Raw genomic sequence first — 72,089 nt, 5'->3', positions numbered from 1 at the left:
TTCGTCCCAATAGGGTATCCCACGGATCCACCACTGATAGCATCCAAATGTTTTTCTTATATAGGGGAGAGTGGGGCAAACCCGACCTGCTAAGCTTTTTCATGAGATATTTGGCTTTCTGGTACAAATATTTGCACAAAATTAGCGTAATTGCAACGTTTACTATTTAAAGAAATAAAATACTGATGCATTATTCTTTACTGATACAGGTTGAATTTATATGAATTTTTTTTCCAATACTGACAAAATGATGGTTTTGCCCCTCTTGTGGGGCAAAACCGACACCCATATGTTTTACATTATAAAAAGTTTATAATGCTATTTTTGGAAATTTATATCACAAAACTCACTGTATTTACAATGTACAGCAATATTTATTAATGAAAAATAAGAAATTAACACTGTGTGAGTTTAGAGTTGCATTTTAGGAACAGAAGTCACATATGAAACTGTCATCTTCTTCTTCACAATTAGCACACGCCTAATGAGCCCATCCTTTACAGTTTAAAAACTGGTTGGTTTTCATTTTCTTCGACTTCACTTTGTATATTTGGGGGGCTGTGGCTTGGAAAGCAAGCTTTCTTTTAGGATTTTTATTTTTATCATTCTTCGCCACTGTTCCTTTATTTTTAGCTTTCATTCTTTCTTTTGTAATATTCTTTTCCTCCTTTTTTCTCGTCTTCCTCCAGTTCTAATTTATAAGGTGACGATATAAGTATGGCTGTCTTTCCATGTTTTCTTCCTCCTTTCTTTTTAACTTTTCCTTTTCTTGTGGAGGTGGCAAGATTAGTTTGGGTGAAATGTAATATCGCAGTTTAAAATCTCAATTTAATGCGGGCAAAGCCGCAACGGGTACAGCTAGTACTTAATAAATTGGGTTCTATTATTTTATTAGGTATAGTGAAGCACAGCTGATAAGTTGAAATATCGTTTGGGCAAAACCGACCCCGGTCGGTTCTGCCCCACTTTCTGTTGACGGTTTTGCCCCTAGGTACACAGTAAAACAAATATGGCAATTTGAGGTGATCCAAAATCATTAGCTAAGCTACTTGTACGTTAAAATATAAGTAAACACAGTAAATAAACACATGTACTCACCTTCGGTAAACCATATTGTGGTTACACTTCTCAAATCAAAATAAATATGACATTAAAGTTGTAAAATAAACTGGTTAAAACTTCAGAACTCTACATAACCCCAACATCGTCAAGCATGCCAACGAAACCAAGCTCGATCTGCTCGAAATGGTGGCCTCTTTAACTAGTTCATAGTTTTGCCGGTGGAAATCATCACCTACTAGGAAATATTAAAGGGGTCGGTTTGACCCGCCTGGTCGGTTTTGCCCCACTCTCCCCTACTTGATAATTTATTTAACTTCTGTTTTGCAGCATTAAATGTGAGTAGGTAGTGTGTGCACAATGGAAACCAATTCCACTCCGTGCTGGATGTCGCCCATCAGTGTACATATGTGATAACCTGTTGAGTTAGGTATATGTTTCACTAAAGTATTTTAGTCTTATTTCAGTTCAATTGCTAGTAAATGCATGACTTCATTTAAAAAATGAAATATGGGCCAAATTCACATACATATTTGAATTGTATCATAAATGTATATATTGTAGGTGTAACAGTTACGACCATGAAACTAAAAATCTTTCGTCACTCTCAACAAACAGCAACCTCAGCTGATGATTTTACGAGCTCATAAATAACCCCTGAATATTTTATATTGAATGCTTATGGAGCTGCATGATTTTGGTAAAAGTACTGAGAAAAAAATAACTGGGCTCAATTACAGGATAAACCCCTCCCCCCCCCCCCAGAGCTCAGAGAAATTTTTAAGTTTAATCTATTTTACGTACTAATGTATTAGTATTACTTATAGAATAGTGTTAGGATTAATGAAATATCCCAAAGAAAGCCATAAAACTAGCCATTTTGAACCATTATTACTAAAAATTTTCTGAAGGAGGCCCCCCCCCCCCCCCCCGCAACTCCCACTTACCCTGGCGGATATGCAATACCCCCCACACCCCTAAGTATTAGTTGTGCCTAAAACCCCCCTAGCCTTAATTTTAAGCTGCGCCCCAGGACAAAAGGGGTGCCATATTTTGTACCATCATAAGTAGGTAACAATTTATAAGGGTGGATGAACCTATACAAGATAATTATGGTACTCAGGCATTCGAAGTTACCTATAGGCCAAGGTAAATCAGTGAAATTAGTAATTATGGTAATAATTGATTACGAGCAAGTAATGATTACTACGAAAGTAGCCATTACTCTTTCAGAGTAAGGAATAAAATACTAATATAAATTACAAGTAGTGAAAAGTAATCATTACAAGAACAAATTACTGCAAAAGTACCTAATCGTTAAAAGTAATCCAATTACTTTTCCTCCATTACTAACCAACACTGGAAACCAACTACTGTGGTTTGTTGATTCCAAAACAGAGATAATATTGCCTTAGATTAGATTGCCTTTTCATTTTCAGCAAAATATATCCTCAATATATTCTCTTCCTTCATCTCCTTAATACATAACTATACCCCACATATTTACCACCCCTCCCCCCTGAAAGACACCAGACACTTGGTTCCAGTGGCGCCGACTCCATGAGGCCTGAGGGGGCCCGAGCCCCCTCAAAATTCGTTATGGGTGTGAGGAAAAAATGTGTCAGGCTTGTAGATTTTCCCCGGGGTGTCCAGATATCAAGATTCGAGTTATCAGGGTTCTAATGTTGATCATACGACTCTTTTAAAATGCTTACTTAAAACTCACTACTTATAAAATTTCCCGGGGCAAGATCCCTGGTTTGGGCCCCCCATTGCAATTTTTTGTAAGTCGGCATCCCTGATTGGTTCACCAACTTGAACTATCAGGGAACACCACTGAGGACTGGTAATTTTTTCATAAACTTTTCACGGAATGGATTTTATTTCAAAATCGATTTATAACTGCTTTCAGAATTTTTGCCTTAAGCTTTAGGAATTTCAATTATAAAGTAACAGAATTTTCATTTATATCGTTCGGTCAGAGTGACAGCATTTTTTTAAATGGTGAGACATCAGTAATTATGAATCTTGATAGCCACATTCCAATATGCCAGTTCTATTTTTCATTTCCCAATTATGGATTGATCGTTTGCCTCACAAAAGACTTACCATATGCGGTAAGCAATCTGCGACACATAAATGCTTTTTTTATCTCTTTTTTTCTTCCTCAGATTACCCGATGGAGTCGTATTTTCCAGTCGATGCCATTTAAGTAATTCCTAAAAATTACCTAAATAAGTAACTGAAATGGGAATATTATCTTCTGGGTTATTTATAAGGTGAATGATATACAAGATTCTTTTCATAGGGAATATTAACCAATGCGTTTAAACCTATATTAAGTGATTAAGGGAAATCGCTTTTCATTTCCTATTTGTCGTTCAAAACTGTCGTCGTAGAGTATAATACAGAACTGAAAATTTTAATTGTAGTTTAATTTAATTTTAAGTCTTATCAGAGCAAAATATTTTATATTACATTCATACGAAAAGATATTTCCGCATCATAAAATAAAAATTGCTGGTTCAATAATACAAAAGAAAAAGGTAATGCAAACTCTTATACCATGAGAATTAAAACGAAAATTTTGTTCGATAAATTTAATACGTATAATTTAATTGTACCATACATTCAATTATTCATCTGAAGTCATAAAAGTTTTCTCCATGAAATGACGAGGAGATAACACATATATGCCTATCTTACTTGAGGAAAAAAACAATATGCAATTCATAGTTGATTGTTTGTAGCACAGCCAAAGGATATGAAAGCTCAATAATTCATTGAGTAAATGGTGAATACATGGAACCAACTCTTGCAGAAATGAATTGAGGTAGAGTATCGCAAATATGCCGTGCCGGTAACACAATTGCCTAAGAGGTATTGACGACTGTTTGAAATTATTAACACATACTGTACATATAGCATTAATTAGAATAAAGAAGTACGCTAGCAGAGAAAGTCTTAAAAATCCTTTGGCGCAAAATGATGCCAGTAATTCCGAATGTACCACGGCTCATTCAACACGCATGACATCGAATGAGGAAAAGTTCATCATTAATCACACCGACCGAGCTTTCAACTGTGAATCAGTCATTATCTAAGTATTACCTCGATAATGACCAATATTAAATGGTAAAAACCTGGGTCGAGATATTATATTATCCGAGAACATTTACAAACATGATTATAATCATTTGCAAGGAGTTTGCTAGCTAAGTTGCACCAGCCACTAATAAGTTCAGAAGTAGGTAGGTACATGGTTGGAGTCTCACGAAATGTCACAGCACTTGAAACTCAATCACGTAAGATAAATGATGAAACAGACACGTTTTTCCCACGAAGAAAACACCTCCTTAAAACCACCAGCGATCTCACATTCTCGGCCTGGTCCTTCCACGTCCGTCAATCGTAGTTCCGGAGTCTGGCCTGCCGTCGAAGATCGCCGTCACGAAGTCGGTGTCGTTGTTGCCATTCGGATTGTTAGGATTCGTCTGCGGTTTGTTCCCCCCAGGATTCTGGGCCGGTGGGGAATATTGGTTGTGGGGGAATTGTATCTGGTGCGGCAAGTTCTGTCCCTGCGGCCTGTTGTAGGGACCAGCGTTGTACTGCATCGGATAATGCTGCGCCTGGGGCCTGTAAGCCTGTTGCCTGCGTGGAGGTGGTGGCGGAGGAGGGTATTGGGCTGCCTGGTTCCAGTAGGTGCTCGAAGCAGTCGCCATGAAGGCAAGCAGGGTGACCGCGCAGAGCAGGAAAGCTAACCTCGCCATCGTACGGAATTCGGTTATCGAATGCGGAGGAGCGGTGTAGTTTGTCTGGTTATAACCGCTCCTCTTCTCACCTTTTCGGGCCCTGCCTCCTTGCCGCGAAATAGCCTCGGCATTCTCCGACCGCCGGAAGGTTGGTCTCGTCAGAGGAGGAAAACCCGAGGTGAAGAATCGACGATGCGATGATCACAGCTCTTTGGAAGGCGGGAGAGATTGGTCGTTGGGCGACGGGATGTCTGGAAGGCTGTTGTCGGAAAAAATGGGTCGCCAAAAAATAAAAATAAAATGAAAACATATCCCGTGCATCACGCGGTAGCATGAGAGGCAAGGGAGTTTTGATCTTTCTCATTATCTTTCGCATCCAACAATCATCTTATATATTATCACAAAAAGGCCTTTTTATGCAGTGACATCATGGCAAAACTAGCAACGCCAGAACGCACTTTACTTAACTTTTTTTTAAAAGGGTGTGTGTTTTTTTAATACTAGTCATTATTTACGTTTGATAACATTTTGTTGTTTGGCCACGAATGCATAAATTAGAAAAATAATTAGGCACCAAAATTGTTAAAAGTTTTTATGAATATTATGTCTTTTATTAATCAGTCCCGTAACGGCGCTCCGACGCATTGCGGCTCCATGACACCTCTGTTTTTCTGTCATTCCGTATATGCTCAGTAAATACTGCACCTTCAGTGATAAATGACGTATCATTTTAAACGATGAATCACCGGCTTCTGACGAAAAATACAATCTCAATCTCAAATTTTACTATTTACCCATTAATTTGACTTAAAAGTTTCGATTTTTCCATGATGACTACTCGCTCGAGGTAAATCGACTCCAAACATTTTTTTATTCTATAAGTACTTCAAAAAAAAGGTAAAAAAGGTAATATTGTCTTTAAAGAAGTTTTGTAAATTGCGTGCCATTATTCAGTAACAGATGTCATGATTGTTCCTACTGGTACCCAGCTCCCTTGCCTATATTTTATTCATATGTTTTGTGTATTTTTGTGAGAAAACAAGTACAAAGAATGTAATTTATGATAAAACCTTATTCTCTATTAAAACCCAACTACACCGTTTCCTTAACATTCTTATTCCCAGTTAGCATGAAAGGGCGAACTTTTCGTACGGGTTACCTAGTTTTTCATTAATAACAATAATGATGAGGAGTGGTTTTTCCTTCCCACAACAGAGAACCATATAATATCAAAAATAATATACAGGCTTTACATCCAAGCCAAGCTTAGGTAGCCTCTAAGATATATCTGTGGTGAGGCTTCTATCCCAGAATTAATAGGTGCTTATTTCTCTTAAGCATAACAATGCAAACAATTTTAACGACAAAGTAATTTACAATAGAGTACCAATGAACTAAATTGAATAAAAAAAAGTTATACAATAAATATTAAAGAAATTATCTACAATTTTCTGAGTTAGTAGAAATTCCGCTATCAGTTGGAGAAGTTTATTTTTAGTATAATTTTAGGCTTTTAAGTAGCGAGTTATTAACCTTGGGTTCCATGTTCAAGAATGATCTTCTAAATAGCAATATGGGCGTACCCAGTAAGGGGCAGGAGGGGGAGCTACCCCCTCTCCCCATTGAAGCAAAAATCGCAAATGTCTTTAAGGAAACTAATATTTTTTCGAGCAAATAGTTTTAAAAACTAATAAAGAGCTGTTGCAGTTTCCTTAAAATGTTGGTTTCATTCACCTTTTCCATGCTTAAATCTTACCTATAACTTGAACAACCACGGCTTGCAACCCCCCCTCCCAGTTTTGATCCCGGGTACGCCCTTGATCTCATATGTGAACATTTCACCTGCATCTCAAGCATTAATAAAATTCCCCTCATATCTTCGGCAGGTTTGTCTTTCAGGAGAGGGGAACTCAACGCGAAAAAATTTGGATGCGAAAAACAAGTCTTTGGAGGACAAGAGAAATTGGTCTTTGGGTGGTGTGGAGTGAGGAGATGTCTGGGAGGCTATTGTCGGCAGGCATGGGTCGCAAAAAAAAAACAGAAAATAACATACTTTGTCATTCACGCCACCGAGTGCAAAGCGAAAGAGTTTTGATCGCTGTCATTAAGCAGTGTATGCAGGAAATTGTGGGCAAAAATATTAATCAAAAGGCGCAATAACTTTTCAACCTTGAATACTTATAAAAACTTCAACGAAACGGAGACTGAAACAATCCATTCGATATCGTATTATGTTATCCTTTGCACGATGAATATGTAAAATCTTGGAAAATAATAATGTTAACGGGAAAATCAGGAAAGTTTATGGTATTAAAATTTTCTAACACGCCGTCCACCATTTTGCATAGACATTTTATGATCACAGGAGGACATATAAGGGAATGTTTGCTGCGATGCGACAGTAATTAGGTGAAATACATGCTTTAGCCTCTTTCTTGGACTAGGTTAAGAGTCATTTCCTCAAATTTACCGCATTTAATCAAGGGTTTCAGGCGGAATTTCCACATGAGTCATCAACCATCAGAACTTGTGCATCAACTTCCTTAGCAATTTCATCAGAAGTGGACGATTTCTTCATCCAGTTTTGGAGGAAATGCAATGGCGAAATGTGTAATGGTAAATTTGCAATGGCGAAAAATGTATGCTTCTTCCTCGTCAATTACTCATAATTGTGATAAACACAGTACACGTTAGGTTCAGGTTCCACTTGGCAAAATTTCGCCGCAACAGAGAAAGTACAACTCTATTTATTTCACATAAATTTTGATGATACACACGATCAGTCTCGTAAAAGGAACCACATCATCAACTCCTAGAAACAGTATTTTTTGATGTCAGATCTTTATGAAATGTACTCTTCCGTGAACCTGGACTGCATTTTTTTTAAATTCTACAGTTGTACAGCTTAATTGTGAACGTAAATCTTCTCAAAATTTTCTTTCAAAGTCGGCAGAGTAAAAATAATAAGGCAGGGAAAAGTTGGAAGTCGTTCGAATAATCTATTAAATATTTTATGAACGATGGGCTAGAAATCTTGAAGGGTGGTATTTGAATCGAATTTTATGATAGCGATGGCAAATGCAGGAGTGCTGTTAGCGCCTCATTTGATCTCTGCAACTCAGTTTCAATCAAAGAAAATTTTGCTCTCAGGCTATATAATTCTGTTTATTTCCATTTTTTCAGTCATTTACATACTCCGTATTTAGATTAATTCATATTAGTTCATTGCTTTAAAATAGGTGCGATGTTAGATGACATTTTCGTGCACAAATAAAGCTAAAATGATAAGTATTTGGAAAATGTAATTTAATGCAAGTATCGAAATTTCAACGTGCTCCGTCAACAAGAAAACAGCTGTCAGACAAGAAAGCGCTTCGGTATATTACTTAATTTATACGAGCAGTAAAGAGGGATGTGGTAGTATTCCAAAATTCGAGTCGATTTCAGTAATTGGTATTCGACTCGAGTGCTCCGATTTGCATTACTAAAGTCGAGTCGAGTATTTTCGGTTACAGAGATGTCGATGCCAGTAAGTTCGGAAATCTGCCGACAGGAGGCACTACCTTGAAACTCATGTAATAATATCGTTTTTAAAATCGATAAGTCATTCTAATGCCTTGGCCGGGGGTTTCAGATTTCTGCATACGCAGCAAACAACCACGTTGTTGACGTTGGCGCTGAATATCTTTTCGCCAGCTCTCGTCCGACAGTCTTATGACGCCGTCGCGGCGGCGTATTCGGAGTACCTAATCGGAATGGACTGCTGCATCGTTTATACTTTATTATACGATACTTTTATAAACTACCCTACTTTCTTTCCTCAAACGCAGAGATATTTCGAAAACATTTGGAAGATTTCTACGAAAAAAAAAACGCAATTCCTAGGTTCTGACGGACAATGCCGGTTTTCCCGGTGTTTTAAGTCACAGGTAGTGTCAGGTTTAGTTTTTTTGAGTACCACGTACGTCCTATGTAAATTTTCGTTTATTCCTTTGTTGCTTTCAGTTTCCTTCTAAAACTTACAAACCAAGAGTTTCAAAAGTTGATTATAAGAAGTGGGGCATAAAGAATTTTTTTGATACACAAAAATAAAGCTAAGTCATACAGTTTGATCTCTTCATCCACTTAACTTCCATGAATATTCAAGATCCATAAAAATCGTCGATATAATTTTAAAAATAAAAATTTCTTAGTTTCCCAAATCCTGCAATTTTGGCAAGAAAGCACTTGTCCAACCATACTAGTGTGTAGGGAAAGGCAGGCAGTAATATTGAGACGTTAAAACCTGTTGACCGAGCATGTAGAACGATAGTAATAGTTTCCTTCATCAAAGAAAACGAAAGGCATTGATTGCGATTCGTTACCCACCATTGGTGTATTCATAGTATACAAATTATTTGGTCTTAGAAATCCCAGTTTAGACGAATGGCAATGGTCAATTTTAACCGCTTTTAAAAAAGGCCAGATTGGCGCCCATGCGATGCCACTACACGTGACGTCATAGAGACCTAGTTTCTATACGAGTAAATAGGAGTTTTAATCGTCTGAGATTACCAATGCATGCATGAGGCACAGAGCTCAGGGAAACATGTCTTAATAATCACCTATTAAAACTGGCAAAGGTCGGAAAGTTTTCTTCGTTTGATAAGGTATTAATAATCCTTATTTAATCCAAGCGCTACAAGCTAGTATGGTACCCTGATACCTGCTAGCATCCTGCGACGTATCAGCGCTCAAAGCCTCGCCCCAAGGTCACCTCACTTGCGGCAGCGGGAACCAGAACGACGTCACACGGGGTTTTCCCGGCATGCATACTTAGCCGTCGCGTTTTCGCGCGCTTGAATAATTTTCACTTTTCATTTAATCGCGAGAAATAGATATCGTCATTTAAAAATCTAAAAGCGTGAAATACGTACTCCAGGAGTAATAATCTTTTGATTTAGGCAATAAAAAATAATAGGAAACCACCCTATTGTTATTTTTGGATGAGAATTTGAAAGGATCAGATATTACGTGATTCATTTACTTCCATATATAATCTTCACTACAATTGTGCAAAGGTCTTTACTCAGGGCTCTTTCTAGTAGTTTGGATATTTATATCAATTAAATTGACGAAATATTAATAGATTTCAATTAATTTCGACTGTGCATATCGAACTGTTTTAGACATATTCGTTTCTATTCATCTCCTATTTCTGACTCAATTGCCATCAACGCTCCTCATTATCTTTTTCTTTTCACATTAAGCGAAGATTTCATAATTGAAAAATCACCAGGGGATTGAAAAAATGACAACATATTGAAGCATACATTGTTTTATTGCCTGGTCCAGAAATTACCATACTTGACACGATTCGATACTCGCGGCTAGTTTTCAACTCGAATCGATACTCGACTCGAGATAAAAGAGTACCTCTCGCACATCCATGGGAGTAAACATTTAATCATTAAGAACTACCGTCCCATATTTATGGCTATTATAGGAATTTTGACTTATAAATGAGAAGTTTAAAAAAAAATAACACAAAGATGACAATATTCCACAGGAAACCTGTCATGAAACCTAGAATGTCATTCCACTATATAACGCCTGCTTCTGTTGCTTTTATAAATGAGAAATTTAGAGAATCCCCTATCCGCATTTATTAGCGCGAGAGGTAGGTACTACCAGAGTACTACGTACCGTTGGACGCCAGGAACTGTTTTCTTTTTAAAAATTTCCACAGATATTTGAATGAATTCACCCTTTGCGACAAATACACCACATTCAGATCATTATACATATTTATCACCTCGCCCGGCGGAGGAAAGCGCGAAGGACTTTGTTATTGCACGCTTCCTGCGAATGAGGATGTGGGTAGATTAGGTCAACGAGAAAAAGTCATCACAAACGCCTAGTTTCAATTTGAAAAACAGATTTCCATACGTTTTGCGCAAAACAATCACCCAAAGTGTTTTTCAACTAGGCGAAAATATATGGGTAGGGAATGATTCTAATTAGAGAAACATGTATAAATAAGTAAACTTCTCTCGGGTTTCCCACCGGGTTATAGGCTTCATAATGGCCGACGTTTCGAGCTACGACTTGGCGCTCATCATCAGGGCTACTGGATGCTGTGATGCGGGAATGGGCCTGCTTATATGCTGCCCTCCTCCGGTCAGGTTCAGCATATAAGCAGGCCCATTCCCGCATCACAGCATCCAGTAGCCCTGATGATGAGCGCCGAGTCGGAGCTCGAAACGTCGGCCATTATGAAGCCATTAACCCGGTGGGAAACCCGAGAGAAGTTTACTCACATCATTCGCCGGGAAAGCATCAAATCTTTCTTCATGTATAAATAATTTTTTACATTTGCAGTGTAACATATTTTTAAACTGCAGAGGTTAGCATTTCTATTACCTCTTTGCACTTAAAATAAAATTATACACAAGAAAAATTAAATTATTATTAATCAATTAAATTAAAAAATAAATAATACACTAATGAAAATAAAAATTAAATTCAAAATAAAAATATTCAATTTTCAGTGAAATATGCCATACATACGGTTAAATTATTTAAAGCTGGTTGGGCCGGTATTTAAGATAAATTAGATGTAAATGTTTTGAAAGATGATCTAACCGCAGTAGATGAGCTGGTGCTTTTAGATCCTTCAACTTACCGAAATACACAAGCGAATTAAATTAATGTACCTAATGTGCGGACAGGAAATCGGAATGAAGCAAGATCATAACGAAAATTCCAGGAGTATGGGGCTATCATGTTGGTGTCCCATGCTTTAATGAAACTAAGTACATTAATGTATCACGGATTTGAAAAGAAAATTAAAGAAAACCTTTAAAAAGGTAAATCTGATTCCAGAATTAAGCGGCTAATAAATAATGTCATATCAGAATTAAGAATATTCACCACGGAGAAGTTCAAGAGATACACTTAGAATTCAATCCTACACTTCAGAACCTTTTTAAAAAAGATAATTGTGATTAAAGAATTAAGTGGCCTATAAATAATGTCATATCATTATTAAAATTAAGAATTAAGGATATTAACCGCGTAAAAGTTCAAGGGATAGGTACAATTAGAATTCAATATTAGACTTTATGAATTTATATAATTTGAAATGGATTTCTATTTTATTCGTCAGAACGCTTTAAAAGAGTCTAAAGAAAATAGATTGAGAAAATAAGAAAGTGAATGATAATCTTAACGCAACCACCTGATTTACAGAAAGGAGAGTATTTTTGCCAACCAGTGACGATGTGCTAAAGGATGCAGAAAACTAAACAAATCAACCGCTAAAAAACATGGTAACATGAATTTTGACAAAAACATAACGGAATGTAACTTAGGAGGGCTTGAGGAAGACTTGCTATCTGTGCTGAGAAAAACTTAACTGTTTCACCACATTTAAATAACTGTATAGCTAGATCTATCATATGCAATGGCAGATGCACCGGAGGGTGATGCGGAAAATATCAAAATTACATTTTCAAATTGCTATCTTCACGAAATCAATTCCATCAACTTGTAAATCCTTTGCACAGAAGAAGGAAAATATACATTCATTTGGCGCTGATATGCCGACAGCCGAAAAAGGAATTTCTTTATGCAATGAATCCATAAAATGAATTTCTAAAGCATACCTTACTGCTTACGAAGGTCTATGGTATTTCCTAGCAGTCTCAGTACAGTTCCACAGAATTTCTAAGCAGTTACTGCAGAGTTCTATTGGATTCCTTATATCGTCCAGTAGAAATTCCTTGCCATGACTTTCTAATAACACTCACACGCTAGGTGATTCAAACCTAAGATTGATTTGGTTAGGTGAGGGCAGAGGTCGCCCCGGACTAAGCCTCAGGCATGTGCACTCCACAAATTCAGGGTTGGGGGGCCAGTTCCTTAAATATCAAGAAGTGAGGGCATTTCGTTTTTTTGGTAAATTCATTTCATCGTCATTTCTACTAGAAGTCTCCTATTTTATTTCAATTAATGTATTTTAGCGATAACGTGTCATTTGTTTATCACATCAAGTAATTATTAGCTTATGAAATGTAGCCTAGAATTTTAGGTTTCCGTTATACGATGTTAAGATGATATCCAGATCATGCACTTTTATTAGGAAAACGTGCCAAGTTCCCTTCATAACCTTACATTATGAAGTGAGTTTTGTTACGATTGTCAGAATTCCTTAGTGTCTTAAGTTTCCCTCTATCATTTCCAGCAAAACTAATGCTGCATGTGTAAATGACCCTGTGCAGTGTAAATCACCTCAGACAAGAAACTCCGAATACTATGTTATCCGAAACAGGTTACATGGAAACAATATGGGATGGCAAACAAGTTTATTTTACGGGAATGATTGCTACTTATACGAACGTAACGTGAGCGTGAACGCCATTTTCAGCCAATCAATCGCAACATACCATTTTATTTTTTATCCCACGCGTATTAGCCGATTATCCCACCAGTAAATGTTTAGTCTGACGATTTAACGTAACGGTCAATTTGTTTAGGTGAGGGCACAAGTCGCTCCAGATTCTCGCTGCAGGCGGTGAAATCTACACAATTGCAAGTTCTTTTCCCTGGGACACATAGCACATCGAGTAGCATTTGAGGGGGTCCGACGATTCCCAAGGCATTTGAAACCAGGACTTTTTGATCAGGAGCCAAGCGCGATACTCAATAGTCCAGCATGCCAGGGGAGCAGCTGGGAATCAAGGCCGGGGGGGGGGGGGTGTTTAGGCCAACTAATACTTACGGGTGTGGGGGTATTGCATAACCACCAAGGTAAGTGGAAATTACGGGGGCCCTCCTCCAGAAAATTTTACGATAAATGGTGCAAAATGACTAGTTTTACCGCTTTATGAGAGATATTTGATTAATCCTAACACTATTCTATAAGTAATACTAATCCATTAAGTAAAATGAATAAAACTTAAAAATTTCTCTGAGCTCTGGGGGGGGGGGGGTTTATCCCCCAAAACCTTGCTGCGCCGCTGCAGCATGCAACCCTAAAATTGCCCTGAATGAGACGTATTTGATTCGGAACATCGTGACTCGATTAATGAGGCCGGCAGTATTTTACGGAAATACATCGAGAGATGACTATTCAAGGATAATATTCTCTACAGCTCCTCCCCCTAAATCTGCGGTGAACCAGGCTCGATTGCGTGAGGTGATGGTAGGCGACCTCTTTCCATCCCTTCGTGAAAAATAATGGTTCCGTGGCCTTCAAGTCAGTTGAAAAATAGTCCATCCCATTTCGGAACCCCATTCTACGTCGGCCTTGCCTGCTTGTTGTCGCTTTTGGCCACTTCCGGACTCGTGGCTTCAAAGAACTCGGCGAAGGCTTTCAACTTTTGGCAGGAAAAGATGATCTAAACATATTCCCTTAAGTTCTTCAAGGTGAATACTGAGTCGTATTTTTAAAATTAAAACGCCACGCACTAAGGCTCCTTTTCTATTTTCTTCTGTAAGTATAAAAGACGAATATGAATAAAAACTTTTGGGCTATGTCGCCGCCTCAATTCTTGGGTGGCCCCAACGTTTCCCGACCGATGCTGGTCCTTTCCTCAAGAAAGTCCCTTGGGAAAGCGACCCAGAATAATAATAATAATAATGACGAGCACCCACGAAAGTTTTAACGAAGAATTATAAAAGACGATGTCTGTTTGTCTGTCCACTATGCGTATCCATGGGGCTCGACAGATTGCGATCGAAGTAGGTACGTAGGTGCATCTAATGCTCCCGAACCCTGTAGTGCTACTTTCGGTTGCATCCGATGCATTTTTTGCGTCGTTATCTCATTATTACGTCACGTCACACAATTTCTGCGGTGAGAAATTCTGCCGGGTAGGCATACTTCTTGAATCGCTCAAAACTTAAGAATGCAGCTATTTGACCATGAATTCCTAGTTCCAAGATTTCCGCTTGTCACGGTACTATCCTTCCCGAGCAACGTCAGGCGGTGGGGTACCATATCTTACGAACGCCATTCCATATCTTAAGAACACCGAAATACTACGGTATGTCAGATCATACATGTATAAATAAAATAAGAGAGATAGAGTGTAGAACAGATAGATTCAGAATGCCGTTTTTTCCACGATCGATGGGAAACTATTACGGCAACGTTAGAACTCACAAATAGATTAGATGACTTGTATTGTAGTCTTCTGACTTATATGTACCTTAATGCTTGTTTATGAATTTTCATATTATTTCAAACAGCATGCTTTCTGTGTTCTAGCTAGAAAAACGGAGAGATGCAAAATATCATTCTTCTCTCGTACTATTAAGGATAGCAACGGTGTCTCAATTAATAGTGTTAAGGGCGACACTCGCTAGAATGACTCATTGCATATTTTTCCATAGTTCTAACCTGGGATGCATTTGCTATAGGAATTGCTAACCATTGGGAAGTTTTGTATTTGCATGAATATGCATGTGTATTTTTCTCATACGAGTATTATTTCTATGACCGTGCGGTGTGCATGTGGCGGTCCTCTTGCTGTGTGTGATTGGTCACCCCCTGCCAAGCACCCTAGAGGTGGCTTGCAGGGAAATATGTAGACGTTTATAAAACCCAAGAGATCACTCGCAAGGTATCATGCAGAAGTGAGAGAATACCTCGTCTGACTTACCTCATTGTCGCTGACTTCCGTAGGTGGGGTCGCTGATTTAACCTCGCCCCATACTGGAATATACCAGTCGTCCACCGGTCCTGCGGGAAGGCCCGATGAAATAGGCGCGGCAGCCGATGGGTTTCAGATGAAGGTCAGCGAGGAAAACCAGCGGGAACGACACTATGTATGTAACGACCCCGTGATGTACTTGTGATGAGGAAAACATCACGCACACTTCACGAATCGCTAGCAAATAGAATGAATCCGATGCAATGGAATACGAGAGGACAGTAAAACCAGAGGCAGTAGGTACTGCGACGCATGGTTTCATCTAGGCATGGGCAAAAAATACCGGTATTCGGTAGTACCGAGTACTATTTTTTCTACTTCGGTAGTACCGGCCAGTATTTTTTAGCGGTACTACCGGAGTATCGGAACTAGAAATGCCGATACTTCCACGGCGCTGCCATCTTATGTGCTATCAATGAATAAGAAGACTTTTCATTATAAGTTCTCGGCAGGAGACGTTCTAATGTTGGTCTCGAGTCGGAAGAAAACCGGTGGCTTTAGGAGAACAAGTCATCTGATAGAGTTCCCGAGAGAACTGTATACTTCATATACGCCAGGAAAACACCAAAATTTAATGGTATGCACCAAAATCATTGCCTTTATAAACTTCATCGCTATCACCCTTCTCACTATTAGAGAATCTATCTTCCATGTATTTTCCGATAAATTTTCGTAAAAAAATCCAGTTAATGATTTTTTCAGTGTATTCTTGCTGTATGTTACGCTAATTTGCCGAAATACCGGATAATTAGGGTAATACAAGCGTTAAATCTCGACTTATTAACATATCTTATCAATTATGAAAGTACCGGTATACCGGTATTTTTTCGCCGGTACTACCGGGAGAGTACTATTATTGCTTTTTAATACACAAATACCGGTACTTTTTCAAGTACCACCCATGCCTAGTCTCATCTTCTCGCGCATCACTTTTTGAAAGGAAATACGACATTCATATGTTTGCGCAAGAATATTACAAGAGGGATCCTCAAGTGGGCCTCTAAATGTGTTGTCATGCACCGCGCATTTATATGAGTTTACAATAGTCGCCACTCGCGTCGCTGATGGACGAAGTAATCCGAGTTTCGCGGGGAAATATGATATAACTAGGGGTGTTAACCCTCCGTTAATCGCGTCACATTTTGGAACGCTATTGATCGCGCGGCGTCTCACAGACACCATTTTGAAATGGTAACAGAATGCATGAAAGTAAAAATAACTTGTAATAATTAATTACTTTGAGCACAAGACGTAGCATATGCTCACAGTCATACTATTCTCACCCTAATAGTTGTCTGATTAATAATTTCAGTCATAGAATATTAATTTCATGTATGAGTAATAAATTAATGCAAAAACATCATGGAGATATTTGTATTAACAAAAGAATTAATGCTACTTATTTTGACGATTATAAAAGTTTATATTGCATCGAAATTATATGAACATGTTTTATTTGAAAAATAACTGTTCAAATAACTTTAAAATGTTTTAAACTGCTCATTCTTATAATGATAAACATTAAAAAAACTTTGCAATGAATATCGCGAAGGTATTAGCATATAACGTATTGTAGCCTAAGTTGCCACGTGGCGTCTACCAGACTCCAAAAGGAACAAAATATCTTTACTGTTTTCCAGAAATTTGAAAAAAACATAAAATCACATTGGTGACCAATTCAGAAGCATAACATCATAAGATACAAGGAAGGTGAGTTCCTAACTATGAAAACTAAGCTAAGAACAGAAAATGCTTGGCGTGTGGTAAACGCCGTACGACTAACGAAGGGTCAAGTAAATCTATTTTAATATGCGACGTGACAATAAATCTATTCATGCGCTGAAATATTTTGATACATAATGTGAATTCCTATTTTCTTGATTTATTTATCAATCCGGATGTACACTTTAAGCATGAATGATCATCACGATTATAGCAGAAAATTAATGCTTCGATATGGTTTTTGTATCATACAACTTTTAATGATGAAATACATATATAATGTTAATTTTTGTAAAGGCATTGGAGATTGTGTAAAAAGTTCACGTGAGAGCCATTGGCTTCAAAAAAGAACAAAGGCCAGGAATACATCTATGATCTTTTGTTATTATTTTTGCGTCGATTGGTAATATATCTCCGGCAATCAAGATTCACAAGAAATGGCATTTATAAATATTAATTCGCAAATGCTTCATTAATATATTTTTAACATTTTTTCCCTTGAAATCAAACTCTTTTTGCTGTAATCAAAGCAAGATGAACAGTAAACTGGTCACTTACTTAAGAGAAGGTAAAAATGACAGGTAAGAACTCAAGTGGTCATTAATTTAATTGAAATAAAAAAAACAACTGCAGTCAAGAAATTTAATTACTCTATTAATATAACTAAAATATGTGCGCAAAAGAAAAGTAAGGGAAAAGACAAGTATTCTAAAAATCCTGAGGAGAAGGAAGAACAACTTAATCGGCTACATCATGAGCCATGATGGCCTAGTGGAGATAACCCTTCAAGGACAAATGGACGGGAGGGAAGGCTATTTTAACTAAATATTTGTATATATATGACACTACTGATATATGGAGGAAATATAAAAAAAACCTCTTAAAGTAGTCATAATTTATTTATTGCTTCGCAAGTCACTACATAAATTATGAGATGTCATATTGAATGAAGAATAATTTCATTTATTCAGCGAAAAAAATAAGCGTACATAATATTTTTGTCTTTTTATCAAGGAAGCCAATGTATTCGTTCAAAACTTAGCTTGCACAGCCTTTTTGCACAGCATTGATTGGATAATGAGTTTTAAAATAAAGTAACAATGCAGGTACGGACAAATAATTTCAATCACGATGTGAATGTGGACCATGAAAAATTAAAAATTGATTCTTCTGCACCACTCACACAGCGAGTTATTGCTAGTAGACTATACTATTGTTGAAGTTTATTCGGGATTGCCACCGGATAAGGTTCTCCATCTCTGCCGACGTTTCGATGGCCGAGTCGTCCATCGTCCCGATTCCCGAGATGGAGAACCTTATCCGGTGGCAATCCCGAATAAACTTCAACAACAGCATACGCCGGGAAAACCTCAGATCTTTCTAGACTATACTATGTTTATTTTATCTTTACTGTATCCTTATTTGTATATTTTCGAATAAATTTGAATGTAAAGAAGAACTTAAAATTTAGTTTAATACAAATATTTTACCAAATGTATCAGTCAGTTGACAATGATAAGGGTATCCCTCAATTCGGGTACACCAAAATCCTTACCTAGACCTTTATCGTGAAATTTAGTCGACGAAAATTTGATTACTCAGTTTTTCTGTGACAAAACACCATAATAAGAATTTAAACTGATGATGATGATTATTATTATTATTATTATTATCATATTTTAACCATAGAGGTACAGTCACTTTCAAATGTCGGTCCCCACGGTCAGCGCAAGCAACTATGTATTCGGCTGAGCTCGAACTTCGGGTAATGCCAATGCCTTCCGTGCCTTGTGAGGACCACTTTGACTTACTCTCCGTCCACGAAAGTCTTACCGAGGCATTCTTCACTGTTCCTAAATTCTTAGCGACTTCCCCGACTTCCAGTGAAATAACACAAGGCGAAGCATATGTTCGCAGTCTTACGATTCTCCCACTGATAGTTGTCTGAGAAAGATAGTATAAGTAGTCTGGCTTGCATTAACAATATCGAGACGTATCTGCGTCGCAACGCACACATAAGGAAGAAATAGAAATCGGAATTAACGTCTGAAAGATGATTCTAAAAGTCGCCTACGAAATAACCTTCTAGATTATGCCTATAACACATGATTACCAAAACCGCCAATGCTTATTCCTCAATTTTTAAGTATTTTAGACACTCTTTGACTTCACCCAAGTTGACGCATACATTATTCCTAGCGCATTTTCTTGGCATATTTATTGTCCGACAGTTTTCTACTTGTCTCATTACTCCATAAATAAAAAAATACTAATGTGAGCTAAATTATTATCTTTACTATCTATGACAAGTATTCACTAAGCGGTCACTAACATTTCCCTAAGCAAATATTAAATAATGCTTAATATATTCCAGGTATCATGAGGATTTTACCCATATCTTCATAGTCATTGAACGCTCGAATTCCTACATAGCTATAAAATAAATATATAAATATAATTTCGATATTAAAATTTCGATGCCCATAAACATGATAAACATCTTGCTACTTCTTTCAGTGAAAAAGCATATTTATTTTCAAAGCAATTCAAACCAATCCACTTACCCATCTGAAGATTATTATTAATTTTTTTCCTTTCATAAAACAATTGAGTTACCGGTAGTTTTTTCCAGGCAAAGAAGTAAAATGATTCTTATATTATGCCTTATTTAATATTTCCAGGATGGAAGTTAGTTATGACATCTAGAATGTAGGCACTGCTTATATTCTGAGTAAACTTAAGCTTAGGGAGTAACTGCTTAGCACTGAAATGTGACTGAAAATCCTGACAGGTACACGGGGACGCGAACACGAATGGTCACCGTGAGGCTAATGAAAGTTATATTTACACAATTTTTACAAGACGATGTGGCGAAAAAATATTGTATCATGCAGCATTATCTTCGAAATTCTCTGAATATTATAATTGTATTACATGCGTTGTTTTAGGTTTCCCAGATAACTCGGATGTTTCTCTCTTCCTCGCTCGTTGGGTTACTCGCAGAAAAACCTTATTTTCTTCTCCACTTTCTTCGATGATGGCACTTTTTGACTGTGGGAGGGGTTCACGGGGCTTTCCTACCTCTGGCATCGTGCTTGGGACTCTTGGTGAGGGTTAAAGTAGTCAAGATGCACCAATTGTGCAACCGATCAAGTGAAATCGATTCCCAGTAGACATGAAACGCGTAAGCAATACGCAAAGGTCGATTTCTGAAAATTGCACAGACGGCTGCGACGGGTTCCTTTACGGATTTGGGGGGGGGGGGGTCCACAAGCATGCTCCCCCTGACGCTTAAAAAATAGACAATTTTTTTATACAGTCATCCTTACATTCGTTTTGTTTTGTGTATAGCGGATCCTCTATTATTTAATTTCATATAAGTAATAACTTTCATATTAAAATGAAGGAAATATTTCGTACAGCAATTGTTTTATGTCATTTTCAATCTCAAAAATGAGAAGATCGTTTGCCTTTCAGACCCTTGTGTCTCCCCCCCACAGAAACAAATCCTTGATCCGCCCCTGGTCATGCTTGTGGACTGACTTTAGAAAGTTACTGAGCGTACTAACGACGATTTATTCAGGACTGTTATGGCTCCTCTTCAGAGAGTCAACAAGAAGCTCATAGAACACAAAATGAAGAAACTAATTAGGAAATATTGTGAAGAAGGGGCGAAGAATTGTCGTTCTAATATTCAAATGCAGTTATCGGAAATGAAGGAATCTTATCCTTCTAAATATACACGACGGTGTTGCCTGGTGAGGTATCATAATAGCCACACAATGTGAAACTATGCCTCAGGTACTGAACCTTTCACTTTCACAAACGACCAACCTTCCCCTGCCGTCCACAGCTCTTTGACAAAAACATTCTACATTCCCTTTATTATGGCATGGCCTGAAACGCACTAGATATTTCATTAGTCCTGCCAATTGGGGTTTAAGATAACAATATAGTCATTGAACAAACATCTTTTTTGCTACGTCAATTTATTTTGAAGAAAAAAATGATTAGAATTTTCCTTTTCATCCAAATTACTAGGTCTCTCCGTCCGATCAAAGGTAACCTGATTGTTCTAGCTGTTTATAGTTACATCTCAACGGTTTTTTGTTCAAGATACAGTTTCCGGCGCAATTTTGTGGAAATATTTTATATTTAACTTGACCTAAAAGTATAAGGATTCAATAAATCAGTGGGAAGTACATGTTTATTTCCATACTAACTTATTCCAACCGACCCAGATTTTGGCACACAATACAATTTTCAAAACATTGAAATTGTCATTATTCATCACCTTGACATTATATGTCACCTAGAAAATGGCTTCATGTGTCAATACCTGGGTCAATTGGAATAAATAAGTGTGGAAATAGACAAGTACTTTTCATTATGTTTTTTGCTCAGTCAAACTTACTCATTCACCCTGATGATGGTTGACGAAACGTCCCATGAAAATATGGTGATAAACAACGATACAAATTGATGAAAATCTCGTGAATACTTCTCGCAAATAATTCGTCGGGAAAGAATTACGTATTATTTTTCATGCCTCTGCGGGGAGGAAATAAACCACAGCATCCGCCGGTTGGAGAAACTGCGTAAGAAGACGGCAAGATTGCTTCGTTCTCTTTTCTTTTTGCTGAGATGCCGTGATGAATATACCATCCCTAAATTTGTCTTAGTTAAGGCGTTAGTAAGCTACCAGCAGTGAACCTTGTTTAAAGAAGAACCAGCTTGACTTTGGTCCATGAAAAAATCCACGAAAAATGAAAACTGTTGGACTGAAACGCGAAGAAACTGATGGCATTGCATCTTTGACTTTAATCGTTTCTCTCCCCTCTTGATTGGGAATTTATTGACCGTGCTACTGCTGCAAATGGAGAAATTTTATTCGAAAAGGAGAGAAAAATAGAAGAGCAAGTGCGACCGCTTGCCAAAGTCTAACAATTGAAGTCCTATCTAGTGTCATGGCCAGATCTCAGTCTCAAAAAAAGTGATCTCTCTCAGAGATCACTTTTTTACAGACTCCCTACCTCCTTCAATACCATTTGGAGTACTCACCCTTTTACTGAATCCTTCAAAGCCCATCAGATTATTCAAGAGGCAGCTTCGAAAAGCCATCTTCTGAATCCCTTTTTTCTTTTTTATATCCATCTTTATAGTTTGTATTTGTTAAAGCTGCAGATTTTATGTTTTGTTTTCAATGTAAAGGCCATTTTGGCTGTTTTTGAATCATTAATTAAATAAATAAATAAACAAATATATGTTGCTAGGTGATAGCCCATGGATGAAATGGATACCCATAAGATTTAGTTTTAATTTCAGCCGCCAACTCTTACTAGTTTTCAAGATATAAGCGAAGGAAAGTACAAGGAAAACGCCTGAATGTGTGCAACTAACGTCATAAGGCCGGGACACACATGACCGCACCGAGCCCGCGCCGACACACGGCCGACACACGGCCGCGGCACGGACGATTGTTGGTGACGGTGGTAGGAGAACACACTGGCCCGTCACTGTCCCGTGCGACGGCCGTCAGTATTGTCTCATTTCTGTTCCTAGCGTGGTGTGTTTTTCTGATCTCGATCATGTTTTCAAACTTTCGGGACAGTGATCTAGCGGTGATTGCCTTGGCTCTAGATGAAGAGGATAAAGAGGAAACTTTGAGGAGGCGAAGAAAGAGAACTTGGGTGGACAGTGCATAGAAATCAAGACCCATTGAGGAATAATTTAATATACCCTGTTTCATCGTCTCATGGATGATTAAATCAAGTTCTTCGGATATTTTCGAATGACAAAAAATACCTTCTTCTCCATCTTCTCCTCAACAAGCTCCAAGAACATCTGAAGAAGAACGATACTTTTTGGAGGAGATGTATTCCACTAAGAGAACGTCTGGCTGTGTGCTTAAGGTATGTGCCCATATTTGTGCGGTTTGTAGGAGGTGTACATATGTGTGTGTGTATATATATATATATAACACACACACATGACCAAATATTCTTCTTTTCTAATTTCTGTAGTTTTGCATAATTGTATAAGAGAGTCACCAGTGTTAATAGAAACACAATTTCAAAAAATCAGTACTTTAATATCCAAATTTTTAATACTTAACATGTTAATATTATTATTTATACAATTTAAAAAACGAGGCGTGGTTCACCGTATGCACGGAAAGTGGATTCGTTATTTGTTGATTGCTTTCGTTAAGGGAACTGTAATGAGGTGATTCATTGGTGAATGATGAACGTGTGGAGGAATCATTGCTGCCTGCGACGCTTTCATTTTTTGATAACTGCTTTAACTCAAAGTCTTGCACAGTGGTTAAAATTGAAGTTTTTACCTGGTTTAGTAATACGGGGTCCAATTAAGTATTAACTCTGATTTTTTCTGCCTCTTTTTCGGCTAATATGTACGCCATAAGTTGGCTCGAAGGAGACTCTTGCGCCGGTTTTTTATAATTTGATCCCCTTCGTGTAGCATTCAATGGCCTAATGAAGTGGTTTCTTTGCCCAGAAATGGCTTGCGTGGACTCAGCTGGAGGAACTAGAGAGGTAGGCTGAACTGTTATCTGTGAACTTGTACCAGGATATTGAGAAACATCATTTTGGCTTTCAAGCTCACTTTCGGGATCATGTTCAGGCTCTTCCACTCTTGGGTCAAATTCAGAATCATCCCTTTGGTATTCTATTGATGGCACATTTGAGAGGGCTTCTCTTTCCACAATATGATGGAGCAAAAATTCCAAAATGTCTTCGTACTTGTACTTTTGTTTTTTGGCTGCAGCTTGTCCTGATTTTGTCTTCGTCTTCTGTAGAGTTCGACGGAACTGATCTCGAAACGAGGCCCACCTTTTCCTGCACTCTTCCGGCCCTGCTAAAAAAGATTCTTTTAGAATAATAATTTTATGTTAAAATCTATCAAAATATCTTTTTTTCAGGTTTCTTGCAACTGGGGATACTTTCAAGACAATTTCATTCAGCTATAGGCTGGGCAGATCGACTGTAGCTGCTATCATTCACAGTACATGTAAAGCAATAGTGGACGTTATTCAAAACGAGGTCATGCCTGTGCCAGATGAAGCAAAATAGAACACTGTGGCATCTGAGTTTTGGGAAAAGTGGCAGTTCCCCAACTGTATTGGAGCCTTGGATGGGAAGCATGTTACAATTCAAGCTCCGAAGTTATCAGGCAGTTTATACTGGAATTACAAGCACTCATACTCCATTGTACTTATAGCCTTAGTTGACACATGCTACAACTTCATTGTGGTAGACGTCGGAGCTTACGGGAAAAACTCGGATGGAGGTATTTTTTTAAACTCGAATTTTGGAAGAGCTCTGGAGCATGGCCAGCTCATTGTTCCCAGAGGTGGAGCACTACCTGGAACAAATTTCGAACTGCCAATGGTCATTGTAGGTGATGAAGCCTTTCCTCTTAAAAGGTATATGACGAGACCTTATCCTGGAAAAGGTTTTACAGATGACAAAAGGATATTTAACTACCGTCTAAGCCGAGCTAGGAGTATTTCTGAAAATGCGTTTGGAATTTTGGTACAGAAGTTTTGCATTTTCTCCCGACGGTTGCAAGGAAATCCTGAAAACATTACGACTTTAGTACTAGCTGCTTGCGTTCTCCACAATTTAATAAGACAAAATGAAGGAAGTAACATGTCAGCATTAAATGAAAGCAATGATGGGACTGAGAGCACCAGACTCCCTAGCAGGGCCTGCAATCTTCAAGACCTACCCCGTCTACGAGGAGGGTCAACAGGAGAAGCGTTTGCTGTTCGAGAAAAACTCAAGGATTTCTTTAACTCTCCAGTTGGAAGTGTAGTGTGGCAAGCGAGGGCTGCACTGGGAATATAATACGCCCAAGATTTAACGCTAAATGACATTAGAATTTAACGTACAAGTAGAGATAATATTTTGAACTTCAACTTTCAACTGTGGAAAATTCAACTGTGTTAGTGCGTTCATTATTATTATTAAATTTTAATTCTTTCTTTACCTCTTCTTAAACTTATTTATTTATATTTTTGTGAGTTCTTGGGGTTTAAGTCCAAATAAATAAAAACCAAATTTAGCCAACGCTTCGATATAATTGTATATCATCTAAAGGGCTTGGTTATGAAAAAGAAAATGAGATAAACGTATGGATGAATTAAATATAATATGATAGTAAAATTTGGAAGCATAAATATATAAAGTTACAATACTGTGTTTAGTTTATAATAAAATGAAATGACAAATTCAGTATTAAGTAATTGAGAAAAGGGAAACACAGGAGTTCAACGTAACTTAATTTGTGGTGTTTGTTTATGGTAACAATGATTATTTTGTAGTCCATGGTTACATTCAGAGAAAATCAATCAAGAACTGGGAATTTCCGCACTTCTTCAATAAGTTTCTCGCTCTCCATATTGCACGAGCCCGCACCGTCACCGTCAAAAAGTAAACTGAACTAGTCGGTGACGGTGCGGGCTCGGCGCGGTCTCCAAGCACGATGACGGTGCGGGCACGGTGCGGTGGTGTGTGTCCCTACGCGTTTGAATGCATTGTTTTCCTTTCTCGCCGTAGCACGTCCAACACTCGGCCGTGTGTCGGTGCGGGCTCGGTGCGGTCATGTGTGTCCCGGCCTTTACTCGGACGAAGAGCACTGACTGTGTATTTTGTGCTGCGGGTTGCATGTTTTCATGCGTTTCCATGGTACTTTCCGTTGGAAATAACTCAAAAATTATTGCGCCTTGACGGCTGAAATGAAAACCACATTTCATGAGCATTCATTATCTACCACGTAGCCGAATTTGAACGATATATGGTGCTGACACTTGAGGGACTCCCCTTGTAAGCTTGTTACTCCTCCATTTGACCGAAAACGTGTTTAATTTTAGAGAATATGTTAAGTTTAGAAACTTCGTAAATGGCGATCCGTAAATGGCGGAGGTAAATTTTATGTTAAAATTAGGCACTAAGTACATATTCAGCAAAGATTTGCATCTAGTATTAGATAAGCATTGATTGTAATTAAATATTTTTTTTGCATTATGAGTTATTAAATTATGCTCGATCAGGAAATAAAAGTTAAGAACTTACAGCATTACCCACAGAGACGTGCTTCTAGTATTTTTTAAACTGTATTTTCTATTAAATGTTTTTTTTTCGTAACGAGTTATTAAATTAGGCCTGAGCACCTTAAAAAACAGCAATTCCTTCGTTAAAATCACGTAAAATAATAATTCGTATCTAAAAGTAAAAGTTAGTCTCAAATGGAAGGACTGTGGAAGCTTTGTCGGTAGAGCCCTTGGCCACTGACCAAAAGGTCGCGGGTGAGACCTTCGGGCACCCTCTAAGAAAACCTAGATGTGCGAGGTATCCTAGGGAAAGAAATTGACCGTTCTACTCTGAATGCGCAAAGTTAACACGCTTGTGACTTATTGTTAGTATAAGGCAGTTGCTGATTTTGCGGGGGTTAAAGGCATCATGACTCCTCCAAACCTTATCCTTTTTTTTAATTTTTAATACTTTTATAGTTTTTGTTTCTATGAATGCATAAAATTGTTCAATTTAATCTGTTGTGAAGATTAAATATGAAATTTTAGGCTCCGAAATGCGTAAAAAAATGGGTATTTAAAAAGTTTTACACAGGAGAAGGCGCCTCTCTCTCGGGGGGGTATTCCATACCCCCTAATCCTCGGGTCATGACCCCCCCCCCCCAAATTTGATGCTGAATCCGCCCCTGGTCAAAGTTGAGATCAACTCTCACGTATCAATACCGACCTTCGGGTAGAATCAATGAGTGAGTGATTAAAATAACAAAGGATTAAGAAAATAACATTGTATTTTATGTATCCATGTTCGTTATTTATTTATTCGTATCCAAACTCGAGTCCACAACATTTTAAAGAGCAGTTTCAGCCGCTCGTGTCAAAGCAATAATGCGGTCAATCGCTGGGATTCATGGGTCTTGGTCTATTCCTGTCATCCAGTTGCATCAAAGGCGTTTCTCTTCCGATGACGAATCCTTCCAGCTTCCCATCTCCTGGAGAGCTCTGCGAGGTGTTTGAAGTCGTCATATTGCTTGTTTCTTCACTGCTACTCGTCGTTCCGCTTGTTTCTTCACTGCTACTCGTCGCATCGCTGTTTTCTTCAGTGCTACTAGTCGTATTGGTTTTATCTTCACTGCCACTTGTCGTATCACTTGTTTCTTCACTGCTACTTGTCGAATTGCTTTTTTCTTCACTGTTATCTTCACTGCTACTCGTCGTAACTGAGGTTTCACTTAAAACTGCATTCACTTCACTCGTTTCCACCGGATTCGTAGTATTTTCCGCCATTAGGGAGAGGGCTGCGAGAAGAATTATGAAGAAAACCCTCATCATAAACCTAAGCCTGAGAAACCCGCAACTGAAAAGAAAGAAACTATAGATTATGTAATGAAATATCTCTGAGCATAATTAAACACCTATCATTTCGTCAGTTTAAGTAATCAAGCATTGTCTTTCTCTCATAACACCTGAGCAACTCATCAACAGATACGTTTGTCATCTACTCTAGTAAGAATGACATTGCGATTGATAAAACCAATTCATAAATAAATATCTAATGTATCTGTCATCGGTATATTGTGGACGTCCTGAGAGGAGTATGAGATAGCAGATGACTCCTAAGAATCGTAAGAAAAATAGGAAAATTCTATGTCAGTCATATCATCCTCGATCAATATTTTTGCCTTAGTCCAGCCGTAGTTATTTAGTGTATTTACTGTAGTCATAACTCAGTAATCAAGGAGAGGCGACCCCATGTTTATGTACAAAAAATAATTAAAATCGCCTCCACTACCACCGCCTGAGGTTCTGCAGATTTAAACATTCTACATAATGTACGTAAAGAGCTAGAATTTTGTGCGAAAAATCCACAGAGAAAAAATCATTCGCCTTGACCGGGATCCCTCGATTTCCGGCCGAGTGCTTTAGCCAGTTGAGCTACCGAGGCGTCATTCTTCCCTGTGGAAATTTGTGGACTATACCGGACAAGGTGGTATGGACTGCTGAGCATATTATGCGACGAGCAGTCCAAATCGTGCGCACGGCGCCACAGCCGGAGAGTAAAGTCCGAACTTTGAACACATATAGGTGTTCTCTCTTTGACGAATTTAAGTATACCGGGACTAGCCACGGTGATAACTTTTACGGGAGTCCCCCGCAATGCACAATTGTGCGAAAAATCCAGAGAAAAAATCATTCGCCTTGACCGGGATACGAACCCGGATCCCTCGATTTCCGGCCGAGTGCTTTAGCCAGTTAAGCCAGTTTAGCCAGTTTATCCCGGTCAAGGCGAATGATTTTTTCTCTGTGGATTTTTCGCACAATTGTGCATTGCGGGTGACTCCCGTAAAAGTTATCACCGTGGCTAGTCCCGGTATACTTAAATTCGTAGCTAGAATTTTTTTCAGCGACAGCGCATGATAAAGTAAATTTCAGATATTTATCTCATAACATGAGCTGCTGTAGTTGATTTTGAGGGCAAATAATGCGAGCTGTGTGCATTTTAGGAAACATGTTCAGGTATTTATGACAAATGGAAATATTTTCGTCGTAATGATGTGGAACTGAAATATAGTAAAATAAATATACTCTGAAGTTCAAATAGTTTTTTATTAGGTAATCTTTGTGGTTTGAATACTTTCATAAAAGCTGTTGTAAACTAATGAAAATACATAATAGAAATGTTACGACGTTTTTCGTACTGAAACTGGTTAAATGGATGTTATATTTTATAAGAAACTTGATTTAATGGTCACGGGAGAGTTATATTGGGGCAATTATAACCTTTGTACGTGAATGATTAAGTTGCATGCAAAGTTGTCTCGAGATTTACACATTTTTCCATAACCGAAGACTTTTTTGGCCCATGAGACACTAAACATCAAAACTCGACAAATATTTATCCTCAAAACGCACCTTGAGTTACACGTTGGGTGCTTATATTTACATGGTATCCTTAAAAATACAAATTAAAATAAACAGATTGAACTGCGATTACAATCGAATAATTTTTAGTATCAAAAAGAGTAAGGCAGTGTCTTTCTCGCAATGATTAATTTTGTTATAGAGTTTTTAATCAAATTAACAATCAACACATAACTCAAAAAAATCTCTTTTATGTAAATTATTTCACAACAGCATCAAAAGTAAGAAAAAAGTTTTCGCCCGCATAGCGAATTATCACTTTTAGTTTGTGTGCCAGGATTGACAAATGTATTCATGTTACAGGTTTAAGTTTTTTATTCTTTCCAATGAGATGTGTTTTGAGTTCTGTTTTATGTATGTTAATATTATTTTCCACTATGTAACATGCCACTGGTACGAATACTACGGAATCTTCTGATAAGCTATGTGGCTTAGAAGGTCCTGATTTAAAAATACAATAAGGGCAAAATTTTAAACTAAAAAAATAATAACCTGCGAGTGTGTAAGCCACGTTCAGCACTGTTTCCGGTTTTTAAATTTATGCTCTGTGTAAATTTATGCTAGAATTTCATTCAAAAACATCCATTTGTAATATTTTAGATTCAGTATGCATTTAAAACAAGAATTTCATTGGAAAATAATATATACTCACCATAGTTTGGGTGGACAACTTGAAATGTAAGTCTTCAGCGCCGAAGGATTTGCAATCAAACGCAGAAATTCTTTTAGCATGCAGAGATGAACCGATAGTAAACGCCTGTCTGTTGGTTGGAACTAGAGAAGAGTTAACACATCCCAGTGTCCCCAGCTGATCTCAACATTGGTCACGTGATTCTGTCTTCTAAGGACACGCCAAATTATCACGTAGTGGATAGCGGTTAGACTGACGCAAGAGGAAGAGGAAATATAATGGTCACGAAACGCGAAAACATTCCTCGAGAACTCTTGCAATTTTGGCCGAAGGAAATAAGCCTTAAATGGGTAAAAATGCTGGTGATATTAGATGTAAATTATATAAAAAATGTAGGCATCAAATGAAGTTCAATATTACCTAACCGCAATATTAAATAGAAACCAGTAGATTCAATAAACAAAAATAGGCATAAAGAATGTTTGATGAAACAGAACCAGTATGTTAGAGAGTTAACACTAGATTACACAGGAATTTTAGAATCGAAAAATATTTAACGATAAAGAGCCATCGTATTTAAAATTAAACAGTATATTCAATAGAAAATTTAGACATTAAAAAAATATATATTGTAAATGAACTACCGTCGAATCCGGAGACATTTTATATCCATTTGTTTATCTTAAGATAATTGAGCTTACGATAGTGTACGGGAAATATTAATACAAAATTAAAGAAGAGATATGAAAAAAATGATGACGACACTACCAACTCAAAAAGGTTACGCTACTTCACAATTAACCAAACTTTACGATAATTTTTCCGCATATTTTTCCAGACTCCTGGCTATTTTGTCTACAAAATATATAAAATTGGAGCACTGAAATCTCTATTTCATCGAAGGTGAGGGTAAATTCAATGCTATTTTTAATCAAATGGCCGTAATTAACTCAATCTTATGATTATAAATCATTAATTGAGATGAAATCGTCTTCAGACCATCAAGGGGGAGAAAAAGGCGGCTACATCATGCATTCATGTATTGTATCACCGTTTGTATGGTTAACTATGCTTTTTAATTGAACATATCTTTGACAAATAACTGGCGCTGCATTGTTGAGCTGAATTTTCATGTATACTTGGTGTAGGAATTGACCTTGTATATGTACTAGTAACAGTTTTCCAGTGGTGTTTAGCTGAGAGTTGGTTCAATGCACTTCTTGATTGAAGCTTGCGCGGCTAATAATGATATTTATCATTACGACCCGCACAATTATAATTAAACATACGGCTGCGCGCCGTGTGATGCACCCAGAGATATGGTCCAACCTTTCGTGGCCAACTGCAGGTCACTTGTTCATGGGTAATAATAATACTTGGCGACGGAGGCCTTTTATTTATTTCAAATGGGTAAGGAGGTTGATGGAGGGGAGGGCGAAGAAATGGAGGGAGGAGATGGAGAAATTTTACGGCCAACTGGGTTCCACGTGTTGTTTATCCTTTGTTTGTGGCTATTGCATTGAAAAAATTATTTGTCTTCGAAGTATTTTCTCAAATTGAAAAATAACTGTTATGAGTTCTATTCAATTTAGTTTATCTAAAAATAGCCTTTTTTATTGTATTTTTACTGCAGATTATTGTCAAGTATTTTGTCAAGTTGAAAAATAACTGTAATGATTTATTTTCAATTTCGTTTATCTAAAAATAACCTTTTTTTATTGTATTTTTGCTGTAGATTATAGTCAAATGCACTCTTGAATATAATTTTTGTGTCTGGTCATCTCATTACAGGGTGAGTGGTATCTCATAATAGATGAGGTTGAAAAGGTGGAATAATAATTTGCTAAATTTTTGAGGCATAAGTTTGAACTAAAACATATCGTTTATAATGGTATATCCTCTATATTATATTCAGAACCTCTTCATAAACGTAGGAGCAATTTTGATAATATATTTTCTCACAAACTCATCATGAATTTCATTGATGCCCTTGAATTCCTACAGGCCATCAATTTCAAGATGCGAATAAAGGGTTTTACAAATCGTTTATTTTTTTCGCAGCACGCTTATAATTACTCCTTTTTTCACCGTTATCAAGATTTGATAGTATAAAATAGTTTTTGTCAGTTATTTACCATAACTCGATTCGAGACAAAGTATTTTTCACGTATGTTAATATAACAAGGAATTGTTGTCATAGACGACATGAATCGAGATTACAATGCAAAACAATAGGACAGAAGATAAGAAAGTCTAAAAATGAAACCAGTAATTTCCTCATAATAATAAATAATTGATATTTTACATTTGGGCAGATAAAGATCCTCATACAAAGCTAACGAACCATAAAGAGTGCATGGATATTAGTTATATCGATACATTTGGTAAATTGAATACATTGATGCCTCGTTTGATGAGGTCAAACCGATTTTTTCCGGAAAAAAATTTAGAAAAAGTTCTCTCATGGGTCTATTCCAATTAAATCTCGTTAATATATCAATTTAATATAATAAACAAGGTGTATTGCATCTTATCATATCATATATCCCATTTTTCAATAACAATAAACATTTATTATCCCTAAATGACGAATATTCGACATTCCTTTCTTACTACAAAAAACATGGCGTAGTTGAAAGCAGATTTTTTAAAAAGATAAAGGCACTTTCCGAAATGCAATTAGGTTAAAAATTCAACCACAGCGAAATTACCGTGGCATCATAAAATTTTCACAATTTTAAAAATTATCTCAAAAGTAGGAAGTATGTTGTAGATTTATTCAAGGTAAATAGCGCTATCTAGAGAGCCTGGCAGCCAAATACAGTATAAAAGAGGTAAAATCCACAACTGAGGTAAAAAAGCAAGATCTTGACGCAAAAATCCCACGGAGAAAATAACCGTTTGCTTTTATTTAAAGCCGAATGCTTTCATCTATGCGGAATTTTCACACAATTTGTACATTGCGGGTGACTCCGTAAATTTTTCACTGTGGCTGAACGCGGCATACTTGAATTAAGCTCTTGACGTTCATGTTTTAGATACAGGATACATTTGTAACTTCCACACGATAATTAATGACCAAGTTTTGCGCGGTATATGTCATAAACTATATGATCCTCAGCTTTAGTCAGCGATTATTGGTCAAGATCCATAAAGAGTAACCGGCTTTGTGGCTTGGAAGGGGGAGTGGAAGAATTAAGAAAAAAAGGAGAGGAAAATGAAAGGAGATCTGTGAGTTACTTAGGAAGGCAAATAATGGTGTATAAAATGGCATTAGATCGAAGGAAATGGGCTTTTTCATTACCTACATATAAAAATCATTGCTTTTAACTTAAAAATGTTAGTTTTTAGAAGCATTGTACCTTAATAAGGGCAAAAAAACTTTTGACAATCCTAAAATATCAGCTCCTAATGACTATAAGGTAAACAGAGTTAAAGACTGCCTATTCGCCACTTTAAAAACGTATAGAAGTAAGAAATAATATATTCAGATCCGTATTATGGAGGAAACGTATTTTCCCATAAGGAAAGGTTACATTAACAGAGCGTTAAGATATATTGGGCATCAATGGAAAATTATTCTCAGAAATTGGGTAAGTACAATATTTTATACTGGGCTTAGCTACATTTTCCTTTCAATATTTGAATTAAACTGTTAGAGCCCAGTGCAATTTCAGAAAGAATACATTCCAGCCACTTTTGAGAAAATGCATGAATTTTTTCTGAGAGTAATATGAACAACAACCTATTGAGTAGGCATATTTTTTATGTCCCATTTAAGTCCCAATATAAAATATAATTAATGTTATAAAATAAGAAAGTATACGATGAAGTCTTCCTAAATTACTTTTATTAACATAAGATATTTTGGTATTCACCTGACGCTTATCACCATGGAAGATCGGTATAGAAGTAAAAAAGAAACTCTGAGAAACCAAAGATAAATGGCATTTGGAAGCGTCTGAAAAACGTACTCAAATGTAGTCAACAGTAGAAAGTAATGCTAAAGGTATCTTAAAATACCATTTGAGGGTTTTATTGAATTTAAAATTCTATTTATTCAAGTTTACTTATGTCTCTCTTTCCTCAGATCATAAAAGAAAAAAGTTATAAACAAGTACCATACATGTATATGTAATTTACATGAATAACATTTGCCAAAATCAAGACGTTAAATGCTGCACTCGCTAGAACAACTTTTTAAATGTTTTTCACCCTATATTTTACTAAAACTTTTTAGTTACTTTTTCCTTCCTATTTATTTGCGGTTAATCCATTGTTTATTTAAAACCTTTTTATCGACTAAAATAATTTTATCTGTCCCTTTAATTGTACCACCGAGATAGTCCTGAATTTCATGAAGCGATTGATAATTTGCGTTTGCAAGCATGTTCACGTGTTCTGTTTAACATTCGATAACCGCGGAGAGCAATTTTAGCGTGATTAATGCTTCATGTTGATGAAAAAATACTCCCGGCGAAACTCTCTTGAGGTGCGTCGCAGGATAATACGTGGAATCTAGAAATGAGATCTAGAAGAAGTCGTAGATGTACATGAAAATGTAATCCCTTTTTACTTACATACTTACAGCAGCTCAGATGCTCTTACTCAGTTACTAACCTGGTTCTCTAATTACACTGGAGAACATCTATATTGTAATCTTAGGCCTTTGACTTGTTTTTGACTAAAGCCTAAATTTTTGGCCTCTGGATAAGAAGCCTCAGTTATTATCTGTCACGTAAAGAATTCATGCTACAGGATACCTTATTTTTGTCTCATACGTCATAATAAATTTGCAAATGAAGAAATTTAAAGGGAAATCATGCCTCACATATTGTCCATAGGGAATGATTTTATTTATGCAAAGGCACAGGTAAGCGTGAATGGATACATATCAGTGTAGGCAACTCGTGCAACACCAAAGCTCCCTTACGAAGCAATTATCGGGCAACATGCCTGTGTCACACTATATTATATCCTGCATAACTGCACTGCTATGTAGTACCTGTCGCTGGTCTCCTTCGGCGTAAGTCAAGCAGTGCTAGTCGGATAAGGATAATGTCAGCCAATTGGAGAGCAATGATCCCTCCTGTGATCGACGCTCACATCTAGCCGAGGGTGGTCACAATTACACAAGAAATAGAGAAAAATTTGACGTGCCAGAAAATTAACCACAGTTTTGAAATCAACGTGTCAATTTTACCACAAACAAGCTCCAAAACCGAAGTCAAGAGAAAATAAGTTAAAAAGTAGGTAACCCGTGCGAAAATTCGCAATTTCACGCTATCAAGGAATAAGTATGATAAGGAAAAGGTGTAATTGGGTTTTAATTAAGTAGATTCTTTCACAAATATACAAAATATATGAATAAAATACAGGCAAAAGAGTCTGGTTCTAGTAGGAACAGTCGTGACGCCTGTTACTGAATAATGGCACGCAATTTATAAAACTTCTTTAAAGGCAATATTAGGAGTAATAATGTTGTAGAATAAAAATTGTGGAGTTGATATACCTTGAGCGAGTAACCAACATGGAAAAATCGAAACTTTGGAGCAAAATTATTGGTTGAATAGTAAAATTTAAGATTGTAATTGTATTTTTCGTCAAAAGTCGGTGGTTCAACGTTTAAAATGATACCTAATTTGTCTATGTAGGTGCAGTATTAACGAAGCATTTACGGAATGACAGAAAAACACCTTTCTGTAACAATATATTATGTGATTTTTCCCCGGTGTTATTTTTGTTCGATATCTCCGACTATATTATTTCATCTCTGATACACTTGCTGTATCCGTTTGCTTCCAATCAGGCGAGTCTTAACCGCGGCGACGGTAATTGTAGCTAAGCCTTTGTGGCCTTATTCTTCCTCTTTTGTCTGGATTCCTTATGGGTTGTCGGCCGTTCACGAACTCCGTGGTACTGAATCGCTGTCGCTTGGTTCGGCGAACAACTCCGTCCGCATCATCAGCCCACACAGTGATGTGACCCACTTGGATGCCGGGCCGTGAATTATCCGCTACATTATTCATTCTAGGCTCCGGTTTAGCAAAGATGATGGCCAACAGTGACAGCAGAAATGTTGCCATTAAAGGAAGATGTAAAAATTTCATGGTGTTCCCAATAGAATCAGCTTCGGAACTGCGAATAGATAATGGAGAAGGCGATCCATTCTAAAATATTAAATCACACTTGACATTGCCCTAACCTTTAAACGCCTAGCGCAGTGGCGTAACTATAGGGGAATAAGGGATACAGATCCCCCCAAAGCCTCAGAGAAAAAAAATTATAAAACTATAGTCTAGTTTTGACATACAATAACTACATCTGGTTAAAGTTCTATTTCAAGTGCCAAAATGATTTCCAGGCTTGTCATTTATCAAACACTTTCCCTGACCTACCCTTGCCAGGGTGGGGGGTCGCCCACCAAGGTCTCCTCATCCCCTCCCTCAGCATACTCCTAGTTACACCACCGGCCTAGCGTGTTTATATGATAACAGCAAACATTTCTTCGTCTACATACCCACCCTTACCCCATTTATCAAATTTTCGTTACCCGTTTTGGGTAATAATATCTCTACATATATTTAAGGTAATAATGGATTTCTCATTCGGGACAATGTAATGAGGCCCTGATATTTTATAGCTATTTTGTTATTTTTTTACTTCATGGTTGCAAGAGAAGAATTGTATAGCGACCATTTTTTTTTAGCGTATCTGTTACTTTGGTTCACATTTTCGCAACTGCAAACACTCTTGCTTGAAGCGTCCCAAAAATTATATGCATATGCTATTTTACACTGTAGCTAGTAATACATTTAGTCCAATACTATTATGTAACGATATCAGTTAGAAAGCCATGAAACCAGAGTTTGGAATTCTGCAATATAACAAGGGTGATTCATGGTTTATTTCTCTGTACAACGATCCGACTGAAATTTCATTATACCTTCAGGAGGTAGACACTTTTTTCAGCAACAAAGCTGAGCTATATCATCATCACTCGCTTTAAATTCAATATTGAACTTGAGGCGTGGGATTAGCATGCATCGGGCACTATGGCCTGAATGTAACACAGGCTTAAAGATCATTACTCCGGAGGGGCCAACCATGGCACTTTTCAAACATCTTTGCAGCTGACCCAGTCGTGCAAGCTAGGAATGTTTCGAGTGGCGTCGCAGCAGGTGGTGGGACCGAAGAGAGGGCTTGCTTTGGTGGCTCAGTCTTGTCAGTGCTTCGCATGAATGTGACAACGTTGTTTGACTAGGCGAGGGTGTGAGGTGCGCTTGGGGACAGTGATTGGCTGCAAATCGTGCTGGCGCAGGGTTCTTTACCCCTCGTTTCGAACTTTCAATGGACAACTCTGCCGGCTTGAGTGTATGTATTTGGGATGGTTAGAGAGAGAAGCCGGCGTTGCCAAGTTTTCTCAAAAGACTTTGCCATTGAATTGAAACTGAAGACTGTCAAAAACTCTCTTCCCACTTAGCAACATAGCTAACTTACTCACAAAGCACACATGACCTAGGTCTACAAGCGTCGGAATTTCACGGAGGCTAGACTCCTTCCATCGTATTCTGGTTGGCTTTCAGGAAGTCACGTGCCCTACGTCCTCACCCCCTACCAAAATCAGTCCTGCCTCTCAGTTGGAAGATATTTGAAATGAACTATAGTCTCATTTCTAGGTGTATTACTTATTTAACACCTACGCTATTACCTTGAAAATTTCAGAATAAAGAGTAAAATCCTGTCAGTATTAATTGGCATCCTAAGCATGAAGATGCAGCCTTAACCTTTTCTCTGAGGTAAATATTTTCATATTTGAGATACAGTTAAATGCTGGCAAGAGGTTTTTTTTAAAGAACCAAAGAAACATTTTATTTATCATTCATATTCAATCATTAATAGAAAATCATCTAACTGCAAGGGCGTACCCAGGATCATAACTGGGGGGGCGGGGAGACAAGCCGGCAAGCAACCTAAATCTCCTGAGCAAGTATTTCGCTCGCATGCCCACCATGGTTCTAAACATTTGATAATAATTTATACATTTTCTTCATTAGCCTTTAGTTTACTCCTTAAATTCGGAGAATTTCGAGAATATTACGTAAGTTTCCAACAAACGATACGCCAGGAAATCATATCGAAAAGAAACCATGGGAGAGCGTAACGAGTCCTCTAAAGAATAATTCGCGGTGTGAAAAAAAAAATTCTCCATTCATCATAAACATATCTCATAACTTCGGAGTGCAACAGAAAATTGCGTTGCGGTCTGCACGATCAAATTTGTAAGAGGAGATAGGAATGATGATATTTCCTAAATATTTTTCATGGAAACGCAAATAAGAATGATTTATCTTTTAGGTTACTTAGGTAGGAGGTTGACATACGACATCAAGACAGCTGGTTTATGAAGAAAAATGAAAAAGTCCTTATTCCATGAAAAGAAATAGGCAGAAATATCTCAAAAGACGTTGACTCTCGGTAATATTATTATATCCATTGAACTTCCACCGATATTAAAAGAAAATAACACATTTTCATACAAAAAATGGCGAGACTCGAGTTCCTTGAAATAATAACATTGCGGGCCTTGTGCGTTTTGCCAGAAACGGTTAAATATGTTACATCAAGTTATTGAATATATACAGAATTCAAATGACAGTGGAAAAGTAAGCACAAATTTCTTGATTGAAGTTCTTACGCGTTCATTGTAGCTGTCGGCGATTTTTTTGGGTATGCCCTGCGTGTTTGTTATGTTTTTGCTCGACGTTTCGTGGCCATTGCAGGCCACTTTTTCATAGGTAATTCAGGTAGTCTTTCTATCAGGGATGGGAATTGAAACGGAACGAAAATGTTTCCTTTCGATCCGGAGGGAAACGAAAACACGAGCCCTAGGTTTAGTTTCGTTCCCGCACGAAATCACCGAGGAGTTTAGTTTTGACCCGGGACGAAACTTTAACCCCGTGAACGAAACTAAATTAATCGAAACCCCGACGCTCATAGTTAAGCTTCGATTCCAGAAGTTGAGTGGATGGGGAAAGAAAGGAATAGTTTCGACCCATTTCATGACAGAATGTATTGACTTTAAAGTATATAGCTTCGTTACATTACGACTGAACACTGCGTTGCGCATTATGAGCGGAAAAGTGCCCCAATCATCAAGATGCGGTAGGGTGAACCTCTACTTCATTAAACCGTACTTCGTACTGGGATGTGGGTCAAAACTAAACCTTTTGGAGGTGAAGTTCGTTATCTCTACGGTGGGAAACATTATCTGCGTTTCGTTTCGTCCAAGAGGTTTACTTAAGTATCGACCCGAAGTAGTTTTGACTCCGATTCCGTTTTACCTTGATTTTAGCTCTCCGGGTTTTATTCATTTTCGTTTTGTTTCTACATTTCGCTGGTGGGAACGACACTATTGACATTTTACCGGTTTTGGCTTTCGCTTTGTTTCGATTGCCATCCCTGCTTTCTGATGAGCGTATTTATATGCAAGAAGGTTGAAAAGGGAGGGGGTGAAGGAGTTAATTTGAAAATTATCGTCATCTACATACTACTTCACAAGTTGCCTAAAAAGACGTGTGGAAGGGGGTGTTAGGACACCAGCCGTTCACATATAAAGAGCACATGCTCAAACAAAAATACGACCAGTATTCATTGTAGTCCTTTATGCTTCTGGGCAGAAAAAATTCCCATATCTATCCGCTCGGTAAATATCTCTATTAATTAATCCCTTCCGTTGGTCCTAGATATACTTTGGGGCTCTAATAAGATCTCCGTGACCTTCGCATATCTCTTAAATATATATATTGCCGATAAAAAGGCCTAACGATCGATACGGTAGCAACTCTGACAGCGGCCCATTGCTAATTTGAAAGAATTCCCCATTTTCTATAGCATTTCCTCATAAACAAGAATGTCTCTTGTACCACCACCTAACTTTTGTTACCTAGTAACAAAAGATTCACGATTGCAGGTTGCCTGTTTCCAGCAACTGGCAGCAAGGCAAAAAAAAACTTAGAATGGGTTAGTCGTAGAAAGCGTTATATGTTGGACGGAATGAATAAAGAAAAATGCGTTTTTAAGGGAAAAAATCTATACTTAACTATTAAACTATTAAAAATTTACAACTGAGAAAAAATCATGAACTTCACGTCCCAAAAGAAAGCTGTTTACATAGAAATCTAAAATCTAAAACATTTGCATTTAAAATTCAATACACATGTACATTTTTATTAAGTAATCACATTAAAAAAATAAAATTTCGAGAAAAATATGCATTTCAAGTATTGCACATATGAAAATCAGTGTAATTGGCAATGGTATTTGAATATGGCTCCTAGTTTCAATTCTCAAATTTCCATCGAAGAATTGAAATATTAACTACACTTAAAACTTTTCACACACACAAGCGTTATTGGATACAACGAAACAGCAGGATCGACATATGCGGGTACCATTAAAATAACGTTATTTCCTATAGAAATATGTCATAAGTAATTACCAGACATATAAAGAATAATGACTTCACAAAGTCAATGCTTCACACAAAAATTCAAAATATAATCTTTTTACATCGCTAGAACAAAAAAATGGTACATTTTTCCCAAGTATTAAATTTAATTATACTTTAAACATTTTCAATTCATTAAATTTGTGGAGAAATAAAGATTTAAATTCTGTTATACTCTTGAACAATCATTAACGATCAGGAGAAAATATGACATCGAAGTCGTAGTTAATCAGGGGAAATTATTCCTAAAGCACACAGTGATGAATAACTAAGTAGGGACGGATTTGTCATATGAACAGACAGAGTTACACCACTTGAATATTTCGTGTGGCAGAAATAGAGTAGGGAGATGCGGGAAGAGGAAAATTAAAATGAAGCAATTTCTAGTGCATAATTACAACTCCGGAGAGAAAAAAAACACGTTGAGCCACCATTTTTGTACATCTCATACGACATCGATACAATTGATGCACGAGTAAGGGTGTCAAAACTATAAATTAGAACAAGTCTACAGCTTTTTTTTATCAATGACGGCCTTCGGAAGGGATAAGAATAATTAAAATTGTAGCTTTGACAATTGATCCGAGAGGACTACGATAAGACTAAACGATCGCTTGCTCTGAGTGAAGAAAACATGAATAACCACGAACAAATCGATGAGAAAAATGCGTCAATAATCTTTAAATTACACTTATTTCACACATAAAAATAATAATCAGTTAAAAAAAAAACTCAAAGGTAAAAAAACTTCATATTTGCAAAACTTCATTTTTTCATAATATCCTCGAATATTTGGCCAGGGGAAGAGTTAATACTGAATTCACAGTGAATGAATCCAAATAGTGTCGCTAACACACATCTACATTGAAGGTGGGACGGATAAAAAACAAACATTTAGTAGGCAATTAAATATTTTTTATTGCGCATAGTTTTGAAATGCATAATGAAGGAGGGATGACATAAATAGCATTAAAGAAAAAACTTCAGCTATTTGGTCACGGAGCAAGGTTGTTAATGTCCACAAAAAGCGCCCTAACATAAGGATGATTAGTCTGGATAAGAAGAATAATGCCCTCACTCACGTTCACATAGAAGATTCTCCGAGCAAATTATGAAAGGCTACGGTAGACGAATGTACTTTTTTATGGTAAAACAGGATTTATTTGAAGAAGTATCTTGCAAACTGAACAATTACGCTTAAAAAATGAAAAATTCATATGCAAATAAAAAGTTAGTTAAGAAACAATTAAAACTCAATATCACTACATTTTTCCAACCGTAGGATGAAGTAAAATCATCAATAAAGTTGTAAACCCTTTATAATACTTAAGAAATAGTAATAAAACACTCTTTGTCAATCAAGGGAAAGTTTTAAAGAACACAGTTCAACGTGAAGTAAGGAATGACATGTACAAATGATGCAGACACCGGATCACCACTCAAGTACTTTGCATAGCTCAGATGTAATTGACGAATTAGGGGTGAAAGCAGCCTAAACTTATCATCACGTAAACAAGTCAGTTAAACATTATGTACTGGTGTTGCCCTAAGAAATAAATTCACCTGTTTGGTACCAGCGTCGGAACAATAAAGGCCACCAGGAGAGCTCAGATAAGATAATTGGAGCACAGAGAACTCTTGACAAGAAGTTTGTAACGCTCACTTGCGGATTCACCGAGAGGAATGCGAGGGATTACATACGTCCACAAGCTATTTACGAAAGAAAACAGAGGGGAAAGGGTGGAGGGGGAGGATGAAATGTTTAGCTAGCCGAGGCCGCGAGTTTTCCGGTACAGTCATCGATGCTAATCGTTTTTATTCCTCACCGGGCGACATCGTTTCGACGCCCACCTTTGACCCTCTGGACACGGCGGTTCCTTCGGCTGCTCCTGGCTTTTGGACGGTGCCCTCACTATTGAATAAGGCACGAGAGTAAGATTACCATAGCTGCCTCCCGTCTCCCTGACTTCATCATGGTGAAAGAAATGTTCTTGTCGATCCTTCCGCGGTGACTTCGCAGAGCTTGGGGCACGGCCGTGGTCGACAGCTTTGCTCGAGGGATCCGGAAAAGCTGCAGAGGTGGAGAGATCGGTGAAAGTTGATTGCATACCTTCCAATCCGATGGGAGACATGGTAGATTTCTGCTTTAGGACCAACTGCACGGGCTCAAGTGTGGGGTAGCTCCCTTTAACAAATGAAGACACAATGAAATTTATTGTAACTACACAATTTCATCGAAAGATATAATTAATTGTTTCAGGCGTGACTTTATGGAATATACTTAACATAATGAGAAGTAAAGAAAACTTTATAATTCAACATATCGATGGATAAGTTCTAACAACACGTACCTCAAAAACAGCAACTTTTCCGGAGAGCAAAAAACGATTAATTTTTTTAATTGTATACAATTTTCATTTAAATTAAAAACCAAAAATACATAAAACTGAAAAGAAGCTGAAAACGGTAGTACAATAAAGCTATAATCTATACTCTCCAAACTCAAACGCCCAAAATTTAAATTGCCTCGCCTCACAAAATTGCTTGTCCTTTGGCCAATGACTCTTGGCCTCCGACTACTGCCCCTCCCCCGTCTAATATCCCCCGACGTGACATAGCAATTGAATGAGATGAGGAGCAGGTGACACACACTTTAGCTGTAGATAAAGTGGTACCGAGGACCTACTCACGCTAACCACGCTACTCCTGGCTTGTCATCTTGTTTGTGTTTAGTAGAGATTATGATACACGAAGTTACACTACTCAATGTCATAACTTTCACATCGACAGATGTTACGGAATTTATATGAATTAAAACAATATTTATGCTAACATGTCAGAGTGAATGAAAGTGAGCGTTCAATAAGGCTGCTCATGAAATTTGTGAGTAACAAAACCACTCATAAGTTCTCATTAATTGCTAGTTATACATTAAACTGGATTAGAAAATTACATTGTTAAAATTGTATTTTATTGAAATCCAGATATTCTCATTTACCACGAGGGTAAAATTTAGTTTAATAATAACAGTAAATATAATAATAAATAGAAATTATACCCATTATTACTATTTTGAATCAAATTTGGAAAAACTTTGCGGAAAAATTTACGCTAAGCTCATTGGCGTCTGCATGTGGTCAGCTCAGGAAAAAAGAATTTTCCTCGTAATACTCTCATAACATCGGGTAATTTCAAACCGCATTTCCCTTGTACGGCGGAAATTAAAACATATGAGTCGCAGGATGACAACGCGTAAAAGACGCAACTACGAATTCTTCCTCATATTCTCAGAAGTATGCTTCGTTCACGTCTTACCCAGAATTGAGTTTACTCTCGTCGGGACAGCTGTAAATGCAGCCGAGATATTCGTAACGGAAACTTCTTTAGAGCGCAATGACTCCGGTGGGGTAGAGGGTAAAGTATCATGCTGCGATCCAGAAGTTCCAATGGATCCAACCTCAGTGACGTTTAATTTGATGCCGCACACTAAATATGCAAATTTATCTGACCTTAAAAACTTTACAGAGCCTAGCGCGAGGTCAGTGTTGCTTTGCCATGATATATTTAAGACGCCCAAAATTTCAGAAGCATGAGCCGTGAAGCATAGGGAAACACGTACTGGAAATTGAGTATTGAGGGGGGCATAGCAATACTGAATTGAAAATAGAAACCCAATTAATCCAAAGCGGCTTTTATATTTACTTTCCCTCTACATTTACGACTTTCTAAGAGTTTTCCCTTGAAATGGGGAGGAATCACAGGCCGCGATATATCGTACATGGAGCTAGTGATTAGGGGCACTGAAGTGGTGCATAAGGACGCGGAAAAGACAGTTAAAATTCACTCCGTAGTGAACTACGAAGTACCAAAATACCAAAATGATCAATTATCATCGAAAAACAATTTTCCGATTTTTCCGCTTTTTAGTTAATTTGCCGGCTTTTACTCAACAGAAATGGTAATTGTATTCAGGATACTGATTTGATTTTATTAGAAGACAATAATCGCAAAAAGACGCGTGCCGGGAAACTGAATAATTACCAAAAATTCTGTAGGAGGGCAAAGTTTAAATTTCTTCAGCCAAAAATAACCTGGATGGGTTCCCAGCAAGATAAGACCAAATTCATGCACCAACGAAAGACTCACGGAGAAAAGAGCTTGCTTACCTGAGGAGGACGGAGTTGATTCGGTGTTAACCATCTTCTTGTCACCCATGGACTGGTTATTCCTGATCGTGGCTGGTTCAACAGATGACCCATTCTTCCTTCGGGTTGTACCTCTCTCTTGATCGGCCTCAGGTTTGGGTGAAGGAGCAGGCGAAGTATATCCGTTCTTCCTCTTTGGTGAGTCGTTCTTAGCACTGGGTTGAAGGGTGGCTGAAGGAGCAAGCAAATTTGACCCATTCTTCCGATGTGATGTACCGTTCCCACGATTCGCTTCAAGGGTGGGTGAAGGCGTAGATAAGGGTGAACCGTTTCTCTTATGTGGTGCACTGTTTCCGCGATTGTCTTCAACGGGTGGGGAGGAAGAAACGAGCGAGTTCCTAGGACTACTCTCAGCGCTGGGTAGAGGATTGGGTAATGATAGGTTTACTTGAATACCATCGCCAAAGTCCTCATTTATCATAGGAGCCGGTAAAAGTGGAGAGTGGCTCTTCTCAATCATTACTGATTCGTATTTTTGACTCACTCCGCGAACGCTGTCACTGGAATCATTACGAGTCAACGTAGCAACAAAAGTGTTTGATCCCGCAGGAAAATGGAATTTGGAAGAAAAGAACTTCAACTGGCCCTCATCTATTACCGCGTCGATCAGTCGCTCTTTTTCCTCCAGTAATTTGAATGCGGATCCGTTCTTCGGCTCCGAGACCGAACCATTCTGATGGCTTTCATCATGCAAAAAGCGTTGCTGGAGCTGACTCCCGCGATATGTATGGTTCACCTTAATTTTCAACTCTTGCGAATTGTTTCTGCCGTGGTCCTCCATGAACATGCGGCTTGGGCTGGTGGTGGTTGTCGAAGTGAAAGCAGCTACTTGTTTATCAGGGGTGTAAGTTGAACCATCTAAGTTCGCAGCAATCGCATCAGTCTGGCTGGAACTCTTATCACCCCTGCGTTTGTCGTATTTGGCGTCAGACTCCCAGGAGCGGTCGGTTTCTGGATTGACGTGCGATGTAGAGTGTAGCAAAGCGTAATTATGGTTCTCGGTTGTTGAAGATATCGTCACGCCTGATGATGTGACAGCAGGGACTACGGAAGCATATTGACGAGACAAAGGTATCCACGGTCCTGGTTCTCCATCTGTTATTCCAATATGTGGACCACCTTCTGTAACCGAATGTGACGGTAACTTCTTTCCAGCTGTCAGATCTTCACTCGGCTTTCTAACAGTATCCAGCGCGTACTGAGACACCCCGCAAATTGTCAATAAACTCACAACTATGACGGTGGATAGTAAAGTCATCCTCGGGCAGGAATTGGTTTTCGATCGCGAACAAGTACTTAAAAGTCTGACACGGTCAGACCGACTTGGATGTCTTCGTGGCCGAAATATTCGGCTGTGTCCTATCACGACCGGCAGACGAATGCCTACTGAACTGCACAACGAAATCAAAGAATGCCCTGCAGCGAATTTTTCCGAAATGCCAAGCGCAGAGTTTAAACTTGAAAAAAAAAACTGTCGACTCTTATTGGTTCTAGTCAAATTGGTGCAGTGAATCCCTCTGTGCGCGAAGCAGTCACGGCATTTCGATTTCGACAACCACGAATATTACAAAATTGGACTGTCAAGTCGGCGTCTAAACGTGTTGTCATCCACCGCGCATTTAAATGGATTTACAAAAATCGTCACTCCCATCGCTGACGGACAAAGTGATCCGAGATTCACTAGGAAATTAGGCATAATTAGGGATTTTAACCGAAATTTATATAAATGACGATGTGAGCCATCAAATTCATTCCTTTTCAATACTTTTCTTGCAATTACAAACATTTAAATGCAACATATTAGAAAAAGTGGATCATATTGCATGGGCGTACCCAGCGGGGTAAGGAGGGGGGAGTACCCAACTGCCCCCCCCCCCCGTAGAAGCGAAAATAAATTAAGTCAACACAAAAGTTATGAAAACACTTTGCAAGTGCAGAAAAATGATATTAGTATAAGACATTTAACTAAAATAAAAATCATTATTTTTTTCAAGCAAATAATTATAAAAACTAATTAATTGCTGTCATAATTTTACTCAAAGATTCGGTTTCTTTAAACTTTTCTGTGCAAAAAAGTTACAACTTGAACGACCGCGGCTAGTTTTGCCCCCCCACCAGTTTTGTTTTTGGGTACGCCAATGTCACATTGCACCCATAACAGCGCCGCTGACAGTTTTGAAGGCCGATAAAAAAGTGAACGGAGTGGCAAAATAAATCAACTTACTATGAGATGGAATTGGGCCTCCCTTATGCAGTTCCCCCTGCCGTCAACAAAGACGCATCGTTTGAGACTATTTAACTTCTGCCTAGTATCGTATATGGTGGCATTTGCCGAAAAGAATTCCCTTCACGAGCCGAAGATAATTTTTAGCCGAAGATATCGCCGGCTCCGGCGGCGGCGGGGTGACGTCCTCGCCTGTCAAACATGCCTCGCTTGGGTAGGTTACCCTTATCTAGGGAATGGCTATTCGTGTACGAGTAATTTTTATGTTTTTAATGTTTTATTATAAAAATATTAGCTATAAACAGTAATAGTTATTTTTTAGCCGTTATACTTTAGGCTTTGTTTTAACTTTCGGCCATTTCGTTATTTATGATCGGAGCACTTTGTGTTTTATATCGTTCTTCTTAGTTTTTTTATTACTTTAAATATATACTATTTAGATTGAGATATTATGAGAAAGTAAAAAATTTAATAATTCCATTAGAGGTGCTAGTTGCCTTCGTTGGGGGAAGGTTAGGGAAGGATGAACGGACCCGCCAGCTACCTGTGTCGGTCCCATACAATATTTTTGTCGGTCCTTTCCTCCCCACCTTTGCTCGCGGCTCAGGTACTTCGCGGGCCCGTGCGCCAACTTACGGTATAGAGACTATAACCCCAATAAAAAAGGCAGTGTTCCTTTTTCGGTAGTATGGAATTAATTACTGTAAATTCAAATGCTGAGAATGCATGGCAAATATTCAAAATAAATGGGTCGATCTGCAATCATTGCACCGCTAAGAACATTTTTGAAATGGATTCAAATGCGTCAACACAAATGTGTCAACACAAATCATGCTTCTGACGGACTTAAGCCTCGTCCTTGCAGTCCCCTAGAGGCTTGTATTCATTCTTATTCTCGCTGAAAAACTGTCGCATCCGCCCTAACTATGAGACATTAAGAAAACCATACATTGAAGCCTATCGTGGAGGGTAGTCACGAATATTACAAAAGAGGTTCCTCAAGTCGGCCTCTAAAATATGTTTTAAACCACCACACATGTAAATGGGTTTATAGAAGACTTCAGTTGCGTCACTGACGGACAAAGTTATCTGAGATTCACTGGGGAAATGAGGTATAATTAAGGGTATTAACCGAAATTTATATACATGGACATGTGATATATAAAAATTGATAAATGAAGTCCTCGCCTGCCAAACAAGTCTCGCATGGCTAGGTTATGCATATCCACGGAGTGCCTATTCCTATACGAGTAATTTTTGAAATATTTATTTAACTCCAATAAAAAAGGGAGTGTTCTATTTTCGGTAAATAAATAATTTCTTCAGCGATGCTAATAAATGAGTCAAGTCAATTTATTTGTCTACGGAAATATGTTTCAAAACCACTTCACGGGCATGTTGACCGATTTAGGCGTTTTCAGACCTAAACTTGCTTTAACGTCATGGGCCTAGTACAGATTCTTAATCCGAGTTCATGTGCTAAAAGTAAGTAGCTAAAATATTTAATATTGATGACAAAAATGAGAGCTTTACCTAACTAATATTTTAAACTATCTTTCTTTAAAGAATAATACGTCCTCTGGATTAAAAAGTTTATGAAAATTTAGCACTACTAACATATTATAATATTTTGTATTAAATACTATCAGGGCACCAGGCGTTGCTCAGGATGGATATCACCCAGAGTAGTGGGAAACTTGGATTTTGGATTCCATGATGATAGACAAGGGCTTACCCAGAACCAAAACCAGTGGGCGGAGGGAAAGGAATAGTTGCTCAAGTTTTAGGTAAGACTTAAGCATGGAAAAGATGAATTAAACCGATATTTTCAGGAAACTGTAGGAGTTCTTTATTAGTTTTTAAAATCATTTCCTTGAAAAAATATTATTTTCCTTAAAGACATTTGCGAGTTTTGCTTCTAGGCGGGGAGGGCAGCTGCCCCCTCCTGCCTCTCACTGGGTACGCACATGATCATAGAGGGCTTCTATGTTTTCTCTTTTATCGTGTCAAGGGGTGTGCCTATCCGTCAGGATGTCCAACTGCAAAGGTTGCATAACGTGGCGTAACAAACGGTAATAAATAAACGACGTAGAGGACGCGTCGGACGCAACCGAAAGTAATACTGCGGTACTATGTACTAAATTTGGTTGCAAATCGTGCAGTTGTATGGAAATGCATAGCGGACAGATAAACAATCATTTTCTCTAATTTTTCCATACAATTCCGTTTTTTGTATTAGTAGGCTTTGAGTACGTAAACTTTAATTTCACAAAAAGTTCATTGAAATGGGTTCAGGAAATAACATTGGTTTCAATGGAGTGATTTAAACCTTAATAGTATCACGATTTGCGGCACCTAAGACCCCGAAAACACGAAACTTGACGACTGTTACAGACTAAAAAAATGTTTTGTGAAGACCCATAGGGAAGATTAAAGTACTCCACTATCCACATTTTACGCTGTCTCCTAATTGAAAAACGTTTGAAAGGGTGTCGCAAATAAAAAATGAATGTATGACGCATTATTTAATCACATAGCAAGGCATAATGATATCAAATGACATGCCATAGAGACATAACACAAAACCAAAATGAAATTGATGTTAAAATTATTTCATTTTATTTCCTCTTCTCTCTGGCTTCATCCAAAATTAGTTGAACAAACAAATGAAGTTATCATCAAGGAAAAATGATTCATGAACACATCTCCAAAACCAAAAAATACACTAGTCCCATTTCAAGCCACCTTTGACTTGGGTCACTTACTATCGGGTCGTGGCTTACCTGGTAATAAGTGAATTACTAATTATGTACATCAGTATTACATTTTTTCTTGAATAAATTCGGCACTTTATGCTTGGTTTTCTGAATGCTGAATCTGAAATATGATTAAAAAAACTCGTAAGTATTGCTTTTCAATAAATGTAAATTGTTTTTTAAAATTATAGTTTTGTACAATAATTAAATTGTGTTTATCAACTATCTTAAAATAATTATTTACTGCACGCTGAAAAAATAAGTTCTCAAATAAAATGTTTTAACATCCAAAGACTGGCTTTTTTCTCAAGAAATGATTGAAAATTTATTTTGATGACATTTCATTATAACAATACCTATGCAATAATTGTTACATTTATTTTTTGGTAGACATGATGGCGCAATCCTGGTCCTATGAACTTGATGATCACCTTAAACGTCTTTTAGTATTTATAATCAGTGGTAAAATCAAAATTTTGGGCGGAAATAAATTATTATTATCATTAAAATATAGGTCTAATTTAATGTTAAAGCATGACGTAGTTTTACAACTACAAAAATTTAGGACTACTAATTACAATTAACATTCCAGATGATGATAAACATCAATCGAGCAACTTTACAATGCTATTCCTTGTGAATACATATGATGAGAATGCATTGCAAATATTAAGAATAAATGCATCGGACTGCAATCATCACACCACTACGAAAATTTTTGTAATCCATTCAAATGAACCCGTATGTGGAACAAAAATTATGCATCTACCGGACGGCCTCCTCATAGCAGTCCCCTAGAGGCTTGTATTCATTATTGCTCTCTCTGAACAAGTTTTGCAACCGCCCTAACTATGGTATATGCACAAAACCATAAAATGAAGCCTACCGTGGAGGGTGGTCACGAATATTTTTTTAGGCCATTTTCATCGCCTGACGATGTGACCAGCAACGGATGCGAAAGCTTGCACGACAAAGCGCAACACGCATCTTTTCCCGAAAGCCGTCGACAACAATAGTCACGAATATTGTTATATCCCGACTTATTTAGCCGATTAAATTTTCACTCCCTCTTTGGTGCGTGCCTATTGTTTTGACCGATTCCATTCCCGATATATGTATCCTCTTTTTTTTATGTCTAGCCATTATTCTTTCCCATCCGGCCCGTCTGATTTGCCTTTTTTGGTTGATGCGTGAGACTCTAGAACTTTCCACTATGCTCGCACTATGCTGATTTTGATGACAGTGGGGAATGCATTTTTGATACTCGGTGCGTATGCGCTTTTCTGAAAAGAATGCCACTATGCCCGTGTCAGTCAAGATCCCGAGTCTGAGTCGCCCCCTTTTCCAGCTGTCAACGTGAGGACAAGACAATGTGTTAAAAGAGAATCCTCAAGTCGACCTCTAAATATGTTGTCAACCACCGTGTATTGAAAAGGGTTTACAGAAGTCGCCACTCGCGCCGCTAACGGACAAATTGATACGAGTTACATTGGGGAATAAGGTATAATAGGGTAGTTTCCTTCATCAAAGAAAACGAAAGGCATTGATTGCGATTCTTTACCCACCATTAGAGTATTTATAATATTCAATTTTTTTGTTTTTAGAAATTCCAGTTTAGACGAATGTTAATGGTCAATTTTAACTTTATTTGAAAAAGGCCAGATTAGCGGCCATGCGATGCCACTCCAGGTGACGTCATAGGGGCCCAGATGCTATACGAGTAGTCAGAAGTTTTACATCGTCTGAGATTACCAAAGCATGCATGAGGTACAGAGCTTAGGGAAACATATCTTAATAATCACCTATTAAAATTGCCTGTGGCCGGAAAGTTTCCTTCGTTTTATAGGGTATTAATAATCCTTATTTAAGCTAAGCGCTACCTGCTAGCAACCTGCATCGTAGTTGCGCTCATAGATTCACACAGCCGCAGCCGGAACCAGAATGACATCACACGCTCTTTTCCCAGAATTTATAATTAGCCGTCGCGTTTTTGCGCGCTTGAAAACTTTCATTTTTCATTTAATAGCGAAAAATAGATATCGTAATCTCAATATCTAAAAGGGTAAAATACGTTCTCCTGGAGTAATAATATTTTTTGTTAGGTAATAAAAAGATAATAGGAGACCACCCTATCAGGGGTGTCAACCTAAATTCACATACATAATGATGACACATCAAATTCATATTTTTGGTGGGTAAAGAATCGCAATTTGGGTATTGATAATTTTAAATGCTGTTCCTCGCTTTTGCAAATACTTATTGCAAAATACTGGGAAAAACTGGATCGCATTGCACTCATCACCACGCCGCGGACATTTTTGAAAGCCGATTAAAAATGCGTCCGAAGTGGCAACAGAAATCAGCCTTCTATGGGATAGAATTGGGCATCCTTTATACAGTCCCCTTGAGGGTAGTATTCCATTCATAATAGCATGCCAATTAGAAGAGAGAAATTGGCTTGAGGATGTTCATCGCCGCAATTAGCCCTTGATACTTCGACGTCCCGGCTGCCGACACTTAACCACCATTATTAGTTGGCATGACATGTCTATTAGGCTGGCGCCCATTCCTGACAAATCCTTTAATAATTCTTTCTTCTCTGACGAAAAGCGTGTTGAAACACGAAACGATATCATTTCATTGAACAATATAGCGAAATGCACAACAACTACCTTAAACACCATTGGCCTTGGTGAGTCATCAAAGCTGTAGGAGCCGATCTATCTAGAGTTGAATTAAATAGGAAGCGATCTTTTCCATAAACATAGGGCTCAATTTACCAGGAATAGTGATAGTTTTTGGGTTATTACATTTGAATATTAGTCAAAATAGCTCGCTAGAAACTTCGTGATCAACAAGGTAGCAAAAAGCGGCCCTTTCGATATATTGCAGAAATAAATTACCACTACTGGCATTAATTCCAATGGAAAGTAATAATAAATCCTTCCTTCTCACCTCTCAACGCTTAGAGGTGAACAAAGAGGTGACAGTTGGGTGCGGTGTTTATTGTGGAAAATCTTAAGAGCATAAGACGTTGAAGGTCTTTGGAACGGTGCCCAGTGAGTGATGTGTTAACATATCTTCGGTGGAAAAAAGTATACGGAATGCATCCAACAATTGCAGTCTTCACAAGGAAACTGCCCGTCAGCATACCAGCCATTTGTATTTTATGAGAAATGATACAGCGTTACGCTATTTTGCCGCGAAAGACATGTTAATTTCTTTATACTGACACTATATTTTAATATAACAGTATTTAGCGCTAATGATATTGAATTCTAACGTTTTGAGAAAGAATTTTATTTATTCAGACATGATTTTTGCTGTTAGAGTTACTAATTTTGGCTATAATCTTACGCTTATATTTTAGGATTAATTATAGAGGAGAACAGAGTTAGACTAACTCTGTTTTCCTCTGTAATTAAAAAAAAATCTTAAAAATTCTTAAGCTCTAATTACTTAGAGCTTAAGAATTTTTAAGAATGACTGTAGACATCAAAAACTTTATGCATATTGAAAAAATATCGCATATCGCATTTTGTCGAGAAAAATAGTAAAATATTGTTTTCAAATGTTCGCTAGTTAAAAAAGTAGATTGTTTAAAGCTTTCAGAGACAAAAAGATGAATCTGTGTATGTTTATTCCATTTAATACCGTACGAGCCATATTTTTCCAAGGGGTGAGTATTTTTACATTTCATGAATTTTACACAATGAATTATATTTCTCATGTCTACCACAATTTTGAGGCCATATTTATACTTCTATTTATAAATTTTATAGCCAAGTTTACTTGCATCAGTACTACAGTATTCATTCTGCTATGTCGTATTTGTAATAATCAAAGTTATGACATTCATCCCGGCCAATTCAGACAAGGTGGTACGTACAAAACACTTTCATAAATGTACACCAGTCCGTTATGGCATGGGGACCCAAAAAATACCTAGATACTTCACTGAGCACCGAATTTTTATCATTGATAAATCATTTATTCACCTTTAATGATGTGAAGAGAAATTAGATATTTGATCGCATCTTGCATCTGAATCGAGTTCCTTAATTAATTTTAATTTTTCATATATTACCGAGGAAATTATTACAAAGTTAAGCATAGGAACCTCACCGTACTACTTTCTGACCCAAAGGTAAATTAATACTAATGGTAAATAAATGCAAGGGCACTAGGTTATCTAATTTTTTTCCACGACCAGAGGCTTACAAATAAATTATTACTTCAATTATTTTATATTTATCTACTTATATCTATTTTGTAATATATTGAGAGAAATGAAATTTTCTCACCTAGGTAATGTTATCCCCTCCGCAATTATGGTATACGCGTTCGACATTTTCCCCTGAAGAACCGCTCATTCGGTCGACACCTGGGTTTCGTCTTATCCCTCGTGGGTGCCCGGATGAAAAAATAAGTCTCTACCAAAGAATCGTCATCACTCCCTTCGTCCACAGTCGGGTTTATCTGGTCCGGAAATAGTATTATATCACCCTCATCTTTCGGCTCATCCAATTTGCCCTGCGATTCTCTTTCATTCCCGGATGACCTAGTTGCTGTCGCATACCTCGAGGAAGGGATGAATTCCGGTAAATCAGTGTCACCATTCTTTGCCTCCATGATATCAGTTTTGTGATTATCATCCGGACCATCTGTCCTGTGCCCATCAATCACATCTTGCTGAACCTTCCCTTCATTATGTCCAGTTTTATTATGAATTGCGTCGAAGGAATCGTTAGAATGACGTCCAATTCCTTGGAAATTATTGTCACTTTTCTTTTGACCCTTGATTCCCATATTGGAAATATCCTCATGACTATTATAATTATGGTACGCCTGATTCACTACTTGCTGGAGCATTCCTATATTATCCCCAGATTTATCGCTAACACCAACCGAATCGGTTGAATTGCGTTGAATTTCTAGAGAGTCACTTCCACTTTTCGAAACTGAAGTATCGTTGGCACCCATCCAAATAGGCGAGGGCGGAGAGATTTCGGTCACTACACTAGAGTCACCAGCAACTGCCATTACCTTCCTTCCAATATCGCCTTGGGGAAAACTTCCGTGGATTCCATCCCCATCATCTGGTGTTGTCACACCATCTTGCTCCTGGCTGTCAAACGTTTTAGCTAATGCCGAGAAGGGACCGTTGGACTGGCTCTGGCGGACGGCACCTTCCAAGGCCAACTTGAGCAGGGATCCCAAAACGTCTTCCGTGCGGTCCAAAGTGTCGAAATGTGGTTCCCGGCCGCTGGGCGAGGAATCTCCCGCGGCCCCAACGTGGCCTGCCTTCGAGACATCCCTCTTGCTGGGCCGCGATGGACCCAATTCGACGCCGAAAACACTCTTGTGCAGAAGTAGACAAACAAGAGCGAAGTTGCGGGCGTTGAAGTCACTACATCCGAACAACATTTCCTCGCCACTCCCACTTCACAGGCAAAGCAAGAATATACCACTAGTTGATCGGAATGCTTCAGGTGTCAAGGTTTCACCGTGGATAAGGCAATTTGTGGGAAGTTAAAGCATTCCCCTCGTGTGGGAAGAGTGAAGGAGATGTGGATAAAACCAAATCACACTCTAAGACGTGTGAAGGAAAACATACCCGCCTCTTAAGTAAAGGTCTTCTTCCTTGTTTTCAGCGTGGCCTTGTGGTAGAGTACATCAGCTGATTACCGGATAGATTGGATGAGGAGGTTATCGAAGATGTCCGCACGTTGCCAAATTATCCAAAGTTCGCCAAGAGATAAAGGCAGACAGAAAAACAATACGAACCATTTCATTCGGTTGCGCAGGATAACACGCTTTGGTCACAAGCTTGTCCGGTCTGATTTCTTTCCCGTTAACTTAGCTGTCTGTCGTACGAGTACGCCGTCTGACGATCGATCTACTGGATTATGTGAGGTCCTGTGGTGGCACGATTATCTAAATTACTTTATCGCCAGCAGTATTAGACGAGGCTAATATCGAATAAAAATAATCTTCCTAATGGAAAGGTATCTTATAGATCTCACAGATGAAGGCACAAAACTCGTGGTATTCATTCCCATTATTGGTTAAGAAAAACTTACGTGAGAACGCCACTTTGCTTACGGAATCAATCCTAGCTCAACAAATTATGTAAGACTGATAATCGATGGTAAGCTAACTTGTGCACGATTAGGAATTATTCGATTCGGAGGAAAATTAATCGATTTCAATAGGAAGGAAAATGTAAAGATGAAACGGCCTAGCGACACACACCGCGTGCGACTCCTCCTCTGCTGAGCGTTTAACCTTTATCACACTTTCTTGCTCGACCTCCCCCTTTCCCTCTCTTCAGCGCTCCATTTCCTCCCCCCGATCCACTGCTCGAAAGAATCTCGTTCTTGGAAACCCCATCCTTGCGTGCAAGCAGAGCAGATATTAGACCTCGCAAGTGGAATATCGAGACATGAGGAAGTGAAGGAATCTGTGGTTTGTTGCGGCTATTTCCCCCATTATAGATAACAGTTGATTATAAAATAATTACTATTATTTATTAGACATTAAACAAACTTGATTTGCAACAGTCTTCGTCGTAAAATATTTGAGTGGTTTGAATTACATTTGCATACAATATTTGACCTTAAGAAAGAAATATGCATGGTACTACTAAACCATGCGACGTTCAACGATACGTACAACGATCAGTACATTAGCGACGTTCAACGATTACCTCTATTCACATATTCGGAGAAAACGCAAAGGTAAACTAGTAAGATAGCCGTATATTAGTCAGAAAGACAAACATATGGTAATTTCCATTGTTAAAGGTTTTCAAACGCCAATATAACTGTTTTATGGGTCAGTTTCAGGGAGATCCGCGTATGCTTCACTGCAGATTTTGAAGTGGCGCCGCCGTATGACTCCCAGGTGTCGTCATGCGCAGACCGGTCTCGTTTTCGTTCACCGGAATGGCTTACCTATTTTAGTAGTACATATGGTCTCTGTATTTGGCTAATCTACAATAACCGACGTCTGCGGCGTCACTCACCCTCATATAAGAGCTATGATTTAAGCTAAGAGCTAAGTTGCAGCCTATCTGAAACTAACTGAAATTAAGATATATTTATAAAAGTATAACCCGATACAGGCATATAGGATCAACCCTATTGGCCACATTTTGAGACAAGATGGACTGATGAATAACATTCGTCGACGGAAAAGTGGCTGGCAAGAACGGAAAAGGGAGGCCTCGAAAAAAATATATGGAACAGGTAAAGAAGAATGCGAAATTATTGACCAGTGATTATTGTGATGATAATGACCAGCATATAGGTCTTATAGGTACACTCACTTTCAAAAGTTTTATGACAAAAGTTTTGGCGCCATTTCAGCTTCCCAACGAAATTAACTTTCCCTGACAACTGTGGTATCTTTGGCTACGCACCGTAAGTATTTCTGTCGTACGAGGAGATATCCGCGCTAATTGGGAGAATTTATATTTTATTGCAAATGTATCAGTTTTTTTCGATTTATGCTGGATTTATTGATTATTTCATACGGATTAACAGCGTAATTGCTACAGTTGCTACTGTTTCCATCTTGACTATTTTAAGGGTTACTTTGCATGCAGCTGTGGTAGCGTAGTGAAGAATGTGTGCTGATGGTGTAATGAAATCTATGGTATCAGTTCCCCGTCGCGGGATACCAAAATCGTAATATTTTTCAGATCGATCATTCGTTTTGTATTTATTTATAGGTCTCTAGTCATCTTCATTTACCTACAGTTTCTGAGTGTACTGTTATTAGAACAGGTAAATGAGGATGTTTGAGGAAATAAATACGTAGTTATGAAAAGATTACCTGATTGGAGAACTAAGCAGAGAACTACTTCAAACCAATCTTTGAATTTCTGACCAGTGATGATGACTGGTAATGCTTGACGTAAAATAAAAAAATGGACAAAAGTTGAGCTATCATTTTTATAAATGGCTCCATTTTGAAGGATAGGGATCTGCAAAAGTGGCTAACCAGTCGGAGTTTAATGGCGGGCGCAACGAGTCACACATTTTAATGTATTATTTGAAACATATAATTCTATATTGGTTTTTAATTATGTGGTTGCACTCATTTAACACTAAGTAGTCTCATTTTCTCTGTTGAGTTCTAAGTCTTGCAAAGTAATCCATATTTATCAATTACAATCACTGCTTTTATTTATGGACATGACGATGGCTTCCATTTTCAAACAAACTTAATTTTACTTTTCTGCGAGAAATATGGCATCATTGTATTTCCTGGTGTTAAGATAATTTCTAAGCGTTGGTGACTGAATAGACATTTAGTTATAAAAAAAATCATTAACTCTTGATTAACTTTGTGGTATTCCATTATTAGTTTTCCTGGATATGAAACAATTACTTATACCACTTATTTTTCACAGAGCGCGACCTGGGTTTCAATGAATTATGATCACCTTTGTGCCTGAAGATGATGATAATCCATTGAAACCCGGGTCACGCTCTGTAAAAAGAAGTGGTATAAGTAATGGTGTGATATCCAGGAAAACGTAGATTTGGTTATGCAACGAAAAAGTGTAGAATGAAATAATAAGGTGCATATTTTGCCTTTTAGTTGTGGTAATACTGCGAACTTCAGCATACACAGACACGTGCTTGCTTTGAACGAAAGTTTGTCCCATGAGCTTTGATCCATGTTTAAATCAATGGCGATTTCGCTTAAATGGTGATTTATTATTGGCAATTTGTGGGTTTTTCAATGACCAAGGAATGAAAGTAGTTTATGATGGTCTCCTATTTTTTAATAAGATGAATGTAATGCCTGCAAGCAACAGACTTAATAATTTCGCGTATCGGTAATATTTGTGGTCGTTACATTTACGACGCCCAAGACTAGGAACGTCGGAAGTTCGTAGTGAACATTCATTAATTAGGATTCATAACCATCATGAGCGTTTGGATTTTATTTACGTTATCATAATTACTTTATAAAATTCACGAAATAAAACAAATAAATGTAGTTACTAGTGAATAATTTTTACATTACGCGAAAAAATGAAAGTAATCGGCCGTTTTTAGTCTATATAATTTCCGTGTGTTTCTATTAAAAGACAGAGTTTCCCATCTAATAAAGATATTGAATGTCGTACTGATTCAGGGTGCATTTATATAATTAATATAATAATATATGAATAATAATAATTTACCTTTTCCACTTAAATGCATTCATATGCGATTCACGAATGATTTTTATTTATGCCTAATTTTAGAGAGAGAGGTGCCCTTTATTGTTGAACACTGTACTCCATCTGCGGAAATTGAAATGTGTGATAAACATGGTTTACATTACATCAAATCTTTAAAACCATCAGAATTTAAAACCGGTTAACAACTTTGCAATTATTAAATGATATGCATAACCCCTTGGTGTCTGACCAAAACAAGTAAATTAATACCGACGCGGGGTTATTATACTCCGTTTACCGTCTTTTCCTCCTAATCTTAAAAATGTATCCAATTAAAAAAAATGATACGTCAGCCATTGCCCTATTCCAAACTTTTATATGAATTATTGCTATAAAAAGTGTAAAAAGCAATATCAGCGAATGTTTGATGATTAGAAACCTTTAAATCAATACAAACGAGTGAACGAGCTGAAAAATTTTTTGTGTAAACTATCCCGCGGTAGGAAGCCGATCCCTCGGACTGATACCAGCAGCTCACGTCCGCCAATAGGCCACCGCATGTCATTAAATTGCAAGGCTTACAATACGCAACATAGACAACAACAGTGATAACCGGTGCAAGTATGCAGTAGATGCACATGATAAAATTATTTAACATAGCACTAAGCGAATGATAAATTTGAAATATTGAAATAGCTCCTCCGTTTGAGAGCAAACATATTCACGCAAAAACGAAGCCAAGTACAACAAAATGAGCAATGGGAAACTTAACTTCCCTGAGAAGCGTACAGTTAACCCTAAAACCTTTAAAAGCCCTAAAGTGTCTGTAAATTTATGTATTCTCTCTTGTCTTTGTTAATTTACATCTTTTTGTAATTATTACCTGCTTGCTTCACAATTTTAGGGATTTGAATCCCAGTTTTAGCACAAGGAAACTGTAATTAAAGGTTCTCGTGTCAACCGTAGGTACTATCCGTATTATATAAACTGCATTTTACAGAAATATTGATACTTCTACTTGTATCGTATTGGCGCATAGATACCTATAGCGAAATAGAATGAATTGAATACCATAAGAGCCCAATTCCAGTAAGACTCAATCAGAGAAGAAATGGAAAGGAAAGCACTAGGATGGTACGGACGTGGGGTTAGGATGGAGGAGGATAGGAAGCCAAGATAGGCGATGGAAGCAAGACCGGAGGGAAGATGAGGAAGAGGACGGCCAAGGCTGGAGTGTGAAGGTTACGTGGAGTGACTGGCAGCCCAGCGCGGGCTGAGTATAAATGATGTGAAGCGGCTCGCTCAGAATAGGAGGGAGTTTAGTAAGTGGCTGGTGGAACCCGACGCCTAACAGCAAAAGGGAATAAGAAAACGAAGAAGAAGAAATAGAATGCGCATGAAACGAAGTAAGCCCGAAATAAATAAAGAGTTCTAACGTGTATGGATAGACATAAAATTACGAATGGTTGTTTTGAGAGAAAATATGTGTATCTGCTCCTGATTATGGCCAATTCACATATAAAGCAATCCTTAGACTTATTTTCAACAATGGGCTCGAAAAATGCTTTTCCTTTGCAAGCGATGGATAGTAATACCAAAAATCAGGCGTCGAATGAACTTCAGAAATTTTATATCTTTTAAAGTAATCATTGTACTTGAATGTTTTTTTATTGACGAAAAAAACTGATTTTTTACTATCAATTGTATTTATTTATTAACTATTTTATTGCGTCGGAAGTGGGTAACTTATGAATATTTTGAAACGCACTTAGAAGAGTTTTGAAAGTAATTAAAATAATAAGTTTTCTACTTCCATACCACAATTTGCATTTCCTTTACAAATGAAGATTAATTTTTGGTAGCCTTGAAGGAGAGACTTTTTAAGACTGCCATCAAATAATTAGGCATCATAATTTTGCTAAAAGATGCATATGGCTCTTGTAGTAATAACAATAATAACTTACTCACACAGAAAAAGATTATTTATCATTAATATACATAAAGTTTTTATGACAATACTTTATCTACACTCAATTAATTGCAAAATAAAGGGAAAAGTATAAAATGTTTTTCTAACCTATTATTTCCTTCCTTTATCAAAAAAGGTTGGCCATATCGTGATTAATGAGGATACGAAACAGGAAAGGGGTTCAGAATTTCCACCACGCTTCCTTTTGCGTAACAAGCCATTAAAAAACTCCACGTGTTATTTAAGAAAAAGGCTTAGCACGTGACTTGATAGCTGCTTTGACATCGTATAACTTAAGTCAATGTGGTGGAGATACATGTCATAATTGTAATGCTTTGTAAAATAACAAAGAAATGGACAGACAACCTGGTGCTTTCAAGTTCCTACATTTCCGATAAATATTAGGGATGAGGAAGAGAACTAACTGCCGCTCAAAATTTTAAATATGTAATGTATTCGTTCGCGTGTGGCTCATTCTAGGGTAAGCTTTACCCTTAGCTATCCAAGATAATGTTCAGGTTGAGAGTGTAAATTTTACTACATAGTTTTAAATCAACTTTTTTACCAGCATTATATTATTATTCAAATTCCGGATAGTTCCTTTTATACGTGAAATCAGCGACAGAGTATTATGAATTGGCCTGAAACTTAGTTATGATACCTTATTTAGTCTAGATGATCACGTTGTCATCACGGAGAGCGATAAATTCAGCAAAAAATCGCATTTTTTTTTACGGAGAACGCTGATATAAAGAATGATAATGTTCAGAAAGGTTCTGTAAAATTATTTTTCTAAATGTATTTGTGCAAATATTTAAAATTATCCCATCAATATACGCATCTTATACGAGGGTGGTTTGAAAATTTCTAGGAATCACCACGAGTTGTCAGCACTAGAGCAACGAGCCTTTCACGCGATATCCATGGGACTGTTCGTTACAAACACATACCACGACAATTCTCGTGGAAGAGAACTGTGGCGGTGACGTGGTTTTTTTGTTGTTCCCGCATAGTGATTTGCGAAGATGGAAAAAAATCTTCCCATGTGATGTACTGCCCCAATGATTCGCTTCAGGGGTGGGTGAAAGCGTAGATGAGGATGATCCGTAAGACTTAATCATGTAAAAGGTGAATTAAACCAATATTTTCAGAATTGGATGGATGAGGCAGATACTTGGTGGAGATCCATTATGAGATATGAAGTGAAACACTTTGCACTCTACAGATAAACATTTATTACACTAGAGTCGACATGCTTCGCTGCACTGCAGCATTATCAAGACTAAACCAAGAAATTAACCATACCAATATATATACATAAATTGCACACTCGCAAACATTTGAGAAATGGGGGTGGAAGGCGGGGTGGAAAGGAGGGTTGGGAATTTTAAACTGACCTATGGTCTGGGGTGAGGTAAGAGAGGGGGGGATGATGACTGTTTTCAGGTGCTCGGAGGTTTTCAGGTGCTCGGTGCTCGGACTCTTATATCTTAATATTTTCAGGAAGCTGTAAGACCTCTTTATTAGTTTTTAAAACTATTTCCTTGAAAAAATATTATTTTCCTTAAAGACATTTGCGATTTTTGCTTCCAGGCGAAGAGGGCAGATGCCCACTCCTGCCCCTTGCTGGGAACTCCCACGATCATAGAGGATTTCTACGTTTCCCCTTTGATCGTGTCAAGAGCTACGCCTATCCGTCAGGGTGTCCTAACTGCAAAGGTTGCATGACTTGGCGTAACAAACGGTAATAAATAAACGACACAGAGGACGCGTCGGACGCATCCGACAGTAGTACTGCGGTACTACGTACTAAATTTGGTTGCAATCCGTGGAGTTGTATGGAAATGCATAGCGGACAGATAAACTATCCTTTTCTCTAAATTTTCCACGCGATTCCGGTTTTTGTATTAGTAGGCTTTGAGTACGTAAACTTTAATTTCACAAAAGTTCATTACTATAGGTTCAAAAAATAGCATGTATTTTAATGGAGTGACTTATAGCTAAATAGCACCACGAATTACGGCACCTAAGACCGCAAAAACACTAAAATTGTCGACTGTTACAGAGTGACAAATTTTTTGTGGAGAGTCATAGGGATGTTAGAAGTACACCTCTATCCACATTTTATGCTGCCACCTAATTAAATAACGTTTTAAATGGTGTCACAAATAAAAAAATAATGTATGACCAATGATTTAATCACATAGCAATGCAGAAAGATATCAAATGATATCAAATGGCATAATATCAAATAAAAAAGAGAAATAACATAGAACAAAATGAATTTGACTTTAAAATTCTTTCATTTTATTTCCTCTTCTCTCTGGATTCATCCATCCATCCTCTTTATTTGATATTTTAGCTATTCTTCATTCCGAACTTGCCTGTCTTATTCCCCATTTTTGGTTAATGCGTGGGTATCTGGAACTTTCCACTCTGCCCACACTGCGCTGATTTTGATGACAGTGGGGATTGCATTTTTGATAGTCGGTGCGTGTGCGCTTTTCGTAAAAGAATTCCACTATGCCCGCGTTGCGTCAGTCAAGTTCTTAAATCTGAGTCGCCCAATGTACAGCTGTCCGCGAGAGGACACGGCAATATTACGATGCATAAAAGAGGATACTCAAGTCGGTCTCTAAATATGTTGTTAACCACCGCGTATTTAAATGGCTTTACAGAAGTCGCTACTCGCATCGCTGACGGACAAATTGATCCGAGTTACATTTGGAAATAAGGTTTAATAGGGTAGTTTCCTTCATCAAAGAAAACGAAAGGCATTGATTGCGATTCCTTACCCACCATTAGTGTATTCATAATATACAATTTTTTTTTGTTTTTAGAAATCCCTGTTTAGACGAATGTTAATGTTCAATTTTAACTTCATTTGAAAAAGGCCAGATTAACGGCCATGTGATGCCACTCCAGGTGACGTCATAGGGGCCCAGATGCTGTACGAGTAGTCAGCAGTTTTACATGGCCTGAGATTTCCAATGCATGCATGCAATGCAAACTTATCTTAATAATCACCTCTTAAAATTGCCTAAGGTCGGAAAGTTTCCTCCGTTTTATATGGAATTAATGATCCTTATTTAAGCCACGGGCTACTGGTTAGCAGGTTACTCGGCTACCCTGTAGCCTGCATCGTAGCGGCGCTCATAGCCCTGCACCAAGGTGGCCTCACAAGGCGGCAGCCGAAAACAGAATGAAGGCTTCTCCCAGCATTCATACTTAGCCTTCGCGTTTTCGAAAATTTTTACTTTTCATTAAATGGCGAAAAATAGATATCGTTCTTTTAAAGTCGAAAATCGTGAAATAGATAATCCAGGAGTAAAAATCATTCGATTTAGGCGATAAAAAAATAATAGGAAACCACCGTATTAGGGGTGTCAACTAAAATCCACATACATAATAATGAGATTTATCAAATTCATAACTTTTCAATGCTGCTACTCGCATTTACAAAGACTAAACTGCAAATATTGGAAAAAAGTGGATCAAATTGCACTCATCACCACGCCGCGGACATTTTTGATAGTCGATTAAAATGTGACCAAAGTGGCAACAGAAATCAGCCTTCTATGGGATAGAATTGGGCCTCCTTTACACAGTCCCCTTGAGGGTAGTATTCCAATCATAATAGCATGCCAATTAGAAGAGAGAAATTGGCTTGAGGATACTCTGCGCTACAATTAGTCCTTGATACTTCGACGACCCGGTTGCCGACACGTAACCACCATTAACAGTTTGCATGTATACAAGGCTGGCGCCCATTCCTGACAAATCCTTCAATAATTCTTTCTTCTCTGACGAAAAGCGTGTTGAAGCACGTAATGATGTCATTTCATTGAACAATATAGCGAAGTGTACAAGAACCATATTTCACCTTTAGCCTTGTCGAGTCATCAAAACTGTAGGAACCGACCTACCTAGAATTTAATTAAATAGGTGGCGGTCTTTACGGTGAACTTAGGGCTCAATTTACTTTTACTGGGGTTAGTAATAGTTTTTGGGTTATCGCATTTGAATATTAGTAAAAAAAGATTGCTAGAAACTTTGTGATCTACAAGGTAGCACAAAGCGGCTCTTTCTAGGTATTGCAAAAATAAATTACCACTACTGACATTATTTCCTATGGAAAAAAAATAATAAATCCTTCCTTCTCACCTCTCAACGCTTAGAGGTGTACAATGAGTTGACAGTTGGGAGCGGTGTGTGTTGTGGAAAATCTTAAAGAGCCCAAGACCTTGAAGGTCTTGGGAACGGTGCCCAGTGAGTGAGATGTTAACATATCTTTGGTGAAAAAAGTATACGGAACGCATCCAACAATTACAACAGTCTTCAAAAGGAAACTGACCGTCAGCATACCAACCATTTGTATTTGATGTGAAATGACACAGCATTACACTATTTTGCCGCAAAAGACATCTTAACTTTCTTTATACTGACAATATCTTTAAATATAGTTAATATGTATCACAAATGATATTGAATTCTAACGTTTTGGGAAAGAATTTTATTTATTCAGACATGATTTTTGCTGTAGTAATTACTAATCTAATTAATGATTACTAATTGGTTATAATCTTACGCTGAAATTTAAGGATTAATTACAGAGGAATGGCTGTAGACACTAACAACGTTATGCATATTGAAAAAAATATAGGAATCAATCGCATTTTTTCGAGAAAAAATAATAAAATATTGATTTCAAATGTTCGCTAGTTAAAAAGGTAGATATTTTAAAGCTTCCAGAGACAAAAAGATGAAGATGTGTATGTTTATTCCATTTAATACCGTGCGAGCCATATTTTTCCAAGGGGTGAGTATTTTTACATTTCATGAATTTAACACAATGAATTATATTTCTTATTGCTACCACAATTATGAGGTCATATTTATACTTCTATTTATAAATTTTATAGCCAAGTTTACTCGCATCTGTACTACAGTATTCATTCTGCTATGTAGTATCTGTAATTATCAAAGTTATGACATTCATCCCAGCTAATCCAGACAAGGTTGTACGTACAAAACAGTAATAAATTTGGACCAGTTCGTTATGGCATGGGGACCCAAAAAATACCTAGATACCTCATTTAGCACTAAATTTTTATCATTGGTAAATAATTTCTTCACCGTTAATGACTCGAAAAGAAATAAGGTATTTCATCGCATCTTGCACATGAATGTATTTCCCTGATTAATTTTAATTTTTCGCATATTACCGTAGCAATTATGATCAACTTATGTATAGACACCTCACCGAACTACTTTCTGACCCAGAGGTAAATTAATGCTCATGGTAAATAAATGCAAGGGAATAAGGTTATCTAATTATTAACCATGACCAGAGTCTTACAACTAAATTATTACTTCAATTATTTATATTTCTATAATTATATTTATTTTGTAATATATTGAGAGAAATTAAATTTTCTCACCTAGGTAATGTTATCCCCGCCGCAATCATAGTCGGATTTTTCGACATCTTCCCGCGAAGAACCGTTCATTCGGTCCACACTTTGGTTTTTCCCTCTTGGGTGCCTGGGTCAATATATAAGTCTCTACCAAAGAATCATCACTCTCCTCGTCCACAGTCGGGTTTATCTGGTCCGGAAACAGTATTATACCACTCTCATCTTTTGGCTTATCCAATTTGCCCTCCGAGCCTCCTTCATTTTCGGACGACCTAATGGCTGTCGCAGACCTCAAGGAAGGGATGAATTCCGGTAAATCAGTGTCACCATTCCTTCCCTCCATGATGTCAGTTTTGTGACTATCACCCGAACCATCTGTCCTGTGCCCATCAATCACAACTTGCTGAACCTTCCCTTCATTATATCCAGTTTCATCATGAATATCGTCGAAGGAATCGTTAGAATGACGTTCAATCCCTTGAAAATTATTGTCACCATCCTTTTTACCCTTGACTCCCGTATTGGAAATATCCTCATGACTATTATTATTATGGTACGCTTGAGTCACAACTTCCTGGACCATTCCTACATTATCCCCAGTTTTATCATGAATAGCGTCGAAGGAATCATTAGAATGACGTCCAATTCCTTGGAAATTATTTTGACCCTTGGTCTCCGTATTGGAAATATCCTCATGACTATAATAGTCTTGATACGCATGATTCACTACATGCTGGAGTTTTCTTATACTATCCCTGGATTCCTTGGACGTCATCCCTATTATTCCCTGGATTACATCCCTATCATCCGGTGTTGTCCTACTATCTTGCCCCGGGATGTCGATATTTTTAGCTAATACCGAGAAGGGACCGTTGGCCTGGCTCTCGCGGACGGCGCCTTCCAAGTCCAACTTGAGCAGGGATCCCAAAACGTCTTCCGTGCGGTCCAAAGTGTCGAAATGTGGTTCCCGGCCGCTGGGTGAGGCATCTCCCGCGGCGCCAACGTGGCCTGCCTTCGAGACATCCCTTTTGCTGGGCCGCGATGGACCCAATTCGACGCCGAAAACACTCTTGTGCAGAAGTAGACAAACAAGAGCGAAGTTGCGGGCGTTGAAGTCACTACATCCGAACAACATTTCCTCGCCACTCCCACTTCACAGGCAAAGCAAGAATATACCACCAGTTGATCGGAATGCTTCAGGTGTCAAGATCTTGCCGTGGATAAGGCAATGTGTGGGAAGTTAAAGCATTCCCCTCGTGTGGGAAGAGTGAAGGAGGTGGGGATAAAACCAAATCACACTCTAAGACGTGTGAAGGAAAACATACCCGCCTCTTAGGTAAAGGTCTTCTTCCTTGTTTTCAGCGCGGCCTTGTGGGAGTTTACATCACCTGATTACCGGATTGATGGGATGAGGAGGTTATCGAAGACGTCCGCACGTTGCCTAATCATCCAATATTCGCCAAGAGATAAAGGCTGACATAAAAACAATACGAACCATTTCATTCGGTTTGGCGTGCAGGATAACACGCTTTGGTCACACGCTTGTCCGGTCCGACTTCTTTCCCGTGTTCTGTCTCTTGAACGAATACGCCGCCTGGTGATCCAATTACTGGATTATGTGAGGTACACCTGCGGTGGCACGATAATCTAAATTACTTTATCGCCTGCAACATTAGACGAGGCTGATATAGAATAAAAATAATCGTCCTAATCGAAAGGTATCTCAAAGATCTCACAGATTAAGGCACAAAACTCGAGTCATTTCTTTTCATTTTTGGTAAAAAATAACGTAGGCATGCCAACTTGCTAAAGGAATCAATCATAGCTCAATAAATCATATAAGACTGATAATCGATAGTAAGCTAACTTGTGGACGAATGGGAAATGTGCGATTCGGAGGAAAATTAAGCCATTTCAATAGGAAGGAAAATGTAAAGATGAAACGGCCTAGCGACACACACCTCATGCGAGTCTTCCTCTGCTGAGCGTTTAATCTTTATTACACTTTCTTGTTCGGCTTCCCTCCTTTCCCTCTCTTCAGCGCTCCGTTTCCTCCCCCCGGTCCACTGCTCGAAAGAATCTTGTTCTTGAAAACCCCATCCTTGCATGCAAGCAGAGCAGATATTAGACCTCTCAAGTGGAATATCGAGACATGAGGAAGTGAAGGAATCTGTTGTTTGTTGTGGCTATTTCCCCCATTATAGATAACAGTTGATGATAAAATAATTACTATTATTTATTAGACGTTAAACAAATTTGATTTGAAACAGTCTTCGTCGTAAAATATTTGAGTGGTTTGAATAACGTTTGCATACAATATTTGATCTTAAGAAAGAAATATGCATAGTACTACTAAACCATGCGACATTTAACGATACGTACAGCGAAACAAAACTCGATTGCGATTCGGAGGAAAATTAAGCGATTTCAATAGGAAGGAAAATGTAAAGATGAAACGACCTAGCGACACACACCTCATGCGAGTCTTCCTCTGCTGAGCGTTTAATCTTTATCACACTTTCTTGTTCGGCTTCCCTCCTTTCCCTCTCTTCAACGCTCCATTTCCTCCCCCCGGCCCACTGCTCGAAAGAATCTCGTTCTTGGAAACTACATCCTTGCGTGCAAGCAGAGTAGGTATTAGACCTCGCAAGTGGAACATCGAGTCATAAGAAAGGGATGGAATCTGTTGTTTGCTGCTGTTATTGTCCCCATAAGAAATGACATTTAATGATAAAATAATTACTATTATTTATTAGGAATTTAACAAATTGGATTTGCAACAGTCTTCGTCATACAATAGTTGACTGATTTAAATTACATTTACGTACAGTATTTGACCTTAAGAAAGTAAATAATACAAATACACAAAATGCATTACGGCAAGACAAAATATTATAGATCAACGAAGGAAAACACAATTTCGCAATCAAAAAAACCATTTGCAGAGTCAAATAATTTACTTTGTTAGTCAATTACGGATAATTTTTTCACTTTGAGAACATACACAGCTTTAGCCTCAGGGGGCAATCTAATGATAGCCGTATTTTTTATGCATTAAAAGTCTCTATATTTGGCTAATCTACAATAAGGGACGACCGGGGCATCACTCACCCTAGTATAAGAGCTAAGATTTAAACTAAGAGCTAAGTTGCAGCCTACGTGAAGCTAACTGACATAAAGATATATTTATAAAAGTATACCCAATACCAGCATATAGGATCAACCCTGTTGGCCACATTTTGAGACATGATGGACTGATGAAGACAATCGTCGACGGAAAAGTGGATGTCAAGAACGGAAAAGGGAGGCCTCGAAAAAAATATATGGAACAGGTAAAGAAGAATGCGACATTTTTGACCAGTGATTATGGTGATGATAATGACCAGCATATTGGCTTTAAAGGTACACTCACTTTCAAAAGTTTTATAAGAAACATTTTGGCGCCATTTCAGCTTCCCAAGGAAATTAAGTTTTCCTGACTACTGTGGTGTCTTTGGCTACGCACTGCAAGTATTTCTGTTGTGCGAGAAGACATCCGCGCTCAATGGGAGAAGTTAATTTTTTATTGCAAATTAATCATTTTGTTTGATTTATGCTGGATTTATTGATTATTTCATACGGATTAACATCGTACTTGCGTATGAAACGAAGTAGGCCCGAAATAAATGAAGAGTTCTAACGTGTATGGATGGATATAAAGTTACGAATGGTTTTTTTGACAGAAAATATATTTACCTGCTCCAGATTATGTCCAATTCAACTATATTGCAATCCTTAGACTTATTTTCAACAACGGCCTCAAAAATGCATTTCTTTGGCAAGCGATGGAAATCGTACCAAAAATCAGGCGCCGACTGAACTTAAGAAATTTAATTTCTTGGAAAGTAATAATTGTACTTGAATGTTTTTTATGAATAAAAAAATGGATTTTTTACTATTAATTATATTTACTTTTTTAACTATTTTACTGCGTCGGAAGTGGGTAACTTAGGAATATTTTGAAACGCACATAGAAGAGTATTGAAAGTGATTAAAATAATAACTTTTATAATTCCATACAACAATTTGCATTTCCTTTACAAATGAAGATTAATTTTAGGTAGCCTTGAAGGAGAGTCTGTTTTAGGACTGCCATCAAAGAATTATGCATCATTATTTTGCTAAAATATACGTATGGCTCTTGTAGTGATAACAATAATAACTTGCACACACAGAAAGCTACTAACAGTTTATTTATCAGTAATTTACATCAAGTTTTTATGGAAATATTTTCTCTAGACTTACATAATGGCAAAGTAAAAGGAAAAGTACTAAATCTTTTTATAAGCCATTATTTCCTTCCTTTATCAAGGAAGGTTGGCCTTATCGTGATTAATGAGGATGCGAAACAGGAAAGGGGTTCAGAATTTCCACCACGCTTCCTTTTGCGTAACAAGCCATTAAAAAACTCCACGTGTTATTTAGGAAAAAGGCTTAGCACGTGACTTGATAATTGCTTTGACATCGTATAACTTAAGTCAATGTGGTGGAGATACATGTCATAATTGTAATGCTTCGTAAAATAGCAAAGAAATGGACAGAAAACCTGGTGCTTTCAAGTTCTTTCATTTCCAAGAAATATTAGGTATGAGGAAGAGAGCTAACTGCCGCTCAAAATTTTAAATATGTAATGTATTCGTTCGCGTGTGGCTCATTCTAGAGTAAGCTTTACCCTTACCTATCCAAGACAATGCTCAGATTGAGTGTGTAAATTTTACTACATAGTTTTAATTTAACCTTTTTTACCAGCATTATATTATTATTCAAATTCCGGATAGTTCCTTTTATACGTGAAATCAGCGACAGAGTATTATAAATTGGCCTGAAACTAAGTTATGATACCTTATTTTGTCTAGATGATCACGTTGTCATCATGTAGAGCGATAAATTCAGCAAAAAGTGGCATTTTTTTACGGAAAACGCTGATATAAAGAATGATAATGTTCAGAAAGGTTCTGTAAAAATATTTTTCTAAATGTATTTGTGCTAATATTTAAAATTATCCCAACAATATACGCATCATATTATAATAGATTCGGTTGACATTAGAACCATTCACTGAGATTTCTTAGTACTAAAAATAGGATTAATATCCAAGATGCCAAGATGCTTCTCTTATAGATATCAATAAGCAGGTAGAAGAGAATATTTATTTATTCTAAAAAGGTATATGACCATGGAACCATTGCATTGATATACTGGCATATTTTATTTGCGAATCAAACCGCCAGTCAGTATATTTTATAAATAAAATTTATCGGATGCCAATACATTGGGATATATTATTATTCACCGCAGATCCTTAATAAGGAAGTAAAGGGAAATAATTACTTTTGTATTTAATGTGCTCCTAATATTTGGTCAAAAACTAGTATCTGCCCAAATAAAATATATTTTTAATTCTGAAACCATAAAACAATTTTTCCTGACCCATACCATCTTGTGCAGTATGAGGTCTTATGCGTGGTGGACTACAGAATGCGTGTAGCCCAACCCTAAAGGTAAATGGCATGGTAATACGACTTGTTAAAGTTACTTTTTATTTTTCATGAATATTAATAAAAAATCTTAAGATTGGTTTGACGGAGATCTTCATTTCTATCTCTTATCTGCAAATATTTTCATAGCGAAGTGGTTCATTCAATCAATCACCATTACAAGCGATTAATCATAAAGGAAGGGGTGAGAAGCCAAGGGGTACAAGTGATTTTTTTCTCAACAGAGTTAGGTGAAGTTAATTATTAAAAGAAATACACAAAAATTGGTTGCCAAGGGATACCTGTGAGTCTCAGTTCTGCACTGACATCGAGAGGACAATATAAATGCACTTCTAAATATCTACTTGATCTCGTTTCTTTTCTACACCTAATTTCTCCAGCTAACCCTATATAGAAAAAATAAATTACTTGTACCCCTTGGCTTCCAACCCAACCAATTCTGATCTGACGCAGATCCC

General features: G+C 37.7%; 3 protein-coding genes across 6 annotated transcripts; all 3 read right to left on the bottom strand.

The window, feature by feature from the left end:
* Nucleotides 1-27,052: 27,052 nt before the first annotated feature.
* LOC124162025 (cell wall protein IFF6-like) lies at nt 27,053-30,211 on the bottom strand. The gene is made up of 2 exons (XM_046538352.1): nt 29,854-30,211; nt 27,053-27,651 (listed from the first exon to the last, which is right to left on the bottom strand). Exons 1-2 carry the CDS (start codon nt 29,931-29,933, stop codon nt 27,174-27,176), a joined length of 558 nt encoding a protein of 185 aa, XP_046394308.1. The 5' UTR covers nt 29,934-30,211; the 3' UTR covers nt 27,053-27,173.
* On the bottom strand, nt 27,053-46,416 carry LOC124162023. Of its 3 annotated transcripts, none has more exons than XR_006865473.1 (3): nt 44,509-46,416; nt 41,906-42,527; nt 27,053-27,636 (listed from the first exon to the last, which is right to left on the bottom strand). XR_006865473.1 is itself a non-coding variant. In XM_046538349.1 (2 exons), the coding sequence occupies exons 1-2, from the start codon at nt 45,803-45,805 to the stop codon at nt 42,148-42,150; spliced, it is 1,677 nt and encodes a 558-aa protein (XP_046394305.1). In that variant the 5' UTR covers nt 45,806-46,416; the 3' UTR covers nt 39,910-42,147. The 3 variants fall into 3 exon arrangements, 1 of the variants encoding a protein (XP_046394305.1); XR_006865472.1 differs by lacking the exon at nt 27,053-27,636 and adding an exon at nt 34,665-35,970; XM_046538349.1 differs by lacking the exon at nt 27,053-27,636 and having other exon boundaries at nt 39,910-42,527.
* Nucleotides 46,417-49,283: 2,867 nt separating this feature from the next.
* Nucleotides 49,284-67,450, bottom strand: LOC124162024. 2 transcript variants are annotated; one of them, XM_046538351.1, is made up of 2 exons: nt 66,119-67,450; nt 49,284-49,648 (listed from the first exon to the last, which is right to left on the bottom strand). In XM_046538351.1, exon 1 carries the CDS (start codon nt 67,227-67,229, stop codon nt 66,144-66,146), a length of 1,086 nt encoding a protein of 361 aa, XP_046394307.1. In that variant the 5' UTR covers nt 67,230-67,450; the 3' UTR covers nt 49,284-49,648; nt 66,119-66,143. The 2 variants fall into 2 exon arrangements, with proteins under 2 accessions (XP_046394307.1, XP_046394306.1); XM_046538350.1 differs by lacking the exon at nt 66,119-67,450 and adding an exon at nt 53,832-55,796.
* Between the last annotated feature and the right edge of the window lie 4,639 nt (nt 67,451-72,089).

This window comes from Ischnura elegans, chromosome 7 (genome assembly GCF_921293095.1).
Source record: "Ischnura elegans chromosome 7, ioIscEleg1.1, whole genome shotgun sequence".
NCBI classification, from domain to species: domain Eukaryota; kingdom Metazoa; phylum Arthropoda; class Insecta; order Odonata; family Coenagrionidae; genus Ischnura; species Ischnura elegans.
The sequence above is the reverse complement of the archived record's forward strand: the minus strand, read 5'-3'. Positions and strand labels throughout refer to the sequence as shown.

What these genes read in the sequence shown, in the direction of transcription:
- LOC124162023 (XM_046538349.1), bottom strand. Translation starts at nt 45,805, where the DNA reads ATGACTTTACTATCCACCGTCATAGTTGTGAGTTTATTGACAATTTGC. An exon ending in ATCAACTCCGTCCTCCTCAG is followed by an intron (nt 42,528 to 44,508) that starts GTAAGCAAGCTC and finishes CATTTGTTAAAG; the next exon opens with GGAGCTACCCCACACTTGAG.
- LOC124162024 (XM_046538350.1), bottom strand. Translation starts at nt 54,954, where the DNA reads ATGTTGTTCGGATGTAGTGACTTCAACGCCCGCAACTTCGCTCTTGTT.
- LOC124162025 (XM_046538352.1), bottom strand. Translation starts at nt 29,933, where the DNA reads ATGCTAAAAGAATTTCTGCGTTTGATTGCAAATCCTTCGGCGCTGAAG. An exon ending in AGTTGTCCACCCAAACTATG is followed by an intron (nt 27,652 to 29,853) that starts GTGAGTATATAT and finishes CATAATCTATAG; the next exon opens with TTTCTTTCTTTTCAGTTGCG.